Below are 70,785 nucleotides of genomic sequence, written 5' to 3'. Positions count from 1 at the left end.
CTCTGCTCCAAGGTTAATTTTTGCAGTGCTTTTGTGGTATAGCTTAATGGTATAGAGAAGTCTGCCATGTAAGTATGTACAACTTTTCACACTTATAATGCCTTTCAGAAGAGAAAGCAGGAAGAGAGCAACTGGGACTCCAAAGATAGCTCAGCACCACTTAACTGTAGAGAAAAAGGTAAAAATAATACCTGGGCAGGTGCTGAATGAATGTCAAAGTTGCACGGTTACTTAGGCTCCTCCTATCTTTCCAGCAAGCATCAATGGAAAAGAACTGGAGAGTGGGTCCTGGATGAGGATGTGACATTAAGAATGCCCTTTCCATCACTCACCAAAGCAGCTGAGGAGCTCTTGTTACAGAACAGGTGAGTGGAGTGAGAAGGCTGGGTGGTGTCTGGGTAGAATAGGCAAAAAGAGGGACAACAGGTGGTAGAAGGAGTTGAAGAAGGAGAAGGATTTGGAGTAAAGGGAAATCAGGGTTACTAGGATAGTGCAAGCTTGAGAAAGTGACTACTCCCCCAGAAAAGGTCTGAGAACATGTTGATCAGTTGCAATCACTGACAGATAATAGAGATGCCATAATGTCAGCCAATTAATATGGTTTTCATGCCTTGCTTTTGAATGCTGTGAATGGAAGGAACATGCATATCATCCTTTGTCTGAGCTGTGTTTGTACTCTTCTTAGGTACTGTTACAAATTACTTATGATCCAAACATGAATTTGAACACCCAGAGCATCTTCTGACAACAGAGTAAGGTGCATGCAGTAACATACAGAACTATTACGGGTTATCTTGTATTATCTTTTTCATGCCCATTTCCCCCTCATTTCTATGAAGGTTCATCCACAATCTCAAATCACCCCCAGGAAAAACAGATTTTCTCCGTGTTCATCCTAAGTATTTCAGTGGGTCCATATTGCAATGTGGAGGCATGGACATAGTCCATCCTTCATTAAGGCTAGATTTTTGGCTACGCAAGGCAGGTGTCTTTCACGATGGGACAAACATTAAAAAGTGTTTTGGAATACTGTGATTTCACATACCAAGAGAGGAGGAAATTCTGAACATTTCCAAGAGCACTTAAGGATGGGAAAACTTCCTATCTAGCTTAAATTCTAATACTGTCTTCACTCACTAGTCTGTCTGCCATGAAGATCATCACATTTAGGCTCTCTATCTAAAAGCATTCCCAGCTTGCGAACTACTAGTATGTCATGCAACGCCTAATGTGTAAACCCATTCTCTCAGCTCTCCCAGGATCGTCCCACACTCTACCCAGCCAGTCCCCACCAGTACCTCTACTTTCCCAAGGTGCATCTCCCTTCAGTATTTTCAGCCATTTCTCTTGGCACCGTCACTCACAAGGATTTGGGGTGTGAGGCAACACCAGACAGCCTCCCTGCCTGCCCCTCCTGCAGTGCCAGGACAAAGCAGACATTCAGAAAACAGATCTGTTGTCCTGAGGCACTTTTACCCAGTGAGACAGGCATTAAGGTACTAAGGCAATGGGCATGAAATGGGTGGGTGGACAGTGTGGATCCCCCTTCTGGAGTGTAGGTACAGCTGTTACAGTCACTCCCAAGCGAGTTCCCTACATCCCTGTGTTCTTCTTATCACACCTCTGGCCACTGAGGCCACTGTTCTGCAGCTAGGAACAGCAGCTACCTGCACCATGACCCAACTACTCGAAGAGGGCTGATGTTGTAACTAGCAAAGGCTCTCAGAGATGATCAAAAGCAGCAGAGTTGAAGTCCAAGGTCAGGTACCAACAGCAAGATGATGTTAATTTCATTGTTCTCTTCCTTCCTTCCGTCCACTCCCTTTCCCACTTTTTGCTCTTTCTCCATCTCTTTTGCTCAATCTCTCTGTACCCTTCTCCACCTCTCCCTCCTTTCCTTCTCGCTTGCTTTCTCTCTTTCACGCTCCATCCCTCTACTTTTCTGTCACTGGGAGGAATGCACTTTTTGGTCAAAGTAATGTTTCTAGGTCCTGAGTATATGGCTTGGAAGTGCTTGGAGAACAGCAATGATGAACATTATTATGACAAGCTATTGACAAGAAGTCTCTGCCAGGAACTTCTTTCTGCAGGTCATAAATCCTTTCTCCATGTCTTCGTGCATCTTATAAGGCTGATGCTTTTGTGCTTAGGAGACACACCACACTCTTTCATGCCCAAGCTGTTTAAGGTCAGAGAACTCCGTAGTCCACATGCAGCAGCAACTCTATTGGAGCTCATCAGATGCATCTATTTTAAACCTTCTCTTAGAGATGTTCCTTTATGCCTATTATGGACCCATGTTTTTCACCAAGATCAGTTACCTTTGCATCAGCACTTGTCAGGTCACAAGCAGTCTGACTCCAGAAATAGTGTGTCAATGCAAAATGACTCCTGTCCTCCATCTAAGGCAGCAAATCACAAAGTGAGGAGAAATTAGTTTTTCGTACCCCTCCCATTAATATTCCACTCTGATTCCAAGGAGTCTCTGATCATGCTTTCCAGGATGGCTGGTGGCAAGGCCAGGTCAGCCCAGTGCAATGTGTGGGACTTGCTCCATTTCCCACACATGCAATTTGGAGTAGATAATTGGACCAAGATGTTGTCATTTAAGGAACCTGCAACATTACCTTTCATCAGCTGGGCATTTAGGAACAAATTCTCAAGCCATAATCTCTTACAGGTGAGAGAAGAGCCCTAACATTTTCAAGTGCTTCAAGTGCATCATGATTCTTCCACAGTCAGGCCAGGTTGTTCATTTTGGGTGGTCATCATGGTATTGTCCAAGGGGAACAGCGATTTTAGGCATCACAGTATGGTCCCCAAAGTTGTTGTGGTATTTGCTAGTCAGTCAGCAGGTTTAAAAAGGTACCCATGGAGGTAGAAATACTTCTCCATGCTTTTACTGAGCCACAGTTGCAATACCCTGACTTTGGAATTAAGCTTTTGCGTTTGGTATCGTTTGTTTGTTTGTTTCTTTGTTTCTTTGTTCGTTTAAAGAAATATGTGCTTTAGTACAAAGAAAATCCTCGTGCTTCCTTTCAAGGTGTGGAAACAAAGGTTTTGTCTGGAAAGAAAGAATCCCAGCTATTTCTTGGGAGCATACTGTGGGAAGGGAGAGAGGAGAGGGGTGGTTTCCCTTCTTTGGGGCCCAGCTATCGCTGGCATTGATGCAGATTTCACAGCTTCACACATAAAGGTGCTGCCTCTCAAGAGCATCACTTACACAAGAGTCAACACAGGGTGTCATCTTTTCCTTCATTATATTTAGCTGCTGCCTAGCAAAGGACTTCCATATTTAGTTATAACATGGGAGGATTCCTTGGCTGTAAACCTCAGCATGCTTGGGAGAAGGAGCGCTGAATGCTAATCCTGAATGCTGTTGCTGCAAACACACTGACCACTCTGGTCAGTGCAAAAGGCTTCCTTCCTGCTGCCTCCTCCCCACCTCCCCTCCAACAACTCCAGCTCCCTTCCCCAGCAACTTCACAACTTCTTGAAGTCCTCCCTGGAAATGTAGTGGTGTAGAGGTAGCCAGGAACCTTGAGGGACCCATAAGTGTCCCTGTAGTGAGAGGGAGACAAGTCTCCGTTACCATTCCTGACATCTGCTTGTAGAATCTGCCTTTAGCAGCTACACAATGCTGCAATGCTGCTTCTTGTGTAGGTAATTAGGCAGGTGCCTCTTTTAAACACCTATTCCAGATAATGAAGCACTATTGTTGAGTGTCATTGTGATCTCCCAGTGGGTACAATGCTCTTTGCTTTAGGGTGGAGACATCAGTGGTATCCAGACTTGCCATCTGCTCAGACTGCACAGCCCCCTCGTGGCAGTGATGAGAATGGCTGGGGTCGGGAGCCATCCTTTCTCCCTTGAAGCTCTTCCTCATGGTCAGCTTTCCCTCATTTTTGTCCTGCCCACACATTATATTCTGATTTAATTGTTTGCAGTTACCCCATGTGGGATGAAAAAAAAAAAAAGTCAATGACTTTTGGCCACTTCTTTCCACCCAACATTCAATTCACTTATACAACAAAGCTCATTCATTGCTGCAAAAGGCAGACAGGAAGCACTGGTTGGCAGCGTGGAGCTACCATGTTTAGTGTTTCCCTGTACTCTCAGAGTGTCAGACTCGGAGATTTCTTTCATGCTGTCATGTTCCCAGATTGTTCTCATTTCCAGTTTCAGATAATCAAAACCAGTTCCTCTTGATATGTATCCTTGTAAACCGTGTAAAATATTGGTTTACAGTTTCTCTTCTTATACAAAATAATTCTAACTTTAAATTACGATTCCATTACTGGGAAACACTGTGCAAAAGATGTTGTTTGCTCTGACAGCTGTAACTGTTACAGTAACTGGAGTAGTACAGTTTCTGGATCTTATTCCAGAAAATAAATTCATTTTTGGAGCTTACTCCTGAAAATTAATTATTTGAAAACAACCAAAACTTATGTAACTGCAGAACTGAATTGAAACAACCAAAAGCACTACTTATACTGAGTATGCAAAGGAAGCTACGGTCTTTATTCCCTAGACATCGACATGGTTACAAAGACTAATTACAAAAGAAAGTGACCGAGAGGTTCACATTTTGTGCAGCTCTCAGGTCGCTTTATTGCCTCATGACATCCTCACTCTTCCTCTCCTATCTTCTTACTGTGAAACTCCCGGCTTTTGACTCGGAGCTTGTTGACCTGCGACTCTGCAATGTCAGCCCGCTCCTCGGCTTCCTCCAGCTCATGCTGGATCTTGCGGAACTTGGAGAGGTTGACATTGGACAGCTCCTCCTGTGTGGGGAGAAGGAGTCGGTGGTGAGGAGCCCAGGGCAGGGGTTTCACTCCTCCTGCGCCTCGGCCTTGCGGGGCTGCGGCTCTTCCCTGGGGGAAGGCACAAACCTCCATCCCCCACCCACCACTGCTTACACATAAGCCTCACACAGACCTCCTCATCCTCCCTTATCCAGGACCCTCCGTGACAAGCCTCAGTGGTACTGTGTCACGCTTGAGGAGCTATTTTGTCACTTGGATTTGTCATTTGTGTACTTATTCTTCTACTTGTTTGGTGCTCAGGTATCAGGGGGTTTTATCTGGATGACAAAGACCCTAAAACCCAGGATTGTTGATCACCGGCATTTTCCAAATATCTGATATTCAGCTCCTTAGCACCTGTGTGACACTCACAGAAAGCAACACTTGGCTATTCTCCAAGCAATACTTACAGCCTCCTCAGCTTGTCTCTTGTAGGATTTCACCTTCATTTGCAGCTTGTCCACCAGATCCTGGAGCCTGAGAATATTCTTCCGGTCTTCCTCAGACTGGAATAGTTGGCAAACAGGGAAGAGAGTGAATTATTGGTTTCTCCACACCACAAAATACCATTTCTGCTTGGAATTCATGTGGAAAAGCTTTAGTTTGCTGGGATAAGGGTGTGTCAGCCCGCAGAGGCCTCCTGCCTTACCTGGTAGGTCAGCTCCTTCACCCTCCTCTCGTACTTGCGCACACCCTTCACGGCTTCAGCGCTGCGCTTCTGCTCAGCATCAACCTCCCCTTCCAGCTCCCGCACCTGCAATGAGAAGCACATCTTTGGAGCTTCCCTGCTGGCTGCTTACGTGACATGTTCACTCATGCACAAATAAAAGCTCTACGCACTCTGGCCTCCAGCTTCTGGATTTGCTTCTTGCCTCCCTTCAGTGCCAACTGCTCAGCCTCATCCAGACGGTGCTGCAGGTCCTTCACGGTCTGGTCCAGGTTCTTCTTCATCCTCTCCAGGTGGGCACTGGTGTCCTGCTCCTTCTTCAGCTCTTCTGCCATCATGGCTGCCTGATGAGAGCAAAGGGTCAAAGCCATTTTGGGGCTGCAGACAGTTTGGGGAGGAGGTACTTATCTCCAGCAGTGAAAGGAGCCCCCAACTCACATCTGTGATGGCCTTCTTGGCCTTCTCTTCAGCATTGCGGGCTTCCTGGATCGTATCCTCCATTTCACCCTGAATTTGGGCAATGTCTGTTTCCAGCTTCTTCTTGATGTTGATCAAGCTGGTGTTCTGTTGAAGAAAAAACACAGTGTTTTCCCAGCTGCTTTATACTATATTTAGAAAAAAGAAATTGCCTATTTTTGTTTAAGGTTTTATTGATGTTTTATATGAAGAATATGCACTGCTGTTTAATGGTAATGGTAGGCTGCTGAAGACTCAGTGACATATAGCTGTTAAAAAAGGAAAACAGACTTAATGATCATTTCAGTTCTCTAAGAACTGTAGATATTATGTCTATTCAACCCTAGAACCTACCTGGGTATGGAGGAGCTGCACACGCTCACTTGCATCCAGAAGCTCCTGCTCAGCCACTTTCCTCGACCGCTCCGTCTGCTCCAGGGCTGCCCTTAGTTCTTCAACTTCAGCCTGCAGCAGGTTTGCTCTGCGCTCCACCATGGCCACCTGCTCTTTCAGGTCCTCCTGTGTCCTGAGAGCATCGTCCAAGTGCAGCTGGGTATCCTGTAAAAGAGGCAAGAGAAGTTGCAAGGCAGCAGTGTGAGCTTGGGTGCCAAAAATGTCAGGGATGTCATTTCTCTTTCTGTAGCTTTGCTGAACGCACCTTGAGCACTGCCTGTGTGTTCCTCAGGTTCTTTTGTGCCTCTGCAGCCACGCGGTTGGCATGGCTCAGCTGGATCTCCATTTCATTCAGGTCTCCCTCCATCTTCTTCTTCAGCCGCAGGGCTTCATTCCTGCTCCTGATCTCAGCGTCCAGGGTGCTCTGCATCGACTCCACAATTCTGAGGTGGTTTCTCTTCATCTGGTCGATCTCCTCATCTTTCTCTGCTATCTTCCTGTCAATCTCAGACTTCACCTGGTTGAGCTCAAGCTGGAGGCGCAGGATCTTCCCCTCTTCGTGTTCCAGGGAGGCCTGGACAAGAATAAATTAGAATACTTTTTATGTGACAAGTGTTGAACCTGAAGCTCTGAATAAAAAGGAGTGCCATGTTTAGATAATATCTCTACACTTTAATACAAACACTGTTTTCTTGTTGTGTGTGAGAATGACATCACAACACTGAATAATGAGAGAGAGATCCAAGTGGTGTAAGAGAGCAATAAATAATTCTGTGTACCTCAGCTTCCTCTAGAGAGGCTTGGAGTTCAGATTTCTCCTGCTCCATCTGCTTCTTGACTTTCTCCAGCTCATGAATCGCCTTTCCTCCCTCAGCAATCTGCTCCGTGAGGTCAGAAATCTCCTCTGTGGGAACAAAGACCAAGGGCATGGTCAGGCACAGAGCAGAATGGGGAGGGCCCTGGCCACACCAACGTAAAAGGCAGCTTTGCAGACCTGCAGGCACAGACGCATGTGGAGCGGTGGGTAGTGGTGCATAGTGAGAAAGCCCTGCCAGGAGCAGAGGGCCAGGGACTTACGCTGCAAGTTCTTGTTCTCACGCTTCAGCGTTTCCAGGTGGTCCAAAGACTCCTCATAGGCATTCTTCATCTTAAACAGCTCCGTGCTGAGAGCGCGAGCCTCCTTCTGGGAAGCTTCCAGCTCAGTCTGCGTTTCCTCATACTTCTGCTTCCATTCTGCCAGGATCTGAAGAGAAACGGGGCGTGAGTATGGATGTGGCAATGAGGAGGGGATGCTCTGCCCAGGAGCCCCAGGTCTGGAGCCCAAAAGACCTTGTCAAAGTTCTTCTGCTTCTTATCCAGAGCTGCGCAGGCAGCATTCGATCGCTCCACGTCAATCATCAGGTCCTCCACTTCGTTCTGCAGCCTCTGCTTGGTCTTTTCCAGGGAGGCACATTTGGCATTGACAGCTTCGACATGTTCCTCTGCATCCTGCAGGCGCTGTGCCAGCTTCTTCCTGGGAGGTGGTAAGTACAACTCACAGTTAGCAAGTAATGAGAAATTTGTACTGTGGTGCTTTTCTCAACAGCATGCTTAGCCACTTCAGAGTCTGGTCCACATTCCTCTTCTATTTGTCTACATACTACATGGTTTCTGTCTGCCATTCTCTGCCTCCTACACATTTACCTGCTTTTTTTTGTCCAACCCACATGCGTTATAGGATGTATTTCCTATCCTCCTGCCACCCCACCCCAAAGCAGAACATTGGCTTCTTCCTGACAATATCACAGCGGCCTCCTCCGATTTCCATTCTTAGTCTCTGCCAGCCTTCCCCGCATTCCCCACGTACTTGGCCTCCTCCAGCTCCTCCGTGCGCTGAATAGCGTCCGTCTCATATTTGGTTCTCCACTGGGCCACTTCGCCGTTGGCCTTGGACAGGGCACGCTGCAGCTCCCCCTTGGCTTCTTGCTCCTCATCATATTGTTCCCGGAGCAAGTCACAGTCATGGCGAGCAGACTGCAAGGCGTGGGCCAGGGCACTCTTGGCCTGGGTGAAAAAGAGGCAACAATGAATGGAAATATCGTGGGGAAGCTCCTGACTGAAATGTTATTGGACACTGGATATTCTTCTATGCAAGATGACAACAATATGTTGAATGGGGAAAGAAGCTGGGACTGACAGAAGAAATAATGGATAAACTACAGGGAATAGCTAACATGAGAAGACTTGGACTGAATTACCTAAGTGTTTTTTTTCCTGTCTTATCATGATAGTTCTGTACTTTCATAAATGTCTGAAACACCTCTTAGAAAGGAGGAATCTAATGGATAAGACGGACTTTGGAAAGCCTTCTCACCTTTATCTCTTCCTCTAGGTGCCTCTTGAGTTCCTCAATCTGTTGGGTAAATGCCTGCTTGCCTCTTGACAGCTGAGAAATCAGAGCATCCTTCTCTTCCACCTGGCGTGAATATTCACCTGGGAAAGTTTGCAGATATACAAGCCTTTTATTGCCATTGATGACAGTATTGTGGACATTTGGGGCTGTAAAACCAGATAGTTAGCAGACCTTGCAGAAGCTTAGGATCACATTTCATGCATTACAGGGCAGACAAAGGCTGTTGGACAGACCATATGCCCAGAAGGGTCGTCTCTGCAAAAACTCTCTGACTTTATTCATTTGCACACCAGACGTGTGTATGTGTTACCTGATTCTGTCTGCAGACGAGCTCTTTGAGCATTGAGGTCATTGATCATGCGCTGATGCTCTTCTTCCTTTGTCTTAATCTCACTTAGCTGATCTTCCAGTGTGCGACACGTCTTCTCCAGACTTGCCTGTGTGGCAACATAGGGAAGGGGAGGGATTAACCATTCACACTCAATGATAGCAGGTGCAAGAAGTTGTACTGTATTCCACTGGTTCAATGAGCCTATAAGGTATTTGTGTACCTTGGCTTTGGAGACGGACTCCATGTTACTGGCCAAGTCGTCAATCTCCATCTTCAGCTCACTCTTCTCCTTCTCCAGCTTCTGCTTCACTCGTTGCAGGTTGTCGATCTGCTCCCCAAGCTCAGCTGTGCTGTCCGCGTGCTTCTTCCGCAGGGCGGCAGCCGTGGCTTCGTGCTGCAGTGTGGCCTCTTCGAGGTCACGGCGCATCTTCTGAAACTCTGCCTCACGCTTCTTGTTCATATCGATCTGAGCCGCGGTAGCCCCTCCTGCTTCTTCCAGGCGCTCGCTGATCTCCTCTAGCTCCCGCGAGAGGTCAGCCCGATGCTTCTCTGCTTTTGCCCGAGAGGCACGTTCAGCCTCAATTTCCTCCTCCAGTTCCTCAATGCGAGCCTGGGGAACATTAGGGACCCTTCACACACGTGCCCTCCTCCTACCTGATGTCTTTCTGAAGGGCAGAAGAGAAGGAACAGAGACTTGCCTGCAGCTCCTTGATCTTCTTCTGTAGTTGCATGCCCAGGGCTTGCTCATCCTCGATTTTGCTCTGGATCTGGCTGATTTCAAAGTCTTTCCTTTGGGCAAAGCAAACCGTGTTAGAGCTCAAAGGAAGAAGACAAGTGCACCAGCCCAGCACTCAGGTGCCCCACAGCCACACTTACTTCTTCAGTTTCTCATCCAGCTGCTGCTTATCATTTTCCAGATCCATTATGCTGTCATGGGCCAGCTTCAGGTCTCCTTCGAGTTTCCTCTTAGCTCTCTCAAGGTCCATGCGCAGTTTCTTCTCTTGCTCCAGGGACCCTTCCAGCTACAAAGAACAAGACCATCAGTGCTCTGCCAGCCAGGTCGAACTCCGTACCTGGACTTATTCTTGCTCTATGCCTGTGTGCTTACATCGTCCACTTGCTGCTCCAGCTTAGTCTTGGCTTTGGTCAGAGTATTGACTTTGTCCTCTTCTGCCTGCAGGTCGTCCAGTGTCTGCTGATGGGCCTCTTGGAGGGCTTTCTTCTCTTTGGTCAGCTTGGCAATGGTCTCGTCCAGGGCTGCCATCTCCTCTGTGAGGTTTTTCACCTTTGAGAAGAAGGCAGCAAGTGTAAATAAAGGAAGTAGATACACAAGTCCTCTAACAGCGCAGTGCTCTTTTCTGGACTGTGACTGACAGGTTCTGCCTCATTACCTTGTTTTCGGTGGCATGTTTTTCTTTCTCAACCTTGGCCAGCGTTAACTCAAGGTCGTCAATATCTTTCTTCAGCTCTGAACATTCGTCCTCCAGTTTCCTCTTCTTGGCTGTCAGCTCAGCATTAATTTCCTCCTCATCCTCAGCCCTTTCGGTCACCTCCTTAATTTTGGCTTCCAGCTGGATTTTGGTTTTGATGAGCTGGTCACATCTTTCCTCAGCATCAGCCAAGCTGTCCGCTTCCTGGTGGGGCGACACAGATTTTCTTTGTTTATAGTATTTGGAAGCTTCTCTTCTTTATCTTTTCTCTTACTAGATTGACATATGTAAGAGCCATGTCTGAAATAGCCCTTCCACTCACACAGCTGGACAATGTTGTCAGTTTTTCTGTCTGGGAAATAGTTATGGAAGTTCTCAGTTTGCAACAACTTCAATTTTTTTTGGCTCTTTCAAAAATATCTCTCCGAATTTGCAGCCGTGAGAATGCCTCATGCACTTACAGGCATCACCAAAAAGTGACCATATCCGTTACTAATTTTTCAATGGAATGGACTTGCAGGCTTTTTCCTTCAATAAAAAAGAATATCAGTCTTCTACATTCATTAAAATGAATGCACATACTATAGAGGTATTGCCTGTTAAAAAACGTGCATACTTGTCATATTTCCAGCCTGTTTGTCTGGAGTTTTCAATGCTGCTTTCAGCTGGCTTTCTATTCCTTCGGTCTTTGGTATTTCATTTGAATGGCTTTGTCCTAAGTGAGTTTAATTGGCAGATCCTTGTATGGGTAAGAAGATCAAAATCTATATCTATTTTTCTGTTGTACACTGAGGAAAAAAACCCTAGCTTTCCCATTTTCTAACTGAAGACTCAAATCACTATAGAACTAGGGGAAACGTGAATAACGTATTTGGTAATTTCAGTGCTTTCAATAATTTAATGAGTAATTTAGAATTGCTTTGTAAGATGGGCTGTGGATATCAAATACTGTTGGAGTATATTTTTAATTAATAATTTATTTTTCTAAATTTGGCGTGCCTACAAGGTTCATGGGATATTGCTAATAACAAATCTACCACATGGCATATGATGAAAATCCAGGTTGCAGATGCAAAGCACTACAGTACTCAGAGATGCAAGGTTTTGCTTGATACTCATCTGCTTTGTTATTCTAAATTGTTGTACTAAATTACGTCTAAATAATACAGAGGTGTGAAGTGCCTACCCAGAGATGGTGCTTTAATATTATTATACATACATATGCTCTCCAAATTTGGTACACACTTTTGCATTTAAGGGTTATGGATTGAAGCAGGATGGGCAGGACTCAGCCATTTCACTAGGGAGGTTCGACATCTGCCTGTGTCAGGGTGTATCTACCTGTGCCTTTCATCTGCCCAGGGAATACTGAGCACTCTTGACCACAGTAAAACACCACCGTAAAACACCCCTGGAAGAGGAGACTTCTGTTCAGAAGCAGGAGCTCTGGATTAATCTCTTTTTAGACTGAGGAGAAATTTCAAGCCCTATTTCCCACTTCCTGAATGAACAATTACCCGTTAGTTATTAAGTGGCTGAATTGGCAAGCATCAATTTGAATTCTAGGTTGCATTTACTGTCCCAAATGAATTAATCCTGGCCAGAGAGGGCTACTGCCTGCAGGACTCACCTGCTCAGACAGAGCTGGGGGTTCAGGTACAACCCTGTGCTGAGTATTTCATCTTGGCTAGCCACAGACGGCTTCTTCCTCAGAAAGCAAGAGCACTGACTCCCACCTGGAGTTCCCTGCCTCTTTGCACGGGCTCTCAGAGGGCTCGCCATGCTACTGTGAGACGCTAGTTTCTTCAGCTTCACAGTCAATATGATGCATAATTCAAGAAATATCTGGCAGCTGGTCATCTAGACTCTGACCTTCTGCTTGCAAAAGAGCAGTTGGAATGTAGACTGCTTTTCTGAGTGGGAAATAAACAGCGGTACTCACAGCCTGCACTTGGAGCTGCAAATCATTTTTCTCCTGCAGCAATGAAACCATTTTCTCCTCCAGCTCCTTCCTCTTTGCCTCAGACTTTGCAAGCTCTTCCTTGGTTTTCTCAAACTCCTCCTTCATGTTGGCCATCTCCTTCTCAGATTCTGCACTCTTCAGCAAGGGCTTGATCTTGAAGAACAGCTTCATCCAGGGCCAGTGCTTGACATTCATGAAGGACCGAACATTGTACTGGATGCAGAAGATGGACTCCCTGAAGCACAATTAAAACGTGCATTGAATATTTTCAGCATGATGCGTGCCAACACTTTCCCCCAAGTACAGTGACTTTAACTGAAGATGAGGAATGTCTACCTCCTCTCCACCATTCTCTGGTACTCCACTCTCATCAGGAAGCCCCTGCACCTGGCCTGTGTGCGAGTGATGAGCTGTGCCAGCTTCTCATCCCTCATCTCCTCCAGGAGTCCCAGCAGCCCAGCTTTGAAGAACACCTTGAGAAAGGGAATGTTGCCACACATCACTGTCAGGTAGAGCAAAGCACAGACAGGCAGCGAGTGAGTGAAGGAAGGTTTGTACCTTGGTGTGGCCAAATTTGTACTGGGTGTGGTCCACATCGATTGAGCCCAGAAGCTTCTCAGAAGCCTTCTTGCTATCAATGAACTGTCCCTCTGGGATAGCACTGGCATTAAGCACCTTGTATCTGTGGAATGAGAGGAAATACGAACGAAGGCAATCTCAAGTCACAAGGTGGTACGGTTTATTGAAATTAACAGCAGTCTTTGCAGCAGAACCAGGCTGAGGAAGCTGGAATTCCATCCCTTCTTTAGAGATACACTTGTAATGAAGTCCTAATCTGATAACAAAATTAAGGAAACTTGTACTATCTTTAGGTGATCAGTCATAGGTGAAAAGAGGACACTCATCTCCAGCCATTTCAGTTTGATACCTTTTTCACTTAAACTGTTGCTAGAGAGGAATGTTGCCACTATGTGTATAGGAGGAAAGCATCTTCCCCTGAAACCTGCAGCTGATACAATGGCAAAAGCCCATTATCTGAGTTTGTCATTTTTGTCTGATAACGTATTGCAGCCACATCCCTATCTGCATGTTTTAATCTTCATAGAATCATAGAATCTCAGAATCATAGAATGGGTTGGGTTGGAAGGGACCTTAAGGATCATCTGGTTCCAACCCCCTTGCCTTAGGCAGAGACACCTTCCACTAGAGTAGGTTGCTCAAAACGCCATCTAGCCTGGTCTTGAACAATTCCAGGGAGTGGACATCCACAGCTTCTCTCAGAAACCTGTTCCAGTGCCTCACCACCCTCATAGTGAAGAATTTCTTCCTTATATCTAATCTAAATCTGCCCTCTTTCAGTTTAAAGCCATTATCCCTTGTCTTGTCACTATGTGCCCTTGTAAAAAGTCCATCTCCAGCTAAGGTCTCTCTGGAGGCTTGTCTTCTGCAGGCTGAACAATCCCAACTCTCTGAGCCTGTCCTCATAGGAGATGTGCTCCAGCCCACTGATCATCTTCGTGGTCCTCCTCTGGACTTGCTCTGGACATGAACATCCTTTTTATGTTGGGGGCCCCAGAGCTGAATACAGTACTCCATGTGGGGTCTCACAAGAGTGGAATAGAGGGGAAGAATCGCCTCCCTCGATCTTGTAAGCATTGGCTTTTGTAGCTCTATTGTGCTTCCATGTTCAGGGACACTGGCAAACTTCAGCTGTTTGATGAACAGCAATCAGTGAGGACACCTGACTAATCATTTCATAGCTCTTACCTCTGCTTGAAGTCAGCGTAGAGGACTCTGCTGGGGAATCCCTTCCTGCAAATTCTGATGCCTTCCAGCACGCCGTTACACCGCAGCTGGTGAAGTACCAGTTCATGCTCCATAGCACCTAGAAAATCAGAGCATAAATGAATACTAGTTTCCCCCGTAGAGGTGAATGGCTGTATCAGAGGAAGTTCTTGTTGTGCCTGAGCGTCTTACCAGGTGTTTTTGTTTCATTTGGGATGATGCAACGGACAAAATGGGGGTGAGTGCTCCGTAGATTGGTCATCAGCTTGTTTAGGTTCTCCTGTGGGACCATGAGTTAGTGTGTGTTTATATGAAATATGGGAAAACTAATTCTTAGGTTCTTTGAACTTAGGCCTATCAATGGAGATGCACTGGCCTGAAAATTATCAGCTGCTAATACCTCAATTAACAGCTCAAACCCCTCTGATTCTGAACACTGAACATCACCTTTTAAGATAAGAAAAAAAGTTGCCACCAACCCAAGGAGGGATAGAGAGTGGGTACTTCATAGTTTTATGAGAAAATTCATGTTTATTTTAAGTGTAAGACTTTACAATGTCATTTTTCTTTCATTCCATAAGTTTTGGGGTTTGTTTTAATGTGGATCTGAATGAAAGTTGTTTGTTTTTTTACTGTGGCTGAGCCAGTTGAAAGTGCAGTTTAATTCTAATTTGCGTAGACGAAAAGATAAAGTGCTTACTTACCCGGAAAAGAGCTGAGACAGTCTGAAAAGAAGAACCCTTCTTCTTGCCACCTTTCTTCCCGCCGCCACCACCACTAGCCTCTGATAAAGTGAAGATAATGAAATATTTATGGCTTTGGGGCCCATTCATGATTCCACAGATTTGCAGAACCACTGTGCACAAAAGAGATGACATTTCAGAGAACTGACCTGCCTCTCCACCAGCAGAGACAAAAAGTAATGCCAGTGTCTTCACAGATGATTTCTGATACAGCCCAATAACCGTTTCATTTAGGGGGTCCTTGTTCTTTTCAAGCCAGCCAGAGATGTTGTAGTCCACCGTGCCAGCATAGTGCACCAGGGAGAAGTGAGCCTCAGCCTTGCCCTTGCCAGGCTTGGGCTTCTGGAAGTTGTTGGATTTGCCCAGATGCTGGTCATAGAGCTTGTTCTTGAAAGAGGTGTCAGTTGCCTTGGGGAACATGCACTCCTCTTCCAGGATGGAGAAGATGCCCATGGGCTGGGAGAAGCAGCAAAAAATAACAGCGATAAAATACAGATCTGCCTTCAGAAGGAGACTGCAGTAAGGCACAGGAAACAGAGATGGATTACTTTTTTGGAACAAAAAGGGATCAAATCTTTGTTAAGTTTTGCACATGTGGTTCTAGACAAAATATGAATTTGTGTCTGAAACTAATGCATTTTAGAACTGATATTGTCACAATAATCACACAGTTTTCTAAATAATTTGGAAACCGACGAATCAAAAGGAGATTTTATTTTTTGCATTAATGCTTTCCCATAGCAGATGAATTTTGCAGATGAAGGTGTCTTACTAAAACTGACCTTCGTTCAAGAGATCAACAGATCTTTCATCTACTTCCTGAAATCTTATTTTGATGAGATATTTCTGTCTTTTCATTCCTATACAAGATGATGTTACAAAAAACAGTGTCAGCTCATAGTGATGGTTTTATTCACCCCTGTTCATCCAGTACCTTTTTTCTGTACTTACTTATGATTTTACTTAGAAATTGTGTTTCAGAAATCACAGTATTAATATTGAAATCATAATCATAGTACTGAAAATTGTGTCTGGGTTTCTGAAAAGAGATCTTTGATCTTTGTAGACTAGAATACCCACCTATAGAGAATCCTTCCCATCAAGTTATGTGTGATCACATTAAGCCTTCCATTGCCAAACAAGCAAAATTACAGTTAATTTTTAAAAAATGCATAATGATGTAGTTAATGGATAACCTAAAGGTACTTCATATGTAGCTAATCACAAAGGTCCTTAGAAATTTCTTTCTGAATATATACAATATTTGAAATGAAAAGGAACTTTTTGAATACAAATAGCCAGGAATATAAATGGATAATAATAGGTAAGTTTGTGAAGCATTAGGGCAAGCAAAAAACAAGGCTGAAGAAAAATCCTAAAATTCTGTCACAAAGAAGAAATAACAAAATCTTAAATGTAATCAACATACTTTTTCAATGAGCTCAATGCAGGCAGCCAGGTCCATCCCAAAGTCAATGAACTCCCATTCAATCCCTTCCTTCTTGTACTCTTCCTGCTCCAGCACGAACATGTGGTGGTTGAAGAACTGTTGCAGTTTCTCGTTGGTGAAGTTGATGCACAGCTGCTCCAGGCTGTTGAACTGCTCAGTGCAAAGACAAGATTTACTCATTCTCAAGATGAAGAACTTCTTGCATAGCTTTCTGCTGTGCACTCGGAATCCCATGCAGGGATGTCCAGTTAAAGATTTTCTTAATGTTAAAACATCCCATTAACTGTTTTTAAAGAAGTTGAGGTTTTTTTGCTCTTTGCTTGTTTACATATATAATTTATTTTTAAATCAAATTCTAAAATGATTTGGTAGTCTTATCCCTATGAAGGTGCAATTTACATCACTCTTTTCACTTGTATTATGTAAATTTTCCCATTGTCCTTACAAAAAAATTAGACATTGTTAGTGTATACCTGTCCTGGTTTGGACTCAGGTACCTTCAACAAATGTCTATAAAGTGGTCTGTCTGCACTAACGGCAGCCAATGCATTCTTCCTGTTGGAATCACCCTTTGGCTCTTCAGAAGCAAGGGATATATATTGCTCTCTTTTTCCAAAGCCTTGGCACAATTTTGTGTGGGACTTAAATCCACCTTTCTCTTCCTCCTCTCTGTGATATTGTATCTTTGGTATTTGTGTGCTACTTGTCAATAGATTTTTTTAATACTAAGCTAAAATTATTGAAAAGCTACAACATTTGTGCTAATTATGTGAAAGGCAGCTGTTTCTTCCTTGTGTATCACATAAGGCTATTACATGCAGATCCATTGAAGTTCATGGATTGTGCTGGAGAAAAAGTAGTGACATATACAAGGAAGGAAAGCATTTCTAGAAAATAAAAAAATTTTTTTTTCAAAACACAAAACTTGATTTGAAATTGCAAGTGAATTGAATGTTTTCAAAAAAACCCCACCATAATTCTCCAGTTTCTCTTGAGCCCTAATTGCCTTCTCAAGATTTTACTATGATATCTGTGGTACTTGCATCAAAGATCTCGAAGCCAGCAATGTCCAGCACACCGATGAAGTACTGTCTGGGCTGCTTTGTGTCCAGCTGTTGGTTGATGCGAACAACCATCCACAGGAACATCTTCTCATAGACAGCCTTTGCCAGTGCACCCACTGCATTGTTCACCTAAAATAAAGTATTCGGCGGAAGGAAAATAGTACCCAGAGCAAGAGAGTAAATCAAGACAGAGCTTCCCAGTTACCGTCTGGTTGGTACCTGCTGCACGGTTTGACCTTTGGTCACATACTCATTCCCAACCTTGACTCGGGGGTAGCAGAGGGCCTTGAGCAAGTCTGCTGAGTTCAGACCCATCAAATAGGCAGCTTTGTCAGCCACTATACACAAAGAGAGAGGGAGACAGTGACAGAGAAGTGATCATTGAAAGTGCATGTCCTCTAAGATGTAGTTGTAGGTTTCAGCACTGCAATCTTGTGATAGCTTGAAGGGAAATTTAGAAGCATGAATATTATGGAAGATGAGATCTGTGTGTTTATGAAAGTAAATTGTAGCAAGATACGTGAATGCCAACTGCCAGATATGTAATTGTTTCTACTATTGGGTGTTCTAGGTTTTGTTAATACCTTCTGTGCCATCTGGCTCTGCCTGCTCCTCACGCTGCTTCTGCTTGAACTTCAGGTTCCCGTAGTGCATGACAGCCCCTGTCAGCTTGTAAATGGCTGTTTTCTCATCAGCAGTGAAGCCCAGGATGTCAATGGCACTCTGGCAACAGAATCAGTCAGATGAACCTCTGGGCCATTAAATGGAACTTTCACCATACCAATATGCTCTGTGTCACTTACATCTGTAGCCATCAGCTCCTCCTGGTCATTAATGCTGGGAACTGTGATCTCACCTTGACTCACAAAGTGATAGTCATACGGGTTGGTGGTAATGAGGAGCATGTCTGTAAAGAGGAATTGGACACAGGAATGAAGATAAATGTTAAACATGTTTAGATTCCATCAAGCAATTTAGAATATTTCCTACCAATTAGCTCTGGCTTCTTGTTGGACATGATCTGGTAAAATATGTGGTAGCTTCTTTCTGCCTTGAGCTGGAAAGTGACTCTGGACTTCTCCAGCAGATCTGGCAAGAATTGTAGAACAGAATTAGGCCTGAGAAAGTACACTGAGGTGTAAAGGGAGGAAGGAATGTGATCAGGGCAGGAGGTCTCTTACATGTTTCAATGTCAGCAGAAGCCAGTTTGCCTGTGGCTCCAAAGTGGATTCGAATGAATTTGCCCTTTAGAAGGGAAAGAAAAAAGGCATTTTGAAATTTCACTAAGACTATAAGTATGTAACCTTACATTCTCCATAAAGAACAGGATTTAAACTTAGAAGTTGTTTTGATTTGTTTTTCTTATTTTTCTTAAAAAAGGCAAAACAGAACAAAAAAAATTTTAGGAAACTCTCTGTACTGGCAATACTAAATTAAAGATCTGAGCAAAGTAATTATTATTTAGTTGGTAGCCCTGAATGCACAGGAAAGAGAAAACCACTAAGCAAGCCTCTTATTAAGTCATTTATGCCTCAATTCAAACAGATAGATATAAAGAAAGCCAAGATGCAGTCGCTTCATTTTTTAATCAGATAGGATGCTGTGAAAGTGGATTTTGGTGGTGTAAATGTTAAACGAGTTTTTTGGATCTTGTGGAAAAACAGAAGGCAGCTGTTATTTTCTGAGTTCTGGGGTTAGGGGCAACACAGCCAGAACATAGAACGTCAGGCTGCGACTGTAGGTTGGTATTGTGATTTCTCAAGGACATTCACAGCTTATCTAATAAAATTTATGAATTAAATTTTCTTTCATTAAAATAGTTTGGTTTCTGATAGGAAATCTTGAAGACATCTATCCCTTCCCCAACAACTTGTGTCAAGGTCTGAACAGTCAGATTAATAGACCTGCCCAGTTCTGTGTCTAAAAAACAAGAGGTTCTTATTTTTGCTGATCTGATGCAGGCAATTTCCATTCTGTCTGTCTGTCTTTTCCTCCCTCCCTCCTTTCCTTCTGCATTGCATCAATTTACAGAAATTTGTAGCTACACTCTGTATGAAAGATGCCAGGAGTATGTGTATATACATATATTTATAAATGTTAAGTAATACAGATATATATACATATTTAAATGTCCCCCCTTTGTAAATATTTGTTTGCTGTACTACACTTTTAAAGTTACATTGTTAATTAGATAGTCTATTTAGATAGTTTTTATTTGACAAAAATATGACGAAAATATTAGTTCAATGAATAAAATCATCCAACCATGACACTTCAGAAGTGACAGCTTCTGTTCTGACATCCTTGTTCACCTGTAAATGTCAACTTCTCTGATCAAAAACTTACAAAGCGTGAGGAGTTGTCGTTCCTCACGGTCTTAGCGTTTCCAAAGGCCTCCAGCAGTGGGTTGGCGCTGATGATTTGATCCTCAAGCGTTCCCTACAAGACAATAATTATTGCTGGTTATCCTTTCCAAAAATCATGTCAGGAATAGAGAAAAGCATTGATTCCAGCCACTACCTATTAATTTACCTGCATTTTGCCTGACTGCTGCTCCTCCTTCTTCTTCTCCCCACTCGCTGCAATTGTTGCAAAGTACTGGATGACACGCTTTGTGTTCACAGTCTTCCCTGCACCGGATTCTCCGCTGTCAAACCAAAGAGAGAAGCAGAGAGCGTGTGGTCAGGCAGGAGGTCCCCTGGCACTGGGCAGCCCCACAGGGACCCGAGCAGGGAGTGTACATACGTGATCAGGATTGACTGGTTCTCACGATCTGTGAAAGAGGCAAAAACAAATAGATTTTGTACATGAAGAACATAAAAAGACTGAAAATTAATGCAGTAAATGCAAGTTATGACAAGAAAAATATCTGCATGCTTTTTCCTTTGCTTACTAGTAACAGTTTTTAAAAATTCAGGTCTTTGCAAAGTAATGCTTTTCCATGAACAATGAAAACCCTTGAAGGGACATTTGTTTCTTCCCTACTGCACTCTTTATGGTCTTTTTTCTCCTGCATACAGTAAATTCTTTCAGGTTTTGTTGTTTTAATTTTCTGCTACACAGACGCTATTTAGAGCAAAAGTAGAGCAGGGGATAGTAAGAACCCATGACAAAGGAATCCTGAGCACGGGTAATAGTTCTGAACCCAACAGCACAGAGAAAGAAAAGAATGAAAAGGTGGAAGCAAAACTAGCAGCAATACATAATTCTATTTCATATTTTCATGTCATGGTTTTATCAAGACAAATCTGAATATTTGTGATATTGATTTTTCCTGTAACCCTTTGATGAATTAACTTCACATCGTTCGACAGAATTTTCACATCACATATGGATCTCATGCCGTGTTCAATTTCAGTATTTCATTACAGACATAATTATATTCCTTGCTCCACCTAGTCCAATTGGCTTATTGTTTTCCGTAACACACTAAATATCTCTGGTACTATACTTCCTTTTTAGAAATACTGACGTGAAAAATTCCTGTTTAAATTAGCAGTGATTAATGCTATGATTGAAATAAAACTCTAAGGATGTGTTAAGGAAGTATTAGCATATTTATCAGAGAAACTCTGTGATTACTTCTAAAATGTCTTTTTAATGGAATCACTCAGACAACCACTCACTCACCTGTTAGCATGAAATTAAAACAAACATGCAAAATGCCAGAACATCTCACTGAATGCAGGGCTGTCTTTCATTTAAAATAGCAGAAATAATAGTGTAAAGATAGTAAAATCTACAGTAGTATCTATTAATCAGAATCATGAAAGCTTTGAAAAAGTCTCCTCATATTACTGAGACAGAGTATCCCTTCAGAGAAATTCATAGTACAATCCCTCTGAAACAGATGGAGCCACTCACCAGTTAGCATGAACTGATAGGCGTTGTCAGAGATGGAGAAGATGTGTGGAGGGGCCTCCTGGCGCTTCTTGCCTCGGTAGGCCAACACCACCTCCGGGTTGTACACCGGCAGCCACTTGTAGGGGTTGACAGTGACACAGAAGAGTCCCGAGTAGGTCTGCGAGGAAGGGAGACAGCACGTTGGCTTCCACTTAGCCTGGCAGAGCAGTTCCACCTAGCCGCCCAAAGGAAGACTGCTGCTGGTACTTACGTAGATCATCCAGGCTGCATAACGCTCTTTGAGGTTGTACAGCACAGCAGGTTCGTGGAGGTGGGTCATCATAGCCATGTCCTCGATTTTATCATACTTGGGAGGGTTCATGGAGAAGATTTGATCTTCCTTCACAGTCAGACTCTGTCAGAGGAAAGAAAGATACCTGCATGTCAGCTAAGAGCCCAGAATAGGAGTTTAATACTGTTTGTAAGTCTTGCATTTTACCCACCTCTCCAGCTTCAGTCTTGACAGTGACCTTCCCTGATTCTTTGCTCTGGATTGTCCCTTTCACAAAGGATTCCTTAGGATGCACCACAAAGACAGATGTCTTGGCATCAAAAGGCTTGTTCTGGGCCGCAATTCTCTCCTTTTCTGACTTTCGGAGGTAAGGAGCTGCCTCCCCAAAGATGGCCATCTCAGAGTCTGATGACATGTCTGCACTTTATGGAGGGGCTTGTCAGGAGAGAACACTGTGGAAGAGCAGATATGTTGCCCAAAGGAGTCAACATTTTTTGTTGCCACACAGTTTATTGAAAAATTTAAATGATGTCACAGAACGTGTGATTTGGGAAGAATCTCAGGCAGTTCTTTGGTCCACTTCCCTGTGAAAAGCAGGGCAAATGTTGGATCAAGTTACCTTTCCAGTAACGTTTTTCCAGTGAAGTTTTGATTATCTCCAAGAATGGAGATTCCTTAGTCCCTCTTTATCCCTGTTTAATGTCTGACCACCCAATTTTTTTCCCTAATACTTGATCAAGATTTCTGTTGCTGCAACACATATCTGTTGTCCCTCATCCTTTCACTCTGAACATCTGAGAAGAGTCTGGATCTTTTTACTGTATAACCACTCACTTTTTGTTGAAGATAGCAATAAGATAACCACATTTTAATTTTGTCTCCAGAGTGATCAAACTCCACCCTTTCAGCCTCTCCTCATGCGTTGTTTGCTCCTACGTATGTTGGAAGCTCTCCACTGGACTCACTCCAGAACGTCAATGTCTTTCTTGTCACCAGGGAGCACCAAACTGGACACAGTGCTCCAGATGTAGGAGCTGAATGCAGGGGAAGAATCACTTCCCTTTACCTGCTGGCTGCAGTTATGAGTGCCTGACAAAAATGTGCTGTTGGCCTTCATTCTCCCAAAGGCACACTGCTGACACGTGCACCAGGACACATTACCCTGTTCTGCAAAGGTGTTTTCTAGCCAGATAACAGCCAACATATCCTGTTATATGGGGCTGTTCTTTCCTACATGCAGGACTTCACACTGTCTTTTCTAAAATTCATGAGGTTTTCAGCTCCAGGCTGAAGACTTTTGGGAGCCTTCTTAAGGGTAACATCACTCTGTAGCATAGTCATGAGTCCCTTGGTTTGATCTCATCTGTCCCATTCCTGAGGATGCATTCCATCCATCATTTGGGTTGCTAATGGTGATGATAAATATAAGCTCCTAGCACTAACATATTGCTAGCACTGATGGGTTCTATAATGTGAGTCAAATTTAGAAAAGTGCCAACTGGATAATTTGTGTTGCTTTTTACATTTCCAGACATCTACTTAACTTTGGAAAATGCTTAAGTCACTTATGCCTTGTCCAGCTGAGCAGGGCAACTTCTACATTCTTTTAATATTCTGTGTCTAAGGCCCCCAACCCTTCCTCAAAAAGTTGCTCTTTCCAGTTAGATTGATAGGCCCCAGGAGATTGGAGGTTTCACCAGCAAAATTTTAAATGAAAGCATTTGTGGAGGAAAGCTGCAAGGCTTTTTTGCAATTGAATGCAACATCAATAAAGCAGTTGCAATTTTGTAAGCTCAGAGCTTTAAAAACATGCTGTAAATGCTTTGTGTCCTTCTGCAAGTAAATATTAAGGAATGGGTTCCAAAGCAGAACTGAACCATCACAGCAAGGAACCACGCCAGAGGAAGAGGATATTCACACCACCTACCTGGAGGTATCAAACCAAAAAGCTCACATTAAAAGCCTTGCTTGCCTGTACACAAAATAGAGGTAGGTGAGTCCAGAAGATGTTCTGAGAAATAACTAGTGCATGATGTCTTTTGCTGGTGCTCTGAATCATTCACTGGAGCTGTTTGCTTCTCATCACAAACTGTTTAAGCAGCCCAGCATTGTAACATCAGTCTTTGAAATAAGGTGTGCACCTTCTCTCTCTGTGTCACTTAAAGGGGAGTTTTAGGGCCAGAAACACCAAGTGCAGATTCTAAGCAGCAACATCCTTCCAGCAACTGCCATCCTGCTTGTCCTTTTCCTATACTGATGAATATTACCTTCTTGGTTGCACAATGGCAGACGTCCTCCAGCAGAAAGAAAGGTCCTGTGATGAAGAATGCCTTCCAGCCTTGTGGCAAGGGCAATCATCTAAAGCATGACTGAGGCAAATCAAACACCCTCAGGCTAAAGGAAGCTTGGATTCCAGCCTCTTCAAGTTTTAGCATAGATTCAGATTATAAAGTGGGCGTTAGATGCGTACAACCACTTTCCTACTGTTGAAACGATCTGTGAATGCTAGCTGTGCTAGTCAGTGCTAGCTGGGCCCCCTTTGCTTATCAAATTGTGTTCTTTAGGTGTCTTAGAGGTACAAACAAATTTGTTTCTGGGTTTAAATGGAGAGATATACCCAGGTCTAAATTAGAAATAATCCTGGGTGTGGACAATAGAAAAATCTAAATGATCTAAGAAAGTCATTCTGGAAATTTGAGAGATCTGTTCTGTCTGAACAAAATAAGACTTTTTTTTTTTTTCCCCCATGTTCCATTGTCCAAGAACCTAAGTGTGTAAGTTGCAGTTAACTTCGTATTTGATCTCATGGTTAAATTTTAGTGTGGCTATTACCTTAAATCATCTGCACTGATATTTCCTTGACAATGGCAGAAATCTGTTGCAGATGACTTAACTCTGGGAAGTAGTAAGTGAGTAAATGGTATATAAGGACAGATAATATGGTAAGTTAAAATATTGCATCACCAATTATTTCTTTGTATGCTAATTGTTTGTGAAAATAATTATATGCAAAGTTAGAAACCTTAGTTCAAGAATTTACAAACCAAAGATGGATATCTAAATGCAGTACTGGATTAGCAAGAAAATGCCACATGTCCATTAGTAAAAAGCACCTGAGTTCCTAGGAAGTTAGACAAACAGGCAACTTATTTAGAAGTCATGTCATGACTTTTAGTTACCTAAGTAAGCCAACCAAATGTTAACATTTGCAACAACTCCTAGTAGCATATAGATCCTCCCCTTTACTCTGTTTTGTTTCAGATGAATGGGAGCAGTCCATCTCATTATCTCATTTTTTTGTTTGTTTGTTTAGTTGGTAAGTTGATTTTTGCATTTTTACCAGGTTTCCTAGTACGAGGCCTACATGCAGGTTATAACACTGCAGTATTATCTGAAAAGTATTTTCATATACAACTTTTGGCCAGTATCATATACAGTAATATATAGAATTTGTTACAAACCTTCAAGATCTTGCAATAGTCTATTCTGTTGGCTGGCTTTATCTACCTGGAATTCATGCCAGAACAGATCATTTACTTCACTGATCCATAATTAAACACGAGGAATCCCCAAGAAGCATTTTCTGGCATGACATCAATGGCTAGTGGCTTCAAGCACAGCCACTTTGGAAAGCTTGCTTGCTTGCCATGAGCAGCCTACCCAACCATCAGCATGCTGTATTTACCATAACCAAGCTGTTACCAGGAATATATGGGCATACAGCAATTGCCCACACAATTTTACAGAAATTTGTCACCATGAAGAAATCTGTTCTACAGAAATCTGCCACCTTTTTGTCTGTCCCTTAAGCGTGAGTAAATTAGGCTCTTACCTCTTATGATATGAGAAGGTGCCTTGCAGGCTGGAAGACGATCAGTGCTGTAAAGCAGAAATGGCAGATCCCTCATTACTGCTGCACAGAATTCCACAGGCAGGTCACAAAGTGAAAATACCAACATGCTTTATCTTGCAGTTATTAAATCCTTGCAGACACAGACACATACACTGGGACAGCAGGGCTGAAGTGGGACATGTGGACTGCAGGGACGCTGTCCTTTTCTGCCAGCCACAGACATGCACTTACCATGAAGTTTTCTCTATAGATGGGACAGCCCAGATTCAAGGACTCTTTTATAGAGTCTGGTCAGCACATGCTGCAGATGCCTCCTCTGTCTTTGGGCAAAGCATTTTTGGCAAACCTTGTTTTTGGCAAAGCATTGTCTGGCAAACTGAACGAATTGAAAACTAGGAACTGATGTTACTAGATATAATTAGAAAATTTTGGTCTCTCACTAGCTATGTGAATAAATCTCCTATAAATAATATGAGAAGACTCCTAAGGAGGGAATTTCAACTAATGCTGACTAGAGGGATGAGGGTAACTACTAATAACTGTAGGCCACAGATGCTCCATGAATCTGAGCTAAGGGAGCAGGGACAATCATTCACTGGGCAAGCATGGTGACATTTGGGTGCATACCTTAACCTTTTCTGAGGCCACCTTAAGTCTGATGACAGCTGCCCTTTCACAGAGCTCTCTGCTTACAGACCTTGGATATGAGATGTAGATTTTACTGTTGCCTGCACTGCTTATCTTAATCAGATTATTAAATATTACTCTGCTTCACTTCTTTCAGTTGTAACAAAATATAGTGCAATGTATCGGGGAAAATAGCCACCTTGAACCAAACTAATGTTCATTAAGTTGTATTCCATCTCTGGATATAAATATAAAATAACATTCATTTATGTATCTTCCAACATTCTGGAAATCTTGAGTTTAGAGATTCATAGGAGGACACATGACTGTTCAAGAGCCTTTGCTAGATTTTTGTTCCTTTGATTTGATCACTTTAGGACCAATTTTACTTTTTGGCATCCAAAGAGCTCTCTGGCAATGAGATTTATAGTTTAAATTAATTTATTGAAAAATACTTTCTTTACTTTAGTGGTGCTTATTTCCCTGTCAATGTCCAGTTCTTCCCATAATAGAAAAAAACCAATAATCCCTCTCCACATAACAAGGCAAATAGCACTAATCTATCTTATCTCTCCTTGTATGGAATTCATTATTTACTTCTCATTCGCTTTGACATTTTCCCCTATAATTTTCTAGCTCTACCTTTTGTCTCTCAAGATCTGATAACATGCAGTGTTAATACTGCACCGCCATAGATCTGAACATTGTCCATCACTATATCTGATAGTTAGGGTTGCTTTTCCTGTGTACATTACTTTGCACTTACCAACTTTTTTTGCCGAGTGTAAGTATCCGAAAATTATTTCATAGCTCTTCTCAGTTTACTTTTTCCTACTGAAAATAACTTTGTGTCATCAAGGGTCTTCTTGAGATACCTAGACATGCTTTTTCAAGGCCAGAAGTATTTCATCTTAGCTGACAGAGCTCTAACATGTAAGACGCAAATATGTGAAACTCTGTATATAACAACAGGTAATTTTATCATTTGACTTTATTGAGGCACATGATCAGGATGGAGTAGTAATTAAGGTAAAGAAAATGCCAAGAGGACTGCATGGATGAATAAGGAGCTCATGGCAAAACTCAAGACACAAAAAGGCAGCATACAGAGGGTGGAAGCAAGGACAGGTAACCTGGGAGGAGCGCAGAGACACTGTCCAAGCATGCAGGGGTGAGGTTAGGAAAGCCAAAGCCCAAATGGGACTGAATCTGGCCAAAGATGTCCAAGATAGCAAGAAGGGCTTCTGTAAGAACATAGGTGACATAAGAAAGACTAGGAAAAATGTGGGCCCATTGCTGAAGGGGTTGGGGGCCCTGGTGACACAGGACATAGAAAGGGCTGAGCTACTGAATGCTGCTAGCAAGACCGTCAGGATTCGTAGGTCCCAGAGAGCAGGGAGAAAATCTGGAGCAAGGCAGACAAACCCTTGGTGGAAGAGGATCAGATCAGGGAATACTTAAGCAAACAGGACATACAAAAGTCCATGGGCCCTGAAGGGGCCTTCTGAGGGAGATGGATGGTGTCATTGTGAGGTCACTCTTCATAATCTTTGATTAATCATGGCAATTAGCAGAAGTGCCTGAAGGCTGAAGGAAAGCAAATGTCACTCCTGTCTTCAAGAAGGGCAAGAAGGAGGGCCCAGGGAACTACAGGTCAATCAGCCTCACTTCAGTCCTTGGGAAGGTGTTGGAGGAATTAATCCTGGAAATCATTTCCAGGCACCTGAAGGACAAGAAAATTATCAGGAGTAGTCAGCATGGCTTCACCAAGATCAACCTTATCACCTATGATGAAATGACTGGCCTGGTAGGTGAGAGCAGAGCAGTGGATATTGTCGACCTTGACTTCAGGCCTTTGACACTGTCTCCCATAAGATCCTTGTAGAGAAGCTGTTGAAGTGTGGGCTGGATGAACAGACAGTGAGGTGAATTGAAAACTGGCTGAATGGCCAGGCTCAGAGGGTGCTGATGAGCGGCATGAAGTCTAGTTGGAGACCAATAACTAGCGGTGTACCCTAGGCGTCAGTACTAGGTCCAGTCCTGTTTAACATCATTAATGATTGAGATGAGGGGGCAGAGTGCACCATCAGCAAGTTTACTTAGTAACACAAAACTGGGAGGAGTGGCTGATATGCCAGAGGGTCAGGCTGCCATCCAGAGGGACCTTGACAGGCTGGAGAAATGGGCTGACAGGAAGCTCATGCAGTTCAACAAGGAGCCTGCACCTGGGGAGGACAAACAACCCCAGGTACCCGTATTTTTCAGGGGTGACCCAGCTGGAAAGCAGCTTTGCAGAAAAGGACCTGAGGGTCCTGATGGACGCCAAGCTGAACATGAGCCAGCAATGTGACCTTGCTGCAAAGAAGGCTAACAGTGTCCTGGGCTACATTAGGAGGACTGTGACCAACAGGTCACAGGAGGTGATCCTTCCCCTCTGCTCAGCACTGGTGAAGACACATCTGGACTACTTGTTCAGTTCCGGACTCCTCAGTACAAGAGAGACATGGACATACTGGAGAGAGTCCAACAAATGACTGTGAAGATGATTAAGAGCATCTCTCCAATGAGGAAAGGCTGAGAGAGCTGGAACTGAGGGATCCTGGAGAAGAGAAGGCTCGGGGGCTCTCATCAAAGTATATAAATACCTGGAGGCAGGGTGTAAAGAAGACGGAGCCAGGCTCTTTTCGTGGTGCCTAGTGACAGGGACAAAAGGCAATGGGTACAAACTGAAGCACAGCAGGCTCCATCAGAACATTAGGAAACACTTTTTCACTGTGAGGATGACCAAGCACTGGAATAGGTTGCTCAGGGAGGTTGTGGAGTTTACATCCTTAAAGATATTAAAAAAGTCATCTGGACATGGTCCTGGACAGCTTATAGGTGTCCCTGCTTGAGCGGGGGGGGGGGTTGGACCAGATGACATCCAAACGTCCCTTCCAACCTCAGCCATTCTATAATCCTGTGATTCTGTAAATGATTCTAGGAAAGTGAGTTTTCATACCTGACAAGCTGGTTAAAACTGTAAAAGCTCATTTTATGGAAAAAAATTGATAGACAGAAAAAAGAAGGACATTTTCCTTACAGAGGGAAGCTACGCCTCATAAAAGTGGATTTTTTGAAGGAATACACAAGTGCATAGAGAAGAAAATCTGTTTGAAATTGTGAGGCTGGATAATCAAAACATTTTCAATGAAGTCCCTCATCATAATCAGTTAAAGAAAGAAGGCATAATGGGAAAAAAGGAAAGGTTATTCTCAGGATTTATGACACGTAAAATGTAGGAAACAATGGTTATAAATCAAACTATACAATCTAATAGAATGGGTTTTCACAGTGGAGGAATATTTTCAGTAGAATCCTATAGTGAACTGTGCTGGAATATGTGTTGTTATGTACTTATTTATAAATGATAGGTAGGTAAATAGTGAAATAACAAATTTTGCTCGTGACAGAAGCATTCAAGATACCCATAAATATACATTATAGTTGATTTGTTTGACGTATAGCTGAATGGAGTGCCCTCAGTGGCCTTCTGCGACTGCCCAGTTTGGGGAAATGAGGTGCCAGGCCAAGAACAGAGGTGTCAGACATAAGTGTCCTCAAGGAGACTGTGGATCCTGCTGTACTCATGAGTATCTGATGCATTTTCCAGTGCATCCAATACTATTGTCTTTAGCTGTTTCCTGATGGAGGAAAAGTGGTCATACCACTGCAGCTGGAGTGCTTAAGTTTCATGCTCTAGTATTTCATTCGTTTATTACTCTGACATTAGACAGGACCCCTCTCCATGGAACAATACTTGGTGGTGGCCTGCTGAGCAGTTCAGCCAGTCATGACTGGTCTTACTGACATTTGAATGGCGCTTGTCCAGTCCACCAGAGGTGACAAGAACCAATTGGAGCTTTTTCTCATTTTGTATACGTGGACATTCTTCAACAGGTGTTCACCAACATTGGTCCAGACATCACTCAACTATCAACTCCAAAGAATAAGTGCAGTTTTTGACATCGCTTTGGCCCACAATTTGATCTAAATGCACGGGAATTTCACTTCTTGCAGCAGCCTGGCTTTGTTGTCCATGACCATCATGCATAACCTAAGTGAGTCAATGCCATTTTTTGTTCCTCAGCATGAATTACAAGGTTAGAAAGTAACATAAACATGTGTCTCCTAGCACCATATCCAGCCATCATTTCAGGGCCAGAAAGCAGGAAACAGGAGGCTAGCTCTTGTTAGTGAGGGATGTAGGGAACAATAGCTTCATTCTCCTTGTGTTTTGCATGGAAGGCCTGGAGACTTAGAAAGGCTGAGAGAGAGATATCTGGTGCTTGAACAGTTTTGGCGGATGGTGTCATGCAAACTGAGATAAACAATATGGATAAGATGGGTTACCATTACTGGTGTTCTGAGGTTCAAGTTACCTGGAACTGCTTCTTCGCAAGCAAAGGGAAATCATTCAGATGTGCCCTTGAAAGCCATAGAAGTACAAACATTTCCAGCAGAGTAATACACCTCACTAGGGAGTCTCCTGCTGCATGGCAAATGCACCCTTTCAGCTATCAATGCTGTATACTGCCATCAGCATTCACTCCTTGTATCACACCTTGATATATCATTTATCCAGTCCACATAGGAATAATTAAATTTACCATCGCTGTCGTGTTTCCTGCCTTGCAACGTCTTCTTTCCCCTCAGGATGTTATAGTTGTCACCATTTTGGCTAGCTGAACCCTATACCACATTTTTCTGCTTTGGCTTGCAATTTCAATCCCAAGGAATTCTCTGCCACTTGTTAACGTGTGTCTTTTCTTCATAGGGTGTGACTCCAGTCTTTTGTTTCGTGCTTTCCTGGTATTACGTGCTATGCCAGTGCAGGATCCTTTCTTTTTCCTGTCTTTTGCAAAAGTCCAGAAATCCCTAAGGCCTCTTGTGTAAAGGACTACAGCTTTCTGTTATTTATGCTTGAAAAAGTGATTGCGGCTTTCTCTTCTCCTGGGAAGATTCAGTCTGTTCAGCACAGAGCTACCATAGCCACTATCTGTCACTACCTGTCACTATCTGTTTACTTACCCATTGGATAAACTTATCTATTGTTAAGATAATTGTGACAGTCTACTGAGCCACTGGAAGAGCTCACTTCTGATGAAAAAAGGAGATTTTTGTTCTCCCTGTTCTTTCCCTTGCTTTTCATTTTTGCTGGAAGGGGCGGAATTGGAGGGAGGGGGCTCTCCCACTGTATGCAGACCCAATTTGCCATTTCAACTCACCTCATCTTGAGGAGCTGCTTCTTTAGGTTCAGCTAAGATTTCAGTGTTTAAAAATCTCTGTCATTATCATCTCTAAGCAGCTAAGTGAGGTTGAAAGGACAAGTCAGGTTCATTTGTGAAAGCTCCCACTGAAACAGCAAGCATTTAGGTTTTTTTCTAAACCTACTGAAAAAGAAGTCAAACATTCATCACTTAAAACTCATGCATTCACTTGAGCAATGTTTCCTTTCATCTTTCAGTTCTGATAAATGGAGGAGTTACATTCTGTTAAATGTTTAAGAGGAGTCTGCTCTGTCACTATAAATGTAACTACTGCTGCTTGTTCCTGTTTCCAGACTCATATAATTTGATTGAGTACAGTGGGATAGTACTGGGGAAGCACTGGCTTACCATGTTTATAAAATGCACCTAGGTAAAGGGTGACCAAAGAGTGCATCAGCGCTCTGTTATGGAAAATATCTAATGAATGAAACAAACTTTGAAGCAAAAAGAAAAATGAAGTGGTTCCTGCCAACCATTATTTTTCTGCCATTTTTGTTTCCATCCATCTCTGCAGGACTGGACTCCACCAATGCTGGAAACAAAACACAGCACAACTGAAAGAGAAGAGGCAGATTGAAAGACATCTGTCCTTCAGAAAGAAATGCAGACTGTCCTGCACAGTAATGTGACTTGGGCAAAGCACTGGGGTGCTGATATTCCCCATGAATTCCCCAGAGGAGATTCAGGCATGCTGAAAATAGATCCTTCTTGAGAAGAAGATCACAGAATGACAGAGTGGTTGAGGGTGGAAGGGACTTCTGGAAGTCATCTTGTCCAAGCCCCCTGTGTAAGCAGGGCCACCCAGAGCCAGTTGCCACCTAGAGCCAGATCAGGCAGCTGCCTCACTTTCTGCCACACTTTATGGTACAATGGCTTCTCCCCCATGTTCTGTGATTATTGAAAAGAGTCTGAGCGTGAGAGGCCACATTTTAGTGCAGTTTAAATCAGGGAAGTAAGTGGAAATGTCTTAAAAATGCCTGTCTCTGACCCCTTGAAACTCCCCCTGTCACATTTGAGTCCTAGTGGTTATTCATATTATGGGAATGAACATAAGAATATCTGTATCAAGATCTTCCTAACCCAGGATCTTATCTCTGGCACTTGCCAAGAGGAGATTGCCAGTTAGAATATGTGAACATAGCAAGTGTGTAGTGGTCTTCCTGAGAATACTCCCACAGCCCTTCTGATTTGTTGCATGGAGGCTTTCTGAGCCAGCGATAGTGTCTTTGTATTTTACACCTAAAACTAATTTTTATTCTGTGAATTGTCCATTTCCTGGAGTTAGGTGGTTTTATACCAGAGAGACATGCTGTACGTCACTCTGGTGCAAAAACTAATGTATTCCATAGCAAAAGTTTTCTAATTTGTGACCTGGTTAAAAAAAAAAAAAAAAATTCACAGTTACACAGTTCCAGCATGGTAAAGAACACGGAAATTTGACTGAGATTAAGAGATAGGGCTATACCTAGCAGCGCTATTGTTTTAACGCTCCCAGAAGACCCAGTGGCTGTCGACACAAAAAAAGACTCTGCCACTACAGGTACTATGACTAGCCAGTGCACACAGGAATGTCTTCAGCCAGCCCTGGAAGTGGAGGTCTGATCGGATCCATAGGTGAAGTAATTTTGCAAAATTCTTGCCCCAGAAATCATATCATGGAATTGTCACTACATCTGCTTATACTCATTTCACAAAGTTATTTCTGCAACTCTGATGCCTTCAGACATGTCTTAAATAAAAAAGAAAAGAAAGAAGAAAAAAGAAGAGCAGGTATTGCTGTTGGGGAGCTATAATTGAACTTCCTGCTCTAAATGACAAAAAGAAAACATAAATAAGGTTGCAGATGAGATGAAAAACAGTAATTATTTTAGGGCAAAAATGTGTGGAATTGTTCATAAATATAACCATTACAGATTCAGAGAAGTCAACACTGAGATTAAAATTGCAAGAAACTGGAACAAGTTAATGTCAAGAAATTCGGAATCCCAGGCATGGGCACATTACCTCCAGCTTGAAGTGAGGACATGTAAAAATTTTGTGATTCTTATTAAGGTATTAATCTGGCTGCAATCTCTAGGATAAGAAAGTAGGTAATTTTTCCTGTTTTCCACGAACTGGAATATTGACAATCACCATGTCTGAAGAGTATAATGCACAACTAGCTTCCTAGAAACAAAATTCTGTTTTTCCTGGAATGTGTGTATACTGAAGGCTAAAATGAGAGCTGAAATGATAACTTGATATCTGATCCATGTGAGCTGTGTGACACTGGGGTAAATACTACCCTCCTACATCAATGCTGAGGTAAGATGAGAGCTCGTCAGCAAGAATGCCTGAGAGACAGAGTTCAGAGCATCAGTGGAAGTCACAAGAGTGCTGTAGGCTTCACAAAGAGGCAAGATGATGCTGAAAGTATCCGATGATGTTTGGCAGCTGCTGGTATAGCAGTAGTGGCACAGTATATATCCCTGATGACACCTACTCAGAAATACTCTGTACAATCTCAGCCAAACCTACTGGAGAGAGAAGCCATCCTTGAGCTTCAACAGACCCCATACAGGAGCTGCTCACCAAACTCCTGCTCAGCTCCAGACCCAGGGCAACATGCTGCAGGGTGACCATCTGTGCCCAGCTGCCACGCATTCATGCCACCATACTTGCTCCTGCCTCTGTCTGGCACTTTGCTGGCCCCTCAACACCCCCAAAGGCAGCTGAACATGTCTCAGGCCTGCCATCAGTCCCAGTCATTCAGCTTCTCCTCTCTCCATGCTGTGCCAACATAGTGTCCCTCCTCTGGAGCTGCTCCTCACTTCTGTGCCTTGGGCAGTGCACAAGAGGCTCTGACGAGCCACCCACTGGCTTTCAGTCCTTACAAAGCAACCCTATGGGGTGTTGCCTCCCTGGGGTCTCTGTCTCATGCACTTCACCTTGATGACTTGCCAAATTTGAATGCAACAGCAGCTTGGAGCCAGTATCACCAGGCACGGCATGAGCTGCCTTGCCCAGACAAGAAGAGGGCCCCAGCTAGCCCTGGCTTCCAGTAGCTTTGCTGAAAGCCCTACTGGTGTGTCCCCACTGCCTGTAAGAGCCCGCGAGTGGGATTTGCTCAGCTGTGAGCAGGCCCAGCTGTGCTGCAGTCACACCTCACCATCTGAACCCAGTGAGCATCCCAGGCTGTGCCTCAGTAGCCATGGTATGGGTGCACGGAGCACTTTGCCTTCTGGGTGCAGGCTCTGCCCCGAGCCACAAGCAGTGGCTGTGTCTGATGCTTCCTGTGCTCAGCCTGCCTGCCCATGCACACAGAGAGGCATGCTCCCTCCCAGGGACCAGAGCCTGCCCTGGCTCTGGAGCAGCAGCACCTGGGCTCTAGGCTCTCCATGGCATGGACTTTTTGCCAGGTGCTGACCCTGAGGAGGACCTACCTGCCTTGCTGCTGCGTGTTGGCTGGTTGTGACAGGCATATCAGGACATGGCAGTTGCTCTGGGTCAACCCAAAGGCCAGCCCAGAGCAGAGTCTCCCTGGTAGTGGCTGAGAGCTCTGCTGGTGTCTGAGGCTGTGTGTCAATGTACAGTGGTGCCTGAACACACCTTCTACATCTTCTGCTGCCTTGAAACAAATGCCCTCCCATCTCTCCTGCTACCTGCACAGCCAGCTGAGGGTGAGCTCTGTGTGCAAATATATCTGAATTTCACTTGGGGAATTACATTTACTGTGGCTTTCCCTTTGAGTGCTTGTTCTCTTCATGTGGACCTGGGAAATGCCTCAGAGGAACAAGTCCAGCTAGCCTATGCTAAAGTTTTTTGCCAATAGTTCTCTCAGGGCATATTGGGCTGGACACCGATCACAAACACACCATTCTGGTTGGTTCCTCTCCCTTTTATTTTGATCAATTTGCTTTCCCTCAAGCTTCCTTCTTCTCAGCACTGAGCAAGTGACACATATGGCTAAACCAGAAAAGGAATAGCGAGGTTTGTGCCTTCCCAGCCAGGTCACCCAGAGGAACTCTCCAAATATGCTCACCATTCACTCAAACACTGCCAGAATATTTTGAGTAGCAAAAGCCCCTGCAGCCCTGCCAGCTGAAGGGGGTCAGCTGGCAGGTTGGCTGTCTGGTAGGGAAACACCTCACAGTGCTCAATACCGTACTGTTTTCCACCTTAACAGCCATTTCCCTGCTGGCTTTGTTCCAGATCCTAGCTGTTCTAGTCCCGCTAGATCAGAAACGTCACAGCTCCTTTGCCTGGAGAGTTGGGTGTCTTATCTGAGGAAGATGACAAGTTAGTCTCTCTTGGCCTGCCTTTGACAAACTGCCTTTCATCCACTTTTCCTTGTAGTGCAGACTCTATTACAGAGCCTTACCTCTTGCTCAAGGCCAGATCACGTTATCTGACCCTCTGGACAGTCATTTCTTCCCTAGACCTTGTCACTCCTAGGCCTTGCTCCAGCCCATGCATGGTGTGTGCATGGTGTAAGAAGGCAGGTCTGGAAACCTTTCCTGAAGATTTTTTTTAAAATTAGGTTGGAAATGAGGTTAAATGCTTTTTTTGATATTTTATGGAGTGTCGAAAATGAAGTGAAATGCAATACCTGGCAAACAATGATAACTTTCTAAAGAGGACTCTTTCATGCTAGGCAGGTATCACCTCAAGGTATGGTTCCACTAGAACAAAAGTTCTCCCCACCTTGTCCTCTGGCCCCACAGAATGTTGAACACTGGCCTGGCCACTGTAATGGCCACAATAGGTCCCTGCACTTCAGGCAGTCCAGCAAAAGGAGTTTTCAATGGGCAGCACCTAGATCCTCTGATGATTCACAGAGGCATTGAAGGCTGACGTGACTGGTGGGAGAATCTTCTCCAGCCTCACTGAGAATTCCTTGTCATTCTGGATCATTTAGGCAGCCTGTTGTAAATTTGAACCAGAATGGGGCTCAACCAGAATAGGAGATGTAGGGAAACTTTTGTCTTTTTCCTACAGGAAAGCAGAGAGATGTGGCAGCAGAAAGGAACTGCCTTTGTTATCATGAAAGTTTACTTATATTTTTGATAGGCGGCTTTCACTATATATGCCCAAGCCTTGGACTTCCTAAATACAACTCCTGGCCCAGAGATAACTCCAAGGGGTAGAATGTGATTAATCTTAAACGTTATCAGGGATCAGTGAACAGTAATGTTTTGTTTGACCGGGAAGCAGATGCTATGTCTTGCCAGGGGAGGAACCATGTATGTATGTGTAAGTTGGGGCTGATGTCTTGGGGGGGGGGGGGGGGATTAAGGTGTTTGTCTTTACTGTGGATGCAAAAGAGACTGTGTCCTGAAGAAAGAAGGAGAGTGTTTAAGATACCCTGGCAAGGTAAACACTTTTCAGTAGCACATCTCCAGTGAACTGTTTTTTGTAGTGTAAGGTTTGTTCTTGCCTGAACCATATATTTGCATATGTTGCATTATCACTCGTCTCCCATCCTTGGAACCAAGGCCCTTGGTAGAAGGGGTAGGAATTGGCAAACGGGTATTCTGGAGGGGCTTATCCCACTGTTTACACCTCTTTCTGCAATACCTCACCTGATGATGTAAGTGCCAAAAACCACCAGTGATGGTAAGAACTCATTACCACCTTGTGGCCAGAAAACTAAAGGTATGTGCAACCTTGGCCTGTCATGCCTTGTTGAAGAGGCAATGCCTGTTTTGGTAACTCCATATGACTCAGGGAAGGAGGGGATGCATGCTATCACCACCACACACTGTGGCACTTGGCAATTGCGGGGCTGCAGACATTCTCAGAGGAAGGTGATGTTGACCTATCTCTGGAAGAAGTTGATCAGACAACACAGAGCATCGTTATCATAAACTTAGCTATTCTAACTAGTTGCATCATTCGTGAGTTTTCTATAATGAGCAAAGGCCATATAAAATAAGATAACAAAAGGCCTGTCATTTATTTACAAGAATAAAGCGACAGTGCTGCAAGTGTAGGAGTATATCCCACAGTGGGGGAATCCTTTCTAAGTGAAGCTCCTGACAAACTCATATAGACCACAGGAAAAAGCATGGTCTGCAAGATGTCAGCCACCAGCAGGCTTATGGTGAACTTGCTCATCCAGTTAGCTCAACACAGGTTGTTGTGAGTGAGACATTCCTAGGCTCCAGAGGAGAACTCACATTTCCATGGAGAATACCTTGTGTTGCTCATAGCAGGTCTGCAGTCTCACTGCTTGGTACTTTCCCTTAATAACACACATCTGAGTTGTGTTGCTGCTGGCAATCAGGCCATTAAGGCTACTGCTGGCCTGGCCTTAGGCCACTGCATGAAGGTGGCCTCGAATCAAATTGTCAATGTCATTGGCTCTCTATGGAAAGCAGTAGATATGTAGGCAGCAAGGTGATACAAGAAGTGCTAAGCAGAAGCTGGGATTTGCTTGGGAAATAGCCCCTTTAATGGTGAATGCTGGTATGCTCATGAGTTAAGTGGCAGAAGTCATGTGCAGACTGTGTGCAATAAAGATCAAGACTGTGGAAATCCAGAGAGCTGTGGAACAGTTGTCACACCACAGTGTCCTGCAGCCCACGCACAGAAGGAAGACAGTATACCATGCCCAGAGATCACTGCTGAAGAGCCACAGTAGTGATGTTACCAAGGTTGCATCCCATGCTCCTGTGCCCAAGGTGTGCTCTCTTGGGTACAAAGACAATGTAGAGGTTGCTGTTGAGCAACTACTCTGAGGAGGCAGTACGCTTGAAGAATGGTCTCCTAGGTGCATAGCTGGGCCATAGGCTGTCAGGGTACATCCCGTTGTGCATCCCAGAGATGCTGCAGTTTAGCACTGTGAACTGTCACATGAGGTGCTGTTTTACATGTGCCAGGTGGCACAGGAAAATTTATGGGCTGTTCCCTGACGTAGCAGCTGACAAAGAAATGCAGAAAGCCATTAAGTTTACTTGCTGCTGGTTGCTTTGTGTCTACACATGACACTGTTTATCTTCCCCTTCACACAACTGTTGATTTTATAGACGTCTATCACATCCTGCCTCAACCATCTCTTCTTCCATCTGAAGTTGTCCTTGTATGGGAGCAGTTCTCTGTCTCTGATATTACTTGAGACACTTCTCTGCACCTTTTTGGGATTTGGTTACCAAAAGTAAATTCAGTATTCAAGCTTTGGGCACGTGAAGGATTTATACCATGACATAATGATCTATTCTGATCTGTCATCAGTGTCTTCCATAAAAGTTCCTATTTTTCCATCTGTGTTGTCAATCTGCTTTTGGGCTGACAATTCAGAAAACCGTCATAAATATACCAAAATCTTTTTCATGAATAAACAATTTTTCAGGATGTAGAGAAATAATTAGTTTATCAATGTTAAATACCACTAAATTTCAGCTGACCTGTTAGACAATCATCCAATCATTCTGTATCATGACATTCAGTGCAATTTTAGTGTCACAAGCAGATCTTACCATGATTTTATCATTTTTTTGAAGTCCTTTTTTTCCAGGCCATTTATCTATATGTTGAGCTGCACAGGTCCTGACTCACATCTCTGTGGAACTCTGCTGGTGGCTTCCTTTCTCAGCTAAGCATTTATTTCTGTATTTCATGTCCTGTGTTTTAATTCACAAGGTAAATATTTCTTTCCAGTCAAAGCAACTTTTGCCCATGTCACGTAGGAGCATACATATACTTTTCAGAATCTCATCATACTGTACTAACTAGATCATTCTTATCCATGTCCCTGTTGATTCTCTTGAAGTCAAATATATTGTGAGACACAGCTTTCACTTTCAAATTCTGTTCTTATTGTGGTTTCTACCAACTTGTTTTATGCAGATGTCAGACTGACAGATCTACTTCCCCACAATCAGGAAAATTTTAAAAGTCTAATATAACAGGTACAACATTTTATTCCCTTGGCATGATTTAAACAACAGGTCACTTCTACAATAATTCAATCTGTTCGTTTTCGTTTTTTTAAAAATTCCTGGGTATATAAAATTTGCTGCAACAGATGTGTTATTACTGTACAATATAATATTTTCTCCTACAACCTGACATATCCAAAGGAGACCTTAAGTTAACAGGATTCCTCACATTTTTTCTCTATTAATAGATGTTCTTTCTGGAAACTTCCTCCCTTCTGAAATAAAAAACAGCACAAATTTTTTAGCTTTTCTGCTTGTTTCCTTTAGTGCTCTTTTTATACTTCAGTTGTTACTGTTTCTTATGCGTTCTCTCATGCAGGCCTTCTGCTCATAAAATGCTTATAAAAGACATATAAATATATAGACATATATTGATGCTTGAGATGAGACCATTTGGATCATCTTTTAGAACCTTTTCTCTCATTGGAACAGCTTAGTCCCAATGATGCAGTTAATGATGCACTCTTCCATGATAGTTTTTGTCACTTTCAAGGTTAAATATTGATGCTGTCAGAAATGTTGTAGCAAACACTGAAACACTCAGACATACAGAGACATATCTGCTATGTAATAAGCTACATTAAAAAGCTCACAGGTAACACAGATAAACATACCAACATTTCCAGTTAAACTGAGTTTTGTACTTCTTTGATTTATCTGATACACCAGATTATTTTATTCAAAAATATTCCCCATGGGATTTGCAGCTTGCAACTGCTATTGTCAGCCACGCTCTCAGTATGAGCAGGGCATGCTGGAGGCATCAGTGTACCCTGTGGGCCCCGATTACCTGTCTGACAGGGAATACCCAGCCTCTGCTGCAGCAGCATTTCTGCTGCCCTCTGTGTAAAATGAGAGCTCCCAGGAATGTTAGCACAAGCCGAAAAGAAATGCCAATGCTCTAATCTGCCGGAGCAAAACTTCTCATCCCTACCCTTCTGCTAAGATGCAGCTGAGTACTGGACTGTGGCAATGGTAAGGACATACTTTGCATATAAAAATCAATAAGAGTTAGGTCAGATTAAATGAAAGTGAGGGAATCTTGTATTTCTTGCAGGCTGTTTGTGTGCCATACTGTGGCTGGTACGATGTGTTGCCTAGTAAGGAAACCTGTTTTAGAGATCTGCTCTGGCATCCCTAATAGAGAATTCCATGCTGGTGCAGGGGAAAAAAAAAGTGGGAAACATGAACTGACCTCTGGAAGAAAGTTGCTAATGATCATAACTAATGAGGGACTTTTGAACACATCCTCTAGGATGAAAAGCAGTTCAGGATGTTCATTGCATGGGCTATGAGAGATGCAAGCTAAAATCCATGGAGCTAGAGCGTAAGCCCCAGGACAGTATTGCTGGTGAAGGTTGAGGGGAGTTGTTGGGGGGTTTTTTGTATGAATGGCTGGCTTTTCTCTCTCCAAGTCCTGTCCCTCTATTCTTAGTGCTTGGTATACTTAGGATCTTGCTTCAAATCGTGGAAACAAAGTGGTTACTTCTCCTGGTATGGAATACTGGAAATTGCATTTTTGTAAAGGCGATGCCATCCTTTTTCAGTGTGGATTCCAAGTGGCTTCCTGAAAAGCTACAGTGACAGGTAATCTGCAGTTAAGGGGAAGGTATCATTTCACTGGGCAGTGGACGGGAAGGTAATAACTATGACCTGGGATGTTAAGATAAGCAGTTCTTGAAAGTGCATCAGAGTTAGTTAATTATCCTCCTCCTACCACCACAGCAAACTTGAGAGGATGACATCTGAGCAGGGTTTTAAATAAGATGAGGGTGATACAGAGGATACTTTTTCTACCTCACACTGGAGCTCCAGTTACACAGAAGATGAGTAGGGTGGAAAGACTGAGAAGCCACTGGGAAGAAGAGGATGTCTGGAAATGTCTGAGATGTTGGAGAGTGAAGCAGAAATGACAGAAATCAGTGTACAGAGTTCAATATTAGAAACAGCAGACAACCAACTTGCAGTGAAAGAAGAAAAAAAAAGATGAGGAGGTATGATTCTTCTACAGTAGAAACTTAAAGATCTTTGTATGAAAGTATATCAGCTTCATTTTCAAGCCTGACTATTTTTAGGATATAAATGGAAGTTATACAGACATTACATCTCTTTTGACACAACCTTCTCTATGAAAAATCTCAAAAATCATAGAATTGTGGAACAACCCAGGTTGAAGGGACCTTAACAGATTGTCTGGCCCGGCCTTTTATTGGAAAGGGAGCCTACATGAGATTATCTAGCATCCTGTCCAGTTGCATCATGGAAACTTCCAGTGATGGGGACTCCACTCATTTCTCTGGGAAGGTTGTTCCAGTGAATGATTGTTCTCAGTGTAAGAATTTCTTTCTTACATCAAGGTGAAACCTTTAACTCTGCTAGTAATGCCCCTATGGATGCAGCGCAGGGTTGGATTTGCCTTCATTAAAACGTGAATTTCAATTCTTTCTCACCTCACACAGGGCTTCCAATCTATTAGCTGGAATATAGTGTAGCTGCCCTGCAGAACATACTTGTGACAATGCTGTGAGGAGGTTGGAACTGTGAGGAGATGGATCATGACCTCACTGCTCTATACTTTGTAGTTTGCATGAAGGTCACATTCACATTAACTGTATCTCAAAGAGTTACCTGCTTCTAAAATAGCATCCCATGCAGGGCTCAGTGTGCCTTTGCTCTCTCAGCTCTCCCAGGATCGTCCCACACTCTACCCACCCAGTCCCCACCAGTACCTCTACTTTCCCAAGGTGCATCTCCCTTCAGTATTTTCAGCCATTTCTCTTGGCACCGTCACTCACAAGGATTTGGGGTGTGAGGCAACACCAGACAGCCTCCCTGCCTGCCCCTCCTGCAGTGCCAGGACAAAGCAGACATTCAGAAAACAGATCTGTTGTCCTGAGGCACTTTTACCCAGTGAGACAGGCATTAAGGTACTAAGGCAATGGGCATGAAATGGGTGGGTGGACAGTGTGGATCCCCCTTCTGGAGTGTAGGTACAGCTGTTACAGTCACTCCCAAGCGAGTTCCCTACATCCCTGTGTTCTTCTTATCACACCTCTGGCCACTGAGGCCACTGTTCTGCAGCTAGGAACAGCAGCTACCTGCACCATGACCCAACTACTCGAAGAGGGCTGATGTTGTAACTAGCAAAGGCTCTCAGAGATGATCAAAAGCAGCAGAGTTGAAGTCCAAGGTCAGGTACCAACAGCAAGATGATGTTAATTTCATTGTTCTCTTCCTTCCTTCCGTCCACTCCCTTTCCCACTTTTTGCTCTTTCTCCATCTCTTTTGCTCAATCTCTCTGTACCCTTCTCCACCTCTCCCTCCTTTCCTTCTCGCTTGCTTTCTCTCTTTCACGCTCCATCCCTCTACTTTTCTGTCACTGGGAGGAATGCACTTTTTGGTCAAGGCAATGTTTCTGTGGCCTGAGCGCATAGCCAGTAAGTACTTTAGAGAACTGGAAAGCTGAATCTGGCATTGTTGGCAAGAAGTCTCTGCCAGGAACTTCTTTCTGCAGGTCATAAATCCTTTCTCCATGTCTTCGTGCATCTTATAAGGCTGATGCTTTTGTGCTTAGGAGACACACCACACTCTTTCATGCCCAAGCTGTTTAAGGTCAGAGAACTCCGTAGTCCACATGCAGCAGCAACTCTATTGGAGCTCATCAGATGCATCTATTTTAAACCTTCTCTTAGAGATATTCCTTTATGCCTATTATGGACCCATGTTTTTCACCAAGATCAATTACCTTTGCATCAGCACTTGTCAGGTCACAAGCAGTCTGACTCCAGAAATAGTGTGTCAATGCAAAATGACTCCTGTCCTCCATCTAAGGCAGCAAATCACAAAGTGAGGAGAAATTAGTTTTTCGTACCCCTCCCATTAATATTCCACTCTGATTCCAAGGAGTCTCTGATCATGCTTTCCAGGATGGCTGGTGGCAAGGCCAGGTCAGCCCAGTGCAATGTGTGGGACTTGCTCCATTTCCCACACATGCAATTTGGAGTAGATAATTGGACCAAGATGTTGTCATTTAAGGAACCTGCAACATTACCTTTCATCAGCTGGGCATTTAGGAACAAATTCTCAAGCCATAATCTCTTACAGGTGAGAGAAGAGCCCTAACATTTTCAAGTGCTTCAAGTGCATCATGATTCTTCCACAGTCAGGCCAGGTTGTTCATTTTGGGTGGTCATCATGGTATTGTCCAAGGGGAACAGCGATTTTAGGCATCACAGTATGGTCCCCAAAGTTGTTGTGGTATTTGCTAGTCAGTCAGCAGGTTTAAAAGGTACCCATGGAGGTAGAAATACTTCTCCATGCTTTTACTGAGCCACAGTTGCAATACCCTGACTTTGGAATTAAGCTTTTGCGTTTGGTATCGTTTGTTTGTTTGTTTCTTTGTTTCTTTGTTCGTTTAAAGAAATATGTGCTTTAGTACAAAGAAAATCCTCGTGCTTCCTTTCAAGGTGTGGAAACAAAGGTTTTGTCTGGAAAGAAAGAATCCCAGCTATTTCTTGGGAGCATACTGTGGGAAGGGAGAGAGGAGAGGGGTGGTTTCCCTTCTTTGGGGCCCAGCTATCGCTGGCATTGATGCAGATTTCACAGCTTCACACATAAAGGTGCTGCCTCTCAAGAGCATCACTTACACAAGAGTCAACACAGGGTGTCATCTTTTCCTTCATTATATTTAGCTGCTGCCTAGCAAAGGACTTCCATATTTAGTTATAACATGGGAGGATTCCTTGGCTGTAAACCTCAGCATGCTTGGGAGAAGGAGCGCTGAATGCTAATCCTGAATGCTGTTGCTGCAAACACACTGACCACTCTGGTCAGTGCAAAAGGCTTCCTTCCTGCTGCCTCCTCCCCACCTCCCCTCCAACAACTCCAGCTCCCTTCCCCAGCAACTTCACAACTTCTTGAAGTCCTCCCTGGAAATGTAGTGGTGTAGAGGTAGCCAGGAACCTTGAGGGACCCATAAGTGTCCCTGTAGTGAGAGGGAGACAAGTCTCCGTTACCATTCCTGACATCTGCTTGTAGAATCTGCCTTTAGCAGCTACACAATGCTGCAATGCTGCTTCTTGTGTAGGTAATTAGGCAGGTGCCTCTTTTAAACACCTATTCCAGATAATGAAGCACTATTGTTGAGTGTCATTGTGATCTCCCAGTGGGTACAATGCTCTTTGCTTTAGGGTGGAGACATCAGTGGTATCCAGACTTGCCATCTGCTCAGACTGCACAGCCCCCTCGTGGCAGTGATGAGAATGGCTGGGGTCGGGAGCCATCCTTTCTCCCTTGAAGCTCTTCCTCATGGTCAGCTTTCCCTCATTTTTGTCCTGCCCACACATTATATTCTGATTTAATTGTTTGCAGTTACCCCATGTGGGATGAAAAAAAAAAAGTCAATGACTTTTGGCCACTTCTTTCCACCCAACATTCAATTCACTTATACAACAAAGCTCATTCATTGCTGCAAAAGGCAGACAGGAAGCACTGGTTGGCAGCGTGGAGCTACCATGTTTAGTGTTTCCCTGTACTCTCAGAGTGTCAGACTCGGAGATTTCTTTCATGCTGTCATGTTCCCAGATTGTTCTCATTTCCAGTTTCAGATAATCAAAACCAGTTCCTCTTGATATGTATCCTTGTAAACCGTGTAAAATATTGGTTTACAGTTTCTCTTCTTATACAAAATAATTCTAACTTTAAATTACGATTCCATTACTGGGAAACACTGTGCAAAAGATGTTGTTTGCTCTGACAGCTGTAACTGTTACAGTAACTGGAGTAGTACAGTTTCTGGATCTTATTCCAGAAAATAAATTCATTTTTGGAGCTTACTCCTGAAAATTAATTATTTGAAAACAACCAAAACTTATGTAACTGCAGAACTGAATTGAAACAACCAAAAGCACTACTTATACTGAGTATGCAAAGGAAGCTACGGTCTTTATTCCCTAGACATCGACATGGTTACAAAGACTAATTACAAAAGAAAGTGACCGAGAGGTTCACATTTTGTGCAGCTCTCAGGTCGCTTTATTGCCTCATGACATCCTCACTCTTCCTCTTCTATCTTCTTGCTGTGAAACTCCCGGCTTTTGACTCGGAGCTTGTTGACCTGCGACTCTGCAATGTCAGCCCGCTCCTCGGCTTCCTCCAGCTCATGCTGGATCTTGCGGAACTTGGAGAGGTTGACATTGGACAGCTCCTCCTGTGTGGGGAGAAGGAGTCGGTGGTGAGGAGCCCAGGGCAGGGGTTTCACTCCTCCTGCGCCTCGGCCTTGCGGGGCTGCGGCTCTTCCCTGGGGGAAGGCACAAACCTCCATCCCCCACCCACCACTGCTTACACATAAGCCTCACACAGACCTCCTCATCCTCCCTTATCCAGGACCCTCCGTGACAAGCCTCAGTGGTACTGTGTCACGCTTGAGGAACTGTTTTGTCACTGGGATTTGTCATTGGTGTACTTAGTCTCCCACTACTTGCTGCCCAGCTATCAGCGTAACTTATCAGGTTGAGAAAGACCCTGAAGCCTTCTGCTGTAGATTAGTGAGATTCATGAACTTCTCAGTCAGTGGATGTGGCCCCCGAGTTTCTTTAGTCTCACCTCCTGTATAAAACAGGCTGCAGACCTTCCCTCAGTTCATCCCTGACAGCTGCAGGGTGCCCACAACTCAGCAAGCCCTCATGACACAATAATAAAATGGTGTGGCCAAGACTGTTGTGTCTTGGGAGTTTCTTTCATGACCATTTCCCGGTATTCATACTCATCTCAAGGAGCATGCTGCCCCAACGGAAGGTGGCTTTTGCCCATTCTCCAAGCAATACTTACAGCCTCCTCAGCTTGTCTCTTGTAAGATTTCACCTTCATTTGCAGCTTGTCCACCAGGTCCTGGAGCCTGAGAATATTCTTCCGGTCTTCCTCGGACTAGAGTGGTTGGTAAGGAGGAAAAAGAGTGAATTGCTTTCCCTGACATGTGAGTTAGCAATTGCCCTTGGCGATCAAGTGCAAAAATTTTTACTTCCTGCAAGAAGGGTGTGTCAGCCCGCAGAGGCCTCCTGCCTTACCTGGTAGGTCAGCTCCTTCACCCTTCTCTCGTACTTGCGCACACCCTTCACGGCTTCAGCGCTGCGCTTCTGCTCAGCATCAACCTCCCCTTCCAGCTCCCGCACCTGCAATGAGAAGCCCATCTTTGGAGCTTCCCTGCTGGCTGCTTACATGACATGTTCACTCATGCACAAATAAAAGCTCTACGCACTCTGGCCTCCAGCTTCTGGATTTGCTTCTTGCCTCCCTTCAGTGCCAACTGCTCAGCCTCATCCAGACGGTGCTGCAGGTCCTTCACGGTCTGGTCCAGGTTCTTCTTCATCCTCTCCAGGTGGGCGCTGGTGTCCTGCTCCTTCTTCAGCTCTTCTGCCATCATGGCTGCCTGATGAGAGCAAAGGGTCAAAGCCATCTTGGGGCTGCAGACAGTTTGCAGAGAAGGTACTTATCTCCAGCAGTGAAAGGAGCCCCCAACTCACATCTGTGATGGCCTTCTTGGCCTTCTCTTCAGCATTGCGGGCTTCCTGGATCGTATCCTCCATTTCACCCTGAATTTGGGCAATATCTGTTTCCAGCTTCTTCTTGGTGTTAATCAAGCTGGTGTTCTGTTGAACAACAAAAAATATTGTCCAGTTAGTTCCAAAGCAGAACGTTTATTTCAAAAAAATTACCATTTAAATTTCTCATTTATATATCTAATATTAGCATCCTCCTTCAAATGATGCATGATGTCCTGTACATCTACATGTCACGTGCATGTCATGTACATGTACACAGCTAGATAGCGGAGACTTCTTCTTAAAATTTTAAGAAGCACTTCTGACTCCTGTTAATGCAATCCTACTCTTTTAACTATAATCCAATTTTTTGTACAAAAGTAATAATTCAGGTCCAGGTTAAGTTTTTTATTAGAAGAGATGATTTAAGAATTTACACAGATGAAAAATCTGAAAATGGGAAAAAAAATGTCTCTTGAGATTTTGAATCTCATGAATCTAACCTGAGTGTGGAGGAGCTGAACTCTCTCACTTGCATCCATCAGTTCCTGCTCAGCCACTTTCCTTGACCTCTCTGTCTGCTCCAGGGCTGCCCGTAGCTCCTCAATTTCAGCCTGCAAGAGGTTTGCTCTGCGCTCCACCATGGCCACCTGCTCCTTCAGGTCCTCCTGTGTCCTGAGAGCATCGTCCAAGTGTATCTGGGTGTCCTTTAAGAGACAGAAGAGAAATTATAAGGCAGCACAGCACTGTTGCACAATGGCAATTACCACCAGTCTAATAATTATTACGTCAGTATAAAATATATATATTTATAATATATATTTATATGCAGAATTATTATGTCAGTATATGCACAGTGTCTAAGAATGTGAGCAGGAGATTGATATTGCACACTGCCCCAGGCTGAGTGACAGCCCTACTTAAATTTAAGGCTGTGCGAGGGGAACGTAAACTTTAATTCAAACTCCAGCTTACTGACACAGGTAACTTACAAGATAAAGGAAACTGGACCTTTGTCCCTGCTTGTGGCAGAAGAAAGAACCTTCCCCTATCCCGTGAAGTGCCCCTACATAACAGACACAACGTTCTGGGGTTGAAAAATCAAGAGCATACAAGTAACTGACAGGATCCAGGAAAAGTCAACCATGTAAAGTTGATCCAACCACCCACTCACATTAGAACCAGTGCCACCAGAAAAGCGCATAAGGTATTAGTAATTGGAGATTCCTCACTGAGAGGCACCAAAACACCCATTTACCATCCAGACAATTTCTCTAGAGAAGTTTGCTGCCTACAAGGAGCTTGCATTTTGATGGCACTGAGAGGATACCAAGCCTGGTGAACCCTTCAGTTTATCATATGCTTCTACTATTCCATGTAGGTTTTAACAATATTGCAACAAGGCAATTTATAACCATCAAAAGAGACTATATATCCCCAGAACAATGTTGAAAGGATCTGGAGCACAGGTGGTGTTCTCCTCTGTCCTCCCAGTCAGAGGAAGGCATTCAGGAAGGAGGAGAAAAATTGAACAGGTGAATGCCTGGCTGTCTAGCTGGCGCCATATTCAAGGTTTTGGCTTCTATGATCATGGATCTGCCTTTGAGAAGCTTGGTCTGTTGGGAGCTGATGGGATTCACTTGATCAAGTGGGGCAAGAGGGTCTTTGCCAACAAGCTGGCCAGAGCTTTAAACTAGACTTAGCAGGGGAAGGGAGTGGAGTTTTGAGTAACAGAGAAGAGACAGGGGCTGCTGATGTATTAGGAAGCAACAGGTAAACATCTGTGAAATGCTGCAAAGGAATTAGGGTTTGTTCCTCTAAAAAGGTGTTATGGTTGACAGCCCAACCAAAATGTCTCTCTACATAGCATGGGTAATGAACAGGAGGAGTTGGAAGCCACTGTGCAGCTAGAAAGCCATGATCTAATTGCTGTCTCTGAAACTTGGTGGGATGATTCACATGACTGGAGTGCTGCAATTGGTGGCTATAAACTGTTCAGAAGGGACAAGCAAGGAAGGAGAGGTGGGCAGGTTGCCCTCTATGTAAAAAATGGATTGATTGCACAGAGCTGTCTTTGAAAAACAGTGATGAGCCAGATTGAAAGCTTATGAGTGAAAATTAGAGGCCAAGCATAAAGGAGACCTTGTGGCTGGTGTTTAGTAGAGGCCACCTGACCACCTGTTGAGGAAGTGTTATTACTTCAACTATGGGAAGGATCATACTCTCAGGCTCTGATCCTGCTGGGGGATTTCAGTCACCTTGACATCTGCTGGAAAAGCAGCATAGAAAGCTGTAAGCAGTCCAGGACACTCCTGGAGTGAATCAAGGATAATATCTTCATCCAAGGGATAGACAGCCCAACTGGAGGAGAGGAATTACTGGACCTTTTGCTTAACAACACAGATGAACTAATTAGAGATGTCAAGACTGGTGGCAGCCTGGGCTGCAGTGATCATGCCCTGGTGGTATTCACAATCTTGAGAGATATGGGCCACAGGAAGGGTAAGGTCAAGACCCTGAATTTTAGGAGACCGGACTTTCAGTTGTTTAAGGAATTACTGGGTGGGACACCCTGGGAAACTGCCCTCAAGGATAAAGGAGCAGAAAAGAGGTGGCAGCTCTTTAAGAACATTTTTCTTAAAGTGCAAGAGCTCTCAATTCCCATGTGTAAGCAATCAGGCAAGGAAGGCAGTAGAACAGCATGGCTGAGTAAGGACCTTCTGATCAAAATGAACTGTAAGAAGGAAATTCATAGTGGAACCAAAGACATGCATCCTGTGAAGAATATAGGGCTGCTGCCCGAATGGGTAGGGATAGCATCAGGAAAGCTAAGGCACAATTGAAGCTGAATTCCTGTTGTATTAAGCTCTAGTGTGGCCTCATCTTAAGTATTGTGTGCAGTTCTGGGCTCCACAATTTAAAAAGGATGTTGAAGTACTTGAATGCATCTAGAGGAGGGCAACAAAGCTGGTGAAAGGTCTGAGAGGCATGTCCTCTGCAAAGTGAATGAGGACACAGGGTTTGTCAAGTTTGGAGAGAAAGATGCTGAAGGGCGACCTCATTACTCTCTACAGCTTCCTGTGGAGAGGAAGTGAAGAGGGAGGTGCTGATCTCTTCTCCCTGCTACCCAGTGACAGGACATTGTGGATGCCCAATCATTGGAAGTATTCAAGGTCAGGTTAGATGGGGTTTTGAGCAGTCTAATCTAGTAAAAGACGTCCTTGCCCATGGCAGGGGGGTTGGACTAGATAACCTCTGAAGGTCCCTTTCAATCCAAACCATTCCATGATTCAATGATTCTATGACATTAGACAAGCTAGACAGCTATGTGCACATCCTTAGCCTAATATACCTTGAGCACTCCCTGTGTGTTTCTCAGGTTCTTTTGTGCCTCTGCAGCCACGCGGTTGGCATGGCTCAGCTGGATCTCCATTTCATTCAGGTCTCCCTCCATCTTCTTCTTCAGTCGCAGGGCTTCATTCCTGCTCCTGATCTCAGCGTCCAGGCTGCTCTGCATGGACTCCACAATTCTGAGGTGGTTTCTCTTCATCTGGTCGATCTCCTCATCTTTCTCTGCTATCTTCCTGTCAATCTCAGACTTCACCTGGTTGAGCTCAAGCTGGAGGCGCAGGATCTTGCCCTCTTCATGTTCTAGGGAGGCCTGAATAAGAGAGAAACACCATGTCAATAAAAGGAGTTTTTCCTACAGCTCTTCTCTTCCAAACTACCTTCGACACAGAAAAGTGGGACTATTTTGCTTTGGGTGATGTGGAAACTGAGGCCTTGACTTTCCTTGACAGTCCCAACTTTTTCTCACACTGTTCCTCAATACCCATCTCTGGAAAACAATGATTATGGGCATGTACCTCAGCTTCCTCCAGGGAGGCTTGGAGTTCAGATTTCTCCTGCTCAATCTGCTTCTTGACTTTCTCCAGCTCATGAATCGCCTTTCCTCCCTCAGCAATCTGCTCCGTGAGGTCAGAAATCTCCTCTGTGGGAACAAAGACCAAGGGCATGGTCAGGCACAGAGCAGAATGGGAAGGGCCCTGCCACACCAACGTAAAAGGCAGCTTTGCAGACCTGCAGGCACAGACCCATGTGGAGCGGTGGGTAGTGGTGCATAGTGAGAAAGCCCTGCCAGGAGCAGAGGGCCAGGGACTTACGCTGCAAGTTCTTGTTCTCACGCTTCAGCGTTTCCAGGTGGTCCAAGGACTCCTCATAGGCATTCTTCATCTTAAACAGCTCCGTGCTGAGAGCGCGAGCCTCCTTCTGGGAGGCTTCCAGCTCAGCCTGCGTTTCCTCATACTTCTGCTTCCATTCTGCCAGGATCTGAAGAGAAACGGGGCGTGAGTATGGATGTGGCAATGAGGAGGGGATGCTCTGCCCAGGAGCCCCAGGTCTGGAGCCTAAAAGACCTTGTCAAAGTTCTTCTGCTTCTTATCCAGAGCTGCGCAGGCAGCATTCGATCGCTCCACGTCAATCATCAGGTCCTCCACTTCGTTCTGCAGCCTCTGCTTGGTCTTTTCCAGGGAGGCACATTTGGCATTGACGGCTTCGACATGTTCCTCTGCATCCTGCAGGCGCTGTGCCAGCTTCTTCCTGGGAGGAGATAAGCACAGGTCACGGTTTAAGAGCAAAAGGGAGGCTGTGGTGAGTGGTTGATGGATTTTTCACAACAGGATGTTTTACCACTTCATTGAGTATGTATCCTTGCACAGAGAGTGCAAGTCTTCTTCTAGCTAGCCATTGTTTCCCAGCTCTGATTCCGAGGCTTGAACAACCAGCATGCCTTCTGTGTCTACCACCCACAGGTTTTCTGTAGTGTTCTCTGGGATGGAGATATTTTCCTCTGCATTTCCTAAACCACACCCTTTGGAAGATATACTTTACCTCAACTCTTACCCTGCCCCAAAGCACAGCTTTAACTTTTTATGACAAAATTGCAGTTGTGTCTTCAAATTTCCCTTCTTAATCTTCCCCATTTTTTATCTTTCCCACTTTCCCCACACACTTGGCCTCCTCCAGCTCCTCCGTGCGCTGAATAGCATCCGTCTCATATTTGGTTCTCCACTGGGCCACTTCGCTGTTGGCCTTGGACAGGGCACGCTGCAGCTCCCCCTTGGCTTCCTGCTCCTCCTCATATTGTTCCCGGAGCAAGTCACAGTCATGGCGAGCAGACTGCAAGGCGTGGGCCAGGGCGTTCTTGGCCTGGGTAGAGTGTGGGATTGGGACAGAAATGGTAATATCCTGGGAAATCTCTTCCAATGAATTAATTTAACACTGATAACATGACCACTGGGAGGGTGTAGGTGATTGTAGTGAAGGGCAGAGGAAAAAAATCCTGGAGGACAAAAATCCATTAATCGCACTCCCCACAGAAATGAAAATCTTCTCCCAGTATGGCTTGTGCTAATCAGACCCTGTCCCCACTAGGCAGTGTGAAGTTAAGAGTTTTCAATGGCCAGCTGTAGGAAAAGTGATCACCTTTATCTCTTCCTCTAGGTGCCTCTTGAGTTCCTCAATTTGTTGGGTGAAAGCCTGCTTGCCTCTTGAGAGCTGAGAAATCAGAGCATCTTTCTCTTCCACCTGGCGTGAATATTCACCTAGGAAAGCACACAGAAAGGAAATACATTAATTGCCATTCATGACACAAAAAACCTGTTTTAGGATGCTCTCCCATTCCGCAGAACAGAGGAGGTTCTCTCACCTGATTCTGTCTGCAGACGAGCTCTTTGAGCATTGAGGTCATTGATCATGCGCTGATGCTCTTCTTCCTTTGTCTTAATCTCACTCAGCTGATCTTCCAGTGTGCGGCACATCTTCTCCAGATTTGCCTGTGGAGATCACAGAGAAGGAAAGAAGACTGGTATCTGGGCTCCTCCTTATTCTGAACAGGATGATTCTTACCAGAAAAATGTGAATACAAGTGCAATCTATATACTGCTCATTGGCGCTACAAGGTTAGAAATACAGTTCTACAAACAGACAGAGAGATATGTCGTAACCTGACCATATTTTAAAAAGATATGTTTCAACATTATTTGTTTTCAAGTTGTTTTCAATATACTTTTCAGTACCTTGGCTTTGGAGACAGACTCCATGTTACTGGCCAAGTCATCAGTCTCCATCTTCAGCTCACTCTTCTCCTTCTCCAGCTTCTGCTTCACTCGTTGCAGGTTGTCAATCTGCTCCCCAAGCTCAGCTGTGCTGTCCGCATGCTTCTTCCGCAGGGCGGCAGCTGTGGCTTCGTGCTGCAGTGTGGCCTCTTCGAGGTCGCGACGCATCTTCTGAAACTCTGCCTCACGCTTCTTGTTCATCTCAATCTGAGCTGCGGTAGCCCCTCCTGCTTCTTCCAGGCGCTCGCTGATCTCCTCTAGCTCCCGCGAGAGGTCAGCCCGATGCTTCTCTGCTTTTGCCCGAGAAGTTCGCTCTGCCTCAATTTCCTCCTCCAGTTCCTCAATGCGAGCCTGGGGAACATTAGGGACCCTTCACACCCGTGCCCTCCTCCTACCTGATGTCTTTCTGAAGGGCAGAAGAGAAGGAACAGAGACTTGCCTGCAGCTCCTTGATCTTCTTCTGTAGTTGCATGCCCAGGGCTTGCTCATCCTCGATTTTGCTCTGGATCTGGCTGATTTCAAAGTCTTTCCTTTGGGCAAAGCAAACCGTGTTAGAGCTCAAAGGAAGAAGACAAGTGCACCAGCCCAGCACTCAGGTGCCCCACAGCCACACTTACTTCTTCAGTTTCTCATCCAGCTGCTGCTTATCATTTTCCAGATCCATTATGCTGTCATGGGCCAGCTTCAGGTCTCCTTCGAGTTTCCTCTTAGCTCTCTCAAGGTCCATGCGCAGTTTCTTCTCTTGCTCCAGGGACCCTTCCAGCTACAAAGAACAAGACCATCAGTGCTCTGCCAGCCAGGTCGAACTCCGTACCTGGACTTATTCTTGCTCTATGCCTGTGTGCTTACATCGTCCACTTGCTGCTCCAGCTTGGTCTTGGCTTTGGTCAGAGTATTGACTTTGTCCTCTTCTGCCTGCAGGTCATCCAGTGTCTGCTGATGGGCCTCTTGGAGGGCTTTCTTCTCTTTTGTCAGCTTGGCAATGGTCTCGTCCAGGGCTGCCATCTCCTCTGTGAGGTTTTTCACCTACAAATATGAGCAAGTGTCAAAATTTGGTAGAAAACATGCCTGCTGGTGCAGTGACATTTTCACTTTGCAGTGTTTTGCCAGCTGTTTAATTTATCCTTTGGTGCTTAGACAAGGCCCAGCTCAAAATTTTCCAAAACTAGTATGTCTTACAGTAGCAGGCTCTTACTTTTAGAGTCAGTGATGTCTTGGCCCTTTATGTGTGTACCTTGTTTTCAGTGGCATGTTTTTCCTTTTCAACCTTGGCCAGTGTTAATTCAAGGTCATCAATATCTTTCTTCAGCTCTGAACATTCGTCCTCCAGTTTCCTCTTCTTGGCTGTTAGCTCAGCATTAATTTCCTCCTCATCCTCAGCCCTTTCAGTCACCTCCTTTACTTTGGCTTCCAGCTGGATTTTGGTTTTGATGAGCTGATCACACCTTTCCTCAGCATCAGCTAAAGCATCAGCTTCCTGTTGGGAAAATACAGGAAAGGTTATTTAATGCTGAATGAACAGATGTGCATCAGTAAGACCTTTGGGATCACTTTTTGGGAAAAGGTTACTGCGTAAATACATTACAAATTACAAATTTAGAATAAATATTTAATCAGTTGGTTTTTTTCCTGACCTTTCACATGATCAGATACTGTGTCTAGCTCCATTGTTTTTCACCTTGTTGATTTCAGCTATGTCAGTGGGTTACTTGGATTTAATTTGATGTTTCCATTTCCTCCTTTAGAAAGTGATTGTATTTTATAATATGCCATATTCAAATTTATGTCAAGTATTAACAAATGTAAATAATTCCACCATTGAGAAAATATTTTGAACTCCCATTAGTAGATTCATACCGAGCCAATACAGTCAGCAGACACTAGAACAAGATTCATCATCCTGTGAAATGGACACTTCAACTCAAGGGTACTACGTAAATGCTGCCTCAGTTTTATGAGAGGCCAAATGCCATTGGAGACAAATATTCAAAGCTGGCACTTGTGTCATAGGATGTAATGGACATCTGCATCTTCTGGGAGCAGCAGATACAGGAGCTCAAGTGAGATATGCCATAAGAAATGGCACTAGGCTGTTCATTTTGACAACTGAATTAAGACAGAGTAGTTGGTCAACTGAATCACTGTCCCCACTCCACTAAATACACTACAGTGACTACACTGAGGCTTTATATCAAGATCTCACATAGAGACATGTACAGGTAGGCATTAAGATTAAAATGTCATTCTTAAACTTCACTTTGTAATAGTGAGACTGACTGGGGAAAGAATATGGTCTCAGTTTTACATTTAGTTACATGGTGTTCAGCTTAAAATATTTTGTAAGGCACTTTAGTGTGCAATTTGAGAGTTCTGTAGTATGAAAGAAGAGTTAGAACTTATTCACTCATTTCCCCTATAAAAAAAAAAAAATAATATTACTCACAGCCTGCACTTGGAGCTGCAGGTCATTTTTCTCCTGCACCAGTTTCACCATTTTCTCCTCCAGCTCCTTCCTCTTTGCCTCAGACTTTGCAAGCTCTTCCTTGGTTTTCTCAAACTCTTCCTTCATGTTGGCCATCTCCTTCTCAGATTCTGCACTCTTCAGCAAGGGCTTGATCTTGAAGAACAGCTTCATCCAGGGCCAGTGCTTCACGTTCATGAATGCACGAATATTGTACTGGATGCAAAAGATGGACTCCCTGAAGCACAATTAAAACGTGCATTGAATATTTTCAGCATGATGCGTGCCAACACTTTCCCCCAAGTACAGTGACTTTAACTGAAGATGAGGAATGTCTACCTCCTCTCCACCATTCTCTGGTACTCCACTCTCATCAGGAAGCCCCTACACATGGCCTGTGTGCGAGTGATGAGCTGTGCCAGCTTCTCATCCCTCATCTCCTCCAGGAGTCCCAGCAGCCCAGCTTTGAAGAACACCTTGAGAAAGGGAATGTTGCCACACATCACTGTCAGGTAGAGCAAAGCACAGACAGGCAGCGAGTGAGTGAAGGAAGGTTTGTACCTTGGTGTGGCCAAATTTGTACTGGGTGTGGTCCACATCGATTGAGCCCAGAAGCTTCTCAGAAGCCTTCTTGCTATCAATGAACTGTCCCTCTGGGATAGCACTGGCATTAAGCACCTTGTATCTGTGAAAAGAGAAAAAGGAAGATAAGGTTGTTTTGTCCCAACCACCACACACTAGCTAATGGACCCCACCAGCTCATACATAGCTGTTTTTGACAACAGTGCCCAGCCTGAATGAACATATATGAATGAACCAACATTGCTTTTAATGATGTTGAGAAGGGCAGTGCCCTTACCTCTGCTTGAAGTCAGCATAGAGAACTCTGCTGGGGAAACCTTTCCTGCAAATTCTGATGCCTTCCAGCACACCGTTACACCGCAGCTGGTGAAGTACCAGTTCATGCTCCATGGCACCTAGCAATTCAGAGCATAAATGAATACCACAGTTTCCAGTGCAGAGGGGAATGGCTGTATCAGAGGAAGTTGTCTTTCTTCTTGAGCGTCTTACCAGGTGTTTTTGTTTCATTTGGGATGATGCAACGGACAAAATGGGGGTGAGTGCTCCGTAGATTGGTCATCAGCTTGTTTAAGTTTTCCTGTGGGATCATGTGTAGCAGCTTATATTAAAAAAAAAATATTTCTGTATACGCTGTATCTAGATGCCAAAGAACTAATATAATGAATCTTAGGAGGAAGAAGCTTTCAAATTCAAAATTTAGCTTTAATGAAACCTTCTATGTACTTAAGTATTCTCGTTGAAAGAAAGTTTAAAATTCTGCACCTTAGTCTGTAGAAAGTAAAACACTACTGTACAAAAATTTTCACACAAGTCTTCATAGGATTAATATTGATATTACATCCTGGATTTTGAAAAATGTTTTTCACAAAGAATGTAAGTGAACTTTTAAAAGAAATTCAGGGGGTCAGCTGAATACTGCTTGAAACAAATCCCAAATGTGAACAGATAATTACTAGGGAAAGGCAGTGAATAACTTCTGCTCACGTCATACTTACTATTGTTTCATCATAAAACCAAGGTTATGAGAAGAACAGTTTATATAGCTCAGATTTGAAACTACATTCATGTCACTTTACAAATAATGAAATTCATACTTTACCCGGAAAAGAGCTGACACAGTCTGGAAAGAAGAACCCTTCTTCTTGCCACCCTTCTTTCCACCTCCAGCGCCACCACCACTAGCCTCTTCAGAAACAAAAAGAGTTTTTTAACATTTTCTTTTTTGTTGCATCTTTAGATATCATAAATGTTGGAAAAAAAGAATTTTAGAAAACTAACCTGTTTCTGCTCCACCATAGGAGGCAAAAAGTAAAGCCAGTGTCTTCACGGATGATTTCTGGTACAACCCAATGACAGTTTCATTCAAGGGATCCTTGTTCTTCTCAAGCCAGCCAGTGATATTGTAGTCCACCGTGCCAGCATAGTGCACAAGGGAGAAGTGGGCCTCAGCCTTGCCTTTGGCAGGCTTGGGCTTCTGGAAGTTGCTGGACTTGCCCAGATGCTGGTCATAGAGCTTGTTCTTGAAAGAGGTGTCAGTTGCCTTGGGGAACATGCACTCCTCTTCCAGGATGGAGAAGATGCCCATTGGCTGGAATATAGATAGTACAATAAAGAAGAGAGAATGCCTGTAGAATAATATGATCACAGCTTGGCCTTAAAAGGAATACAGTAAAAGACAGGAAGCTGAGAAACAAACCAATACCCTTGCCATGAAGAAAATTTCTTTCTAAAATGTGAGTTTAAAAGATTTACCTGCTTGACTCACACTTTGGCACAGTGCTTCAGGAATGGTTTTTATGCCAAAACCCATGTTAAAAAATCAGGAGGAGAAAGGTTATATTTAAAAATGTCTTTCACAGATGTGTCCATTGTTTATTTACTTCAGTTTTTGTACTTTTAATCAACTCCCTAAATTATAAGGAACTACAAGAAATCTCTTTCAGTTTCTTGCACTCAGAGGTCAGGCACTGACTGTATTGGCCTGTACTTACTTTACTATGAACTATCTAGAAAAAATGTATTGTCCACATAACTTTATTCCAGAACCTTAAGAAAATATTTTTATTTTGCTTTGGGAGCTGTTCTGTGTTTTTGAAAAAAATATCCTTTAATCAAGCAAGCAGAGATACCTTTCACACACAGAAGGTTTGTGAGGAATGACTTCCATAGTTATCTGTGTACTTTGTAATATCTCTAGTGCGTATTAAGCAATCATACAGATCAAGAGATATTTCAACAACAGAATGCATGAAACTAACCATGGAAGAAACGTTTTTTTTTTTAATAGCATTTAACCATTTTCAATTTAAAATAATGAGTTCCCGAAAATACAAGATATTTTGTATTAAAAATTTACTTTCTCAATGAGCTCAATGCAGGCAGCCAAGTCCATCCCAAAGTCAATGAATGTCCATTCAATTCCTTCCTTCTTGTACTCCTCCTGCTCCAGCACGAACATGTGGTGGTTGAAGAACTGTTGCAGTTTCTCGTTGGTGAAGTTGATGCACAGCTGCTCCAGGCTGTTGAACTTCCAAGTGGAAAAAAAGCCACCCATCATCAACATGCACAGTTCTTGATCATTTTCAACCCTTTATAAATCTCCCCAGTTAAAACACGACTACAGTACCACAGCAGGACCTATGTACAGCTCCATAAAGAAATACCTACGTAATGAAAATGGAAACTTTTCGAGAGCAGATACTCCTAGTGAATGTCCTAAAATTCATAAATTACTTTGGCATTTTTTTCTTCAGCCAAAAAGATGAGTGTGTGCCCTGGTCTCCAATTTTTAAACAGCTGATATCTCTGATTAAACACTTACCTATTCATTCCTTGGTCCTTTAAACAATTTACACATCTTTAACCTGTTATATGTTTGTCAATGGGTCTCCAAATCCTAGTTCTGCTCTAGAAGCTCTTATGTAAACTTATTGTAATTATGTTGGGTTTTATAAATCATTAACATTAAGCTCAAACTGTTAAAATATTACAACATATAAAATTCTATTTGCTACTTCTACACAAACAACAGAACTCTATTTTTGCACTGATGAAACTTCTGAGGATTTTGCTCTGTGCTACAAAAGAAAATGAAGGATTTTCTTCCAGAAAATTGCAAATTACTAGCATGTTAAACCTTCAGAAGAATATTACTTGCAAGTCCTCTGATATAGCTAACTCCCCCTGCAAGAGCAGTCCTCAGACCTGGAATCCTTACATCAAAGATCTCGAAGCCAGCAATGTCCAGCACACCGATGAAGTACTGTCTGGGCTGCTTTGTATCCAGCTGTTGGTTGATGCGAACAACCATCCACAGGAACATCTTCTCATAGACAGCCTTTGCCAGTGCACCCACTGCATTGTTCACCTAAAATAAAGTATTCGGCGGAAGGAAAATAGTACCCAGAGCAAGAGAGTAAATCAAGACAGAGCTTCCCAGTTACCGTCTGGTTGTTACCTGCTGCACAGTTTGACCCTTGGTCACGTATTCATTCCCAACCTTGACTCTGGGGTAGCAGAGGGCCTTGAGCAAGTCTGCTGAGTTCAGACCCATCAAGTAGGCGGCTTTGTCAGCAACTAAGCAGAAGGACAAGGAGACATAAATATTAAGACTAACAAGACATGAGGCCTTTTGAGTGATGAACCCTTTCCAAAGCAGCTGCAATATTGAATGTCCTTGTGATCAAACTCTGCTTACTGGATCTCAGAGGAAGCACGAGAGTCATTAAAACAAAAATCATCGTTGTTTTGAAAGCTTTTCAGAGCAGTACACCTAAATGCTATTTGTGTCTTCAAAAATCTTCACAGAAGCATCTAGAAACAATGTATTTATTAAAAATTCCTCCTGCAAGCTGAAGTTCATCACTTCAGTCCAGAGCTAATTGGTATCTGTAAGCCAGGCAACAAAACACCAAAGTCTTAGCAGGTTGGCCACCTGAGTGTAACGCAAAACATACACTTAGGTACTTGGGCTACCTGTACTCTTTGGCAGCAGCTATAACCCTAAAGGCAAATGCATTCCAAAATTAGAGGTAATAATTAAGCAGTGCCCCTTTCTGGAGACTTATTGCTATAGTCATAGAAGAAAGGCAGGCATATTCATTAATTCAGGATCAAAACCTAAGAATTCAGTCCTGAAGCTGGCCATCTGAGAGCATTCTTTGGAAGAAGTAGACAGGGCTTAGTAATTTTAAAACACGTATGCATTATATAACATTTAGGAGATTAAGTAGTCAACTGAGAAGGAGAAATCTAAGTCAGTTGTTCCCTAGCATAGTGTACCTATGCTTCACTCAGACTTACGTTCAGATAACACTTCCATGCGCTGACAATTGTGGGTTTGAATCTCCAAAGGAGAAGAAAGAAATTGAAGGAAAGTTCTCTTTTACCTGTGCAAAATTCCTAAATAACATGTGATTTATGAAGGAGAAATTCTAACACTTAACTTAATGTCTCAATTTTCTTTAAAAAAAGCAAGCCGAAATATATTTGCTGAAAAATCTTTGTCTTCTCAGTGGGTTTTTAATATAAGTATACTGAGCAGGCTGTGCTATCCAGAACTGTGATAGCCCAGGAAAGAATTATGGACACATATGCAATTTATACTTCAAATAAAGATTAGGTCGTAATTGAAAAAAGGGTATATTTTGGATGGCAGTTTCATACCTATATACTAGCTCCACCTAAACACTTTTTTACACATTTCCACTGTTCTCAATCTTCCAAATACTGAATTATTATTACCACTTCTATTTCTAACAGGTCAGCCGCAGACTTTGCTAATACCTTCTGTGCCATCAGGCTCTGCCTGCTCCTCTCGTTGTTTCTGCTTGAACTTCAAGTTGCCATAGTGCATGACAGCTCCTGTCAGCTTGTAAATGGCTGTTTTTTCATCAGCAGTGAAGCCCAGGATGTCAATGGCACTCTGCAATAGGAACAATAAAATAAAAGCTTTGTCTGGGAGAGATGACAATAGGTACAACTTTTTTGTTCGTTACTTACATCTGTAGCCATCAGCTCCTCCTGGTCATTAATGCTGGGAACCGTGATCTCACCTTGACTCACAAAGTGATAGTCGTATGGGTTGGTGGTAATGAGAAGCATGTCTGAAAGTAAGAAGAGGCAACATGCAGGCTTAGTTTAGTCAAGCAAGTAGTAGTGTAGCTGATGCTCAGCAATCTTCCTCCAAGTTAGATATTCTTCCTACCTATTAGCTCTGGCTTCTTGTTGGACATGATCTGGTAAAATATGTGGTAGCTTCTTTCTGCCTTGAGCTGGAAAGTGACTCTGGACTTCTCCAGCAGATCTGGAGGGAAAATTTAGTTACAAACAAAAGGAAACAGCAAAAAAGAAATTAGGGAGAAGATAAACAGGGAAGGCAGGATAGATGGTTGGGTGAAAAGGTGTTGCATGGATAGATGGATGAATGGATGAATTGTGAACGGTTCAGGAAAGTGTCTTACATGTTTCAATATCAGCAGAAGCTAGTTTTCCTGTGGCACCGAAGTGAATTCTGATGAATTTGCCCTTTAAAGTAGTAAAAGTGTTTTAAGATTTACATAATATATATAAAATATATATGAAATGAAGAGTTTTGCCATTTACTCCACTGGGCACAAGATTTTTACTTAAAGACATTTTATTAAGAATCAGCTATATTTCCACCATTGACATAAAGTCATCTTTTACATTATTCACCATGAAAATAATCAACGGTGGCATAGCTGTATATTTTATGTATGCTGAATGTAAAAATGGGAAGGAATGGGTGGGTTTTGTTAGCCAAACTCTTCTAACTATATCCTGCATACAGAGAGCAGTCATCTTAATGATATGGAAATAGCTATTTAACTAGTTCAGCTGCTTAAATCTCTCTTGTTCTCAAATAGGCCATTTCACTTTTGATTAATTAATTTTGACATAAAACAAACATATTATTCAAATAGAAACTCTCTCTCTCCCCACTCCCTCTGTTTCTCTCAGTCTTTTTTCCTTTCTTTCTTTCTTTCTCTCTCCTACTTTCATTCTTCTTTTTCTTTCTCTGTCTCTCTCTTTCTCTCTTTCTTTCCCATCTTTCCTAACCTTCCTCCCTTTCTTCCTGGTATTCTGTCTATCTGTATGTCTTTTAGCAAACAAACAGAAAGATAAGTAAAAATAAACAAAACTATTGTTTAACACTGCAATACATTATCGGATACAGTGCATGTGATCTGTTATTTTAATTTGCGTCTCAATGCAAAACAGAATTTTTTTCATGGCATCCCTGTTTTTGAAATCTGGCAAATTACCTTTAGGATAAGCAGTAAAGCCATGATATGAAAATTCAGTCTTACTCTTGAAAACATAATGGCTGGAACAAAAGAAAAGAATGACTGCCATACACTCCTGTTTACTATTTTTCAGGAATCATTTGGTTAAGCAACTTACAAAGCGTGAGGAGTTGTCGTTCCTCACAGTCTTGGCATTTCCAAAGGCCTCCAGCAGTGGGTTGGCGCTGATGATTTGATCCTCAAGCGTTCCCTGCAGGACAATAATTATTGCTGGTTATCCTTTCCAAAAATCATGCCAGGAACACAGAAAAGCATTGATTCCAGCCACTACCTATTAATTTACCTGCATTTTGCCTGACTGCTGCTCCTCCTTCTTCTTCTCCCCACTCGCTGCAATTGTTGCAAAGTACTGGATGACACGCTTTGTGTTCACAGTCTTCCCTGCACCGGATTCTCCGCTGTCAAACCACAGAGAGAAGCAGAGAGTGTGTGGTCAGGCAGGAGGTCCCCTGGCACCCGAGAACCCCGCAGGGACCTGAGTAGGGAGGGTACATACGTGATCAGGATTGACTGGTTCTCGCGATCTGTGAAGAAGCAGAAATACAGTACTTAAAACTCAATGAACAACACAGAAAGAATGAAACATAGTCAGGTAAGTTTAACATTTTCAACTCCATAGTGTCAGCTTGACTTAAAAAAACAAACAAAGAAGGAAACCTCCACAACACCTCACTGAGTGCAGGGGTGTCTTTCATTTAAAACAGTAGAAACAATAGTGTAAAGATAGTAAAATCTACAGTAGTATCTATTAATCAGAATCATGAAAGCTTTGAAAAAGTCTCCTCATATTACTGAGACAGAGTATCCCTTCAGAGAAATTCATAGTACAATCCCTCTGAAACAGATGGAGCCACTCACCAGTTAGCATGAACTGATAGGCGTTGTCAGAGATGGAGAAGATGTGTGGAGGGGCCTCCTGGCGCTTCTTGCCTCGGTAGGCCAACACCACCTCCGGGTTGTACACCGGCAGCCACTTGTAGGGATTGACAGTGACACAGAAGAGTCCCGAGTAGGTCTGTGAGGAAGGGAGACAGCACGTTGGCTTCCACTTAGCCTGGCAGAGCAGTTCCACCTAGCCGCCCAAAGGAAGACTGCTGCTGGTACTTACGTAGATCATCCAGGCTGCATAACGCTCTTTGAGGTTGTACAGCACAGCAGGTTCGTGGAGGTGGGTCATCATAGCCATGTCCTCGATTTTATCATACTTGGGAGGGTTCATGGAGAAGATTTGATCATCCTTCACGGTCAGGGTCTATCAGATGAAGAAAGAGATATGTGTATGTCAGCTAAGAGTTGAGACTGGGAATCCAATGGTGACCATCAGCCTTGTTTCTTACTCACCTCTCCAGCTTCAGTCTTGACAGTGACCTTCCCTGATTCTTTGCTTTGGATTGTCCCTTTCACAAAGGATTCCTTAGGATGCACCACAAAGACAGATGACTTGGCATCAAAAGGCTTGTTCTGGGCCTCAATTCTCTCCTTCTCTGACTTTCGGAGGTAAGGAGCCGCCTCCCCAAAGATGGCCATCTCAGAGTCTGAAGAGGCCATGTCTGCACTTTATGGAGGGTCACGTCAGCAGCGATCACTATGGAAGAGCAGATATGTTGCCCAAACATGTCAAAAGTAAGTAATTGTTAGTAGAAGAAAAGATGGGAAAAGAAAGATACTGTTTTAATACTATTCATAGCTTTTTTGGAAGTATATTTTTGCCTTGGTGTGATTCAACATTTACAGAAAATGTAAAAATTATATTTTGGGATATCATTTGGCTTAGGGTCCGCTGTACTGAAATCACTTTTCAAATATTACATAGTCACTTAGTAGTCAAATATTTAGGCACTGTACTGTGGAGTTAAGAACCTCAAAATTCCTTTCAGCTGCCCAGGCACTCTTTTAAAATTCACTTGAAATTATTATAATGCAGTTTCTTCCCAAGTGATACTAATTCAGAAAGCTTAGAAGGCTCATGCACCACTGTGTAGAGTGGCATACAGACAACTTGAGCATCTTAATGGCTCAATTCCAGTCTCTAAAACATTTGTATTATTGTATTAATGATACTGTTATTTGCTAATTTTAGTGAGTTCTTGAATCCAGGCATAAATGGCTACAATGTCTGTCAAAAAAAGAGTAATGCTGGTCCAGAACACACTGACATAGCTCCATTTCTATTATTTTCTTTTGCTTTTTTAAAATTAATATAATTTTAGGGGAAAAGATAGTTAAACACAAAAATTCAAAGCTCAACTCAGGAATTTAAAAAATAATGAATTTTAAAGCCAGGATTAATTTATCTGAAAAATTACTTCTTTTCTTCCCCCCCCCCCCCGAAAAAAAACCAGTGGGCAGCTGAGTAAAACATTTATTTATTTCTATCCTGTATAGAGATAGGTACCTAATATTTATAGAATTTTTAATATTATGTTATATTTGTGCTAAAATGAGAGAGTAACATGATAATTCTTTACTTGTCCCTGCAGGAACAGGTGGTGGCTTACAGAGGGCTGCAGCTTCCATTTTTTGTCAGGTAGAGAACAGGCAGATCAGTAAGGGGAACAAGCAACAACATTGAGTTTTACAGAGATGGTTGCTCATATTACTGTTACTTCTTTAGTGATTTCATGGCAAATTTTGGACAAAATAATATATTAATTCACATGCTCTGAGACTAAATGTTGAATTTTGCACTTTTTCATACTATGCTTATCCAGTTCTACTGCTGTGACAGCAAAGATGGGAAGCCAGCACTCCTTGCTCCCTGTTAGGTCACTTAAGCAGAAGTGAAGAACGTCCCCATGGGGATTTTCTGGTCTGCCATCAGTGGTCAGAGGCCTCAAATGCAGCCACTTAAAGATTGGACTAGATGATCTTTTGAGGTCCCTTCCAACCTGGGCTGTTCTATGATTCTATGATTCATCTGAAAACCTTACCAGCCTTCGGCACCCCACCACCTTCTGCTGTGACAACACTGGGTTTAAAAATATCAGGTGAAACAGTGACCATTCACTCAGCCAAACAGAAATCCCACCCAACAGGATCTTTCTCTGCTCTCTAAGAATTAATAAATCAGGATCTTACCTCTTGTGACACCGGATGGGTGGCTTGCAGGCTGGCAGCTGGTCAGCACTGTAAAACAGAAATGGCAACTCCCTACTTGCTGCTGTACAGAAATCCAGAGTGAAAACGTGCAGGTGCCTTGAAAGCAGATTTAAAACCTGAGCTGAGAAATTGAGTCCCATTCTGGAAATGAGCACTGGAGGCAGCAGGAATGTTGTGGCTCACAAGGGCACCATCCCCTTCCTTGCAAGCCTGCAGACCCCATACACTTACCTTGAAGCTTTCCGTGGAGACAGGGCAGACTTGTCGCAGGGACATTTTATACGATCCAGTCTGCAGATGATACAGATGCCTACTCTTTCTTCGGTCAAAAAATTTTTGGCAAACCTTCTTTGGCAAAGCATTGTCTGGCAAACTGAACTAAGGGCATAATTGTCATTTGACATGACTAGATATAATTAGAAAATCTTGATGTCTTACTGACTATATGAATACATCTCCTATAAATAATTTGACAAGGGTGTTAGGGAGGGAATCTGGACTAGTCAAGGCACTTAGAGAACTTGGATGCAGGACTTATGGATTCTATTGCTGGCTTTCCCACCGACTCACTGTATGACCCAGGGTGGATTGCTTGGTATGTCTGTGCTGCAGCTATCCCAGCTGTACAATGGGGTGACAACATTTATCTTCCCCATGTGATCGTGTGAAGCTTATAAGAAATGCCTAAGAGCAATACATTAAGCAGGTCACTAAGAGGGAAATAAGTATTACTAAAAGCATTTGACGATTGTGTTGGTAAAATTCCGAAAGAAGAAGAGTAATCTGGGTCCTTCAGTGTGATAGTGCTGGTGCCTGAGAGCCACAGACATGGCAAGGTGACTGGTCAAGAGACAAAGATTTGGTCACAGCAGAAGGAAGCTGGAGTCTAGCTGAACTACTGGGTTGGAGTCTAAAAGAAAGATGTAGGAAGAAGAGCATATGTACACTGGTGCACATGTGCCCATCTGCACACTTGAAATTGCAAAAAAGTGGGGGATTCTCCAAGAAGTGTTTTTATAAGGCTCTGCATGAATTTGTGCGAAGGGAGATGTTGTAAGATGTGATTTCTGCGATGTAGGTCAGTACAGCTGAACAACAGATGCTCTGTTCTTTTCTTAATGATGTTTTAATTCATCAGAAAGTACCCATATTGGCAATTCAGGAAAGGACCTCAATTCTTAGTTATGTCTTTTTTCCGAGTCTGACCTGTCAATCTGTACCATAAATAAAGCAAATTGCTGAGGTAAAGATTTGGGCCTGAAGAAATCTATGCCATTTGAATGTTCATACCCCTTTCCAACAAGGAGCGGTTACAGGTCATTACAGAGTCTATGTATCAACCAAGTTTTTTTCCATTCCTGCAGATATTTCTGCTCCTGCAGAATTCCAGAGCCCTTCCACCATCTCAGAGCTAAGCTCACACATCCAGAAGACAACCTAGGTAAAGAGACTTGTAGTCCTCAGTTTATCTGTCAATACACAGCACTTCTTTCCAATTCCTCTAACACAAACAAACCACAGTCTCAGCTAAAGCCTGTCTCCCATATGCATGCTCCCACTGTCAAATTCACCAACCAGGAAAAAAGCAAAGACCCCTTCAGCCCTTCCCCACCCACAGCTCCCAGAAACTAATATCTTGCACATTTACACATTCATACAGTTCCAGCAACAAAAACTATCAACTAGTTGCTGCCTATATCAGAGCACTAGAGGTGGCAGGCCATCCTGATATACTCTGAGAAAGTGAGATTTGCTGGTAGTCCTGGAGAGTGACTCATCTAGTTTGGGGGAAAGGGCACTGTCACTTGAGCTGCTTTAAATTCTGTCAGATCTAAACACACTCTTCTCCTGGTCATTGGCATTTTGGTTATTGAAAGAGGTCAGGGACACAGGGACAAGGTTAGAAAAATGATGCATGGGATCCAAGGTAATATCCACCATCAGGCACTACCCTGTGTATGAAAAGTTTGCTCCAAGAAGGACGCTGACATTGCAGCACCCATATTTTGGGTGGCTGGGCCCCAGCCTGAAACCCAAACCTGTTCCAAACTGAGGTGCTGGGGTGCCACGTGATGTCCAGCAGCCCAGTGCATTATTGGCCCTGGCCATGGAGGGGACAGGAGGGCCTTGGCAGACCAGAGCATGGGGTTAAGAAGGTTATGGGAGGAGCAGGGATGGCTGAGACCTCTCCCAGGATGTGAGAGCTGAGGGTTTTCTCCCATCAGGTTGGGGAGGGAGCTCTAGTCTCCCATGAGCAGGGAATCTCTAATATCTGAACTGTAAAGGCAGCATCCTCTGGCAGAAACAGGTTAAGTATTAAGTAGAATGATAGAATGGCTTGCATTGGAAAGGACCTTCAAAGAACATCTAGTCCAACACCCCTGTTGTGGGCAAGGACGTCTTTCACTAGATTAGGTTTCTCAAAGCCCCATCCAACCTGACCTTGAACACTTCCAATGGTGAGGCATCTGTAACTCCGCTGGGAAACCTGTTCCAGTGTCTCACCATACTCAGCATAAAATATTTCTTCCTTGTATCTATTCAAAATCTAGTCTTTTTCAGTTTAAAACCATTGCTTCTCATCCTGTCACCACAAGAATTGATAAAATGTCTTTCTCCATCTTTCTTATAAGCCCCCGTTAAGTATTGAAAGCTTGCAAGAAGGTCTCCTTGAACCTTCCTCATCTCCAGTCAGAACAACCCCAATTCTCAGCCTTTCTTCATAGGAGAAGTGTTCCAGGTATCAGATCATTTTTGTGGCCCTCCTCTGGACCCACCCTAACAGCTCCATGTCTTTCTTGTGCTGAGAACCCCAGAGCTGAAGGGAGTACTCCAGGTGGGGTTTCACAAGAGCGAAGTAGAGAGGGAGAATCACTTCCCTCAACCTGCTGACCATGCTTCTTTTGATGCAGCCCAGGATCTGACTGGCTTTCTGGGCTGCAAGCGTACATTGCTGGCTCATGTCCAGTTTTTCATCTACCAGTATCCCTGAGTTCTTCTCTGAGTAGCTGCTGTTGCTTTTCTGTGGGGTCCTGCTCTCGATGGTATATAGCTTCTCACATGTGAGCCAGGCCATGAGAAAAGAATTCTCGCTTCCTAATATCCTCTCAGTAGTCAGATGACATTTCCTCCAGCTGCACATCATTCAGGATTTTTTTAGTTAAAGTTCAAGTGGGCTTGGTCAGTGTTCCCAGGAGGATATAACTGTACCGTGTGTGCTATTCCACAACTCTATAGCAGAAAATATCCATATGTACTTTAATGAAGGTATTGCATTAAAGATACATGAAAGGTACGCCCAATTCCCAACTTTACTTAAGGAAAAATTACAGTATTGTGTACATTTCTCTGTAGTATATTATGAATATCAGGGAAGATAATTGAAACAATATTCACAAAGATTCTGAAAAAATAGTGAAAATGCTATATTCCTAAGTGTTGTACACCACAGTCCTACAATGTCCATATGTAAGTATATATGGGTATTCAGGTCTTAACTGTTATATTGCTTTACAACTTATCTGTACATGAGCAACATGCTGTTTGCCAATATATTTCACAGTCCTAAACTCAGGTGACATCCTGTATTCTTATAAATAGAGTTACAGTGCTTTTTCTGTCTTTTCAAATACTCTAAATTCTCTGGAATTTTTTTCAATCTTCATCTTTACTTAAAAATCTACTTTACAGAACTATGTTTTTACTGAATTGTGTTATCAAATTCAAACTATGGACAGTTTTACCCACTGTGGTTGTCTTATATTGTCCAAAGACAATGCAAAAAATTCAAAGTACAAAATGATGAAGAACTTTTGGTTAGCTCATGGAGCATCACACAATTTCTACACATTGAGTGAAATGGATTTGGAGGGCGTAATAACAATTTATACCTGGTGATGTGTATGTGCACTCAGGCACAATGTCAAATTCAGTTCATTTTCAGTCTGCAGAGAGAATATAATTATGTGTGCTCTGCCAGAAAAGCTGAGGAAAATGCCTCTATACTGAGCTCATCTAAAATATGAAGGCTTCCCATAAAAGAAACTGTCCCACTGCCTTTTCCAGAAGCCACAGAGTCTAGTGCAGCACTGACCTATCTTCTCAATATGACCTTGAAGTGAGCCTTTCGGGGCTCTTTTCAGGTTACAGCAACAGCTGAGAAAAGAAGTAGCTGTTTCCGACTGCTGCCGGGACTTAATGGAAACTCAGCAGGGGATGGCTGGAGAAATTAATTCCTTCATATGTTCTGTCTCTTATATTAATGTCCACTGCTCTTTGCCGCCATTCGCAGGGTGACATATAACTGAACTCTTTTCCTTGTCCCTCCCAAGTCTTCTATGTACAAGCATAGTTTCTGAGGGAAACAACACCATGTTGAACTTGCACAGCAAAAGTTTGTAGTGCAGCAGTCTTTGCTTCACAAGATCCAGGATCCAAGGTAATGGGGATGGCCACAACAGCATATGTTAGTAAAACTGAAATTCTCCAGGGTATTTATTCTTGGCCTAACTCTGGTCCTATTCAACAGCAACTAATTTTTGTTCACTCAAATAGGTACAACTGGGGCAGTACTCTGTGTATTGAAGAACATGGTCTTATATTTGAGTGAATTATGTGTGTGCTATAATTCAAAAAGAAAATTCAGTGCAATTAAAAGTATCTCAAGGATGTTCTGGTAACAGCACCCTCTGTCCACCTGAGTAGCAAGGAAAGCCGTAGTTCGCAAAGTTGTATCATGTGAAAGAAACTACGTCATTTCAGTAGGCAATGCTGTAAACATGCTCCTGCAATGCATCCAGCATCTTGGCAGGAATGGGAAGCTCTGTTTCTTCCAAAATCAGTTGATAATAGAAAGACAGCTTAGCTAAGAGCTTGAGAGGAAATCAGCCTCATGTCTTGGAGGAAGGTTTCAACTCTCTGATTAACTCAAGTACCAAATAAAGTCTGACTCCCTCTTAAGCTACAAGTACTTCCTTATGGAATGAGATTTAAATGATGATGATTTCAATGTCAGAACAAAGAAACAGCATAATTAAATAGCTGGAATGCAAAGCTAAATTCACTGGTCCAGATTTATCTTACTCAACACTGTGTGGTGGACATAGATGCCAAAGTCAGAAGCTCAGCCATCATCGGTTCCCTATAAGCCACAACAGACCAGGAAGACTGAAAAGGCATGGCCAGACAGCATATATATCCATTTGCTTTAAGCATAGTAGAGGAAAATCTCATTGCTGTATTTTTGACTACCATATAATTACATCCCAAGCTACTAGAAAAACCTTCAATTTATATTGAATGTCTTTATAAAAAGACATTTATATTGAATGTCTTT

The 70,785-nt window shown here is 43.3% G+C and overlaps 2 protein-coding genes across 2 annotated transcripts; both read right to left on the bottom strand.

The window, feature by feature from the left end:
- Positions 1–4,631: 4,631 nt before the first annotated feature.
- Positions 4,632–22,032, bottom strand: LOC104008545 (myosin heavy chain, skeletal muscle, adult-like). The gene is made up of 38 exons (XM_087751352.1): positions 21,829–22,032; positions 21,597–21,740; positions 21,347–21,503; positions 20,228–20,255; positions 20,015–20,129; positions 19,829–19,921; positions 18,664–18,727; positions 18,473–18,571; positions 18,286–18,389; positions 18,067–18,205; positions 17,702–17,820; positions 17,462–17,611; positions 16,398–16,568; positions 15,118–15,424; positions 14,930–15,009; positions 14,418–14,505; positions 14,208–14,325; positions 12,999–13,122; positions 12,777–12,913; positions 12,420–12,675; positions 10,439–10,681; positions 10,156–10,332; positions 9,924–10,069; positions 9,746–9,836; positions 9,268–9,657; positions 9,027–9,153; positions 8,678–8,796; positions 8,171–8,367; positions 7,654–7,837; positions 7,402–7,567; positions 7,104–7,228; positions 6,590–6,898; positions 6,286–6,489; positions 5,914–6,039; positions 5,649–5,819; positions 5,458–5,562; positions 5,219–5,314; positions 4,632–4,787 (listed from the first exon to the last, which is right to left on the bottom strand). Exons 1-38 carry the CDS (start codon positions 22,030–22,032, stop codon positions 4,632–4,634), a joined length of 5,829 nt encoding a protein of 1,942 aa, XP_087607478.1.
- Positions 22,033–45,377: 23,345 nt separating this feature from the next.
- On the bottom strand, positions 45,378–65,538 carry LOC104014744 (myosin heavy chain, skeletal muscle, adult-like). The gene is made up of 39 exons (XM_087751346.1): positions 65,430–65,538; positions 63,693–63,936; positions 63,460–63,603; positions 63,210–63,366; positions 62,848–62,875; positions 62,635–62,749; positions 62,449–62,541; positions 61,485–61,548; positions 61,229–61,327; positions 61,024–61,127; positions 60,808–60,946; positions 59,480–59,598; positions 59,240–59,389; positions 58,379–58,549; positions 57,301–57,610; positions 57,122–57,207; positions 56,512–56,599; positions 56,300–56,417; positions 56,002–56,125; positions 55,780–55,916; positions 55,423–55,678; positions 54,214–54,456; positions 53,829–54,005; positions 53,597–53,742; positions 53,419–53,509; positions 52,941–53,330; positions 52,571–52,697; positions 52,348–52,466; positions 51,875–52,071; positions 51,279–51,462; positions 51,027–51,192; positions 50,730–50,854; positions 50,216–50,524; positions 47,367–47,570; positions 46,846–46,971; positions 46,581–46,751; positions 46,390–46,494; positions 46,154–46,249; positions 45,378–45,533 (listed from the first exon to the last, which is right to left on the bottom strand). The coding sequence occupies exons 2-39, from the start codon at positions 63,897–63,899 to the stop codon at positions 45,378–45,380; spliced, it is 5,841 nt and encodes a 1,946-aa protein (XP_087607472.1). The 5' UTR covers positions 63,900–63,936; positions 65,430–65,538.
- Positions 65,539–70,785: the final 5,247 nt, after the last annotated feature.

This window comes from Nipponia nippon, unplaced genomic scaffold, assembly GCF_047370975.1.
Source record: "Nipponia nippon isolate SJK-2023a ecotype South Korea unplaced genomic scaffold, ASM4737097v1 scaffold_14, whole genome shotgun sequence".
Classification (NCBI taxonomy): Eukaryota; Metazoa; Chordata; class Aves; order Pelecaniformes; family Threskiornithidae; genus Nipponia; species Nipponia nippon.
The sequence above is the reverse complement of the archived record's forward strand: the minus strand, read 5'-3'. Positions and strand labels throughout refer to the sequence as shown.

What these genes read in the sequence shown, in the direction of transcription:
- LOC104008545 (XM_087751352.1), bottom strand. Translation starts at nt 22,032, where the DNA reads ATGTCATCAGACTCTGAGATGGCCATCTTTGGGGAGGCAGCTCCTTAC. An exon ending in AACCAGTCAATCCTGATCAC is followed by an intron (nt 20,130 to 20,227) that starts GTATGTACACTC and finishes TTGGTTTGACAG; the next exon opens with CGGAGAATCCGGTGCAGGGA. An exon ending in ACACACAGGCAGTGCTCAAG is followed by an intron (nt 6,490 to 6,589) that starts GTGCGTTCAGCA and finishes CCTCTTTTACAG; the next exon opens with GATACCCAGCTGCACTTGGA.
- LOC104014744 (XM_087751346.1), bottom strand. Translation starts at nt 63,899, where the DNA reads ATGGCCTCTTCAGACTCTGAGATGGCCATCTTTGGGGAGGCGGCTCCT. An exon ending in TATGCTGACTTCAAGCAGAG is followed by an intron (nt 56,126 to 56,299) that starts GTAAGGGCACTG and finishes CTCTTTTCACAG; the next exon opens with ATACAAGGTGCTTAATGCCA. An exon ending in CCAAGAAGGCCATCACAGAT is followed by an intron (nt 46,752 to 46,845) that starts GTGAGTTGGGGG and finishes TGCTCTCATCAG; the next exon opens with GCAGCCATGATGGCAGAAGA.